The 69,167-nt window shown below is 54.3% G+C and overlaps 1 protein-coding gene and 2 long non-coding RNA genes across 5 annotated transcripts; 2 read left to right on the top strand and 1 right to left on the bottom strand.

The window, feature by feature from the left end:
• Window positions 1-20,827: 20,827 nt before the first annotated feature.
• On the bottom strand, window positions 20,828-30,756 carry IRX4 (iroquois homeobox 4). 3 transcript variants are annotated; one of them, XM_033178741.1, is made up of 6 exons: window positions 30,479-30,756; window positions 26,010-26,154; window positions 25,209-25,460; window positions 24,164-24,267; window positions 22,945-23,273; window positions 20,828-22,215 (listed from the first exon to the last, which is right to left on the bottom strand). In XM_033178741.1, the coding sequence occupies exons 2-6, from the start codon at window positions 26,052-26,054 to the stop codon at window positions 21,398-21,400; spliced, it is 1,548 nt and encodes a 515-aa protein (XP_033034632.1). In that variant the 5' UTR covers window positions 26,055-26,154; window positions 30,479-30,756; the 3' UTR covers window positions 20,828-21,397. The 3 variants fall into 3 exon arrangements, with proteins under 3 accessions (XP_033034632.1, XP_033034631.1, XP_033034633.1); XM_033178740.1 differs by lacking the exon at window positions 30,479-30,756 and adding an exon at window positions 30,277-30,402; XM_033178742.1 differs by lacking the exon at window positions 30,479-30,756 and adding an exon at window positions 23,505-23,583 and having other exon boundaries at window positions 24,165-24,267; window positions 26,010-26,538.
• On the top strand, window positions 26,556-28,045 carry LOC117064720. Its single transcript, XR_004429635.1, has 2 exons — window positions 26,556-26,953; window positions 27,876-28,045. It is a non-coding gene; the product is annotated as an uncharacterized LOC117064720 (long non-coding RNA).
• Window positions 30,748-45,630, top strand: LOC117064721. The gene is made up of 4 exons (XR_004429636.1): window positions 30,748-30,786; window positions 31,678-31,747; window positions 43,185-43,259; window positions 44,176-45,630. It is a non-coding gene; the product is annotated as an uncharacterized LOC117064721 (long non-coding RNA).
• Window positions 45,631-69,167: the final 23,537 nt, after the last annotated feature.

A 69,167-nucleotide genomic window follows, 5' to 3' on the forward strand; every position in this document is an offset into this window, starting at 1 on the left:
TGCAGCCTGGGCACGCGGGGGTGAGAACACAGCCGGGCGAGCCGTTTTGCTGCACTGCCCCGGGCATCTTCTGGGTGTGGGGAGGCAACTCCACGTGGGAGGTGCCGGTGGGTCCCAGTCCCAGGCTGGTGCCACTTTTCTGAGCCCTCTGGGCCAGCCACATGCCTTCCGGGCCTGCTGAGCTCCGTGCCCTACCTGCCACCCCCAGAGGACAGGCTGCCGCTGTGCTCATGGGGCCTCACTGCAGGGTGGGCTCACCAGGGGCAGCTTCTGTGGTGTGGTCACCTGGTGGCCTGTGATGGGCAGTCAGTCTTGACCAGGGGCTAGCAGGAAGCCAGGGTTAGTTTTCCCACAGGGACCAATCTTTCTGCAGAGGACAGCATCGATTGGCTCCTCAGTCCTGAAGGTCTGAATGGCCATCCTTCCTCAGGTCCTCTCCAGAGGCTCTGCTGGCTGGTCCTTCTTTGCCACAAACGTTTGGGGTTTCTGGGCCTGCAGCTGCCCTGCCGTGAGCCTGCATCGAGCCTCATCCTGTGTGTGAGGGCGTCGCTGAGCTAGGAGCTTATGGCTTCTCGAGGGGGTGCAGAAGTGGTGACATCAAACCCAGCCGGTGCTGTTCCCACTGCGCCTCCATCCACGTGGTGCTGCGATGCCCGTCCTGAGGTCACGGGATGAAGTGTATGCTGCCTTGGGTTTGGGGCAGCCGCCCTCTGCACGAACATCACAGGAAATGTGCAAACAGGATCCCAGAATGGAACCATCGACATGGTCGAGGCAGCGGCCCGTTTTCATGCAATCCCGGGACAGATCTTGTTGCAAAACGAAAAATCTTTCCACAAAATGACCAAGCGCTCCCTAACAGGCGCCATCTACGAGTCTCACATTTGGACTGGTTGGTTTGCTGATGTCAGGCTTCCTTGGCCTTGGCACGACTGCCTGTGGGCCCATTCACTTTGCTGCCAGCCTGTCCTGGGCACCGTGGGACACCGAGCAGCAGCCTGCCCCCACCCTGCAAGGCCAGCAGCACCGGTCTAGGGTGGTGATGACCTCAAATGTCTGTAGATGTCACGAGTGTCCCCTATTGGGGGCAGACTCCCCTCAGTTGAGAAGCACTGACTTAAAAAGTGACTTTTCATTCTTGATCTGGCAGAAAGGCTTGGGTAGCAGCCAGGGGAATCCACACCTCCCTCCAGGGACCTCTTGAAATCCACGCAGCAACACCAGGCTCCATCTGGGGCAGGGCATGGCAGCCAGGACTTCTAGCAGCTTCCGCTGGAGTTGGGGGCGGAGGGAGATGAAGGCCCCTGTAGTCAGCACGTGACTTGTCATGGGACAGGCAGTATCCCGGGGTACGGGTCCTGCAGAGGGGACCATGGCTGAGTTGTACTGAGCCCCTCGGGAGGGGAACCGCCGAAGCCTGCCATGGTCCCCTTAGCCCTGCAGTAGGGCAAGCTCATCCTCTGTGATCAAGCTCAAAGCATCCCTAGTTGGCCGTAACGTCTCACTGAGTATCTCTGACCCGGAATGTTTTCTGTAACTCTTCAGAGTTGCATGATTGTTGATGTCAGCGGCATTTCCTGAGGCCCGTGAGCTTGAAAGCACCCACGTGCAGTTTTATTTCTGTTGACTTGTCCTCAGTTTACGCATTTTGTGCTCCAGGAGGGATCCTTAGTTCCAGTATGCCAGGATTAGGGGGGCTGTTCCCCCAGCTCCTCCCACAGGCTCAGCCCCAAGTCCAGGGTGCTCACCCACTTTCTACCATCAGCTGTGACACCCGGGTCCGAAAGTGGCTTCTTTTGCGTGGATGTCCCCTGCAGGGACTGGCCAACAGGATGATGCTGCTTATGAGCAGAACTCGCTTTCTGTGCTAAAGAAATACCACGTTGCTCAAGCTCTCCCAGCCAATTGCTCCTAAGCACAGAAGAAAGTGGGCTTAGAATATTCATTCATCACCTTCCTAGTGGGGGCCACTGAGAGCCCCACATGTTCTGGCACTGGGGCTGCATCAGTCAACAAAACCAAGTCCTTTTCCCCGGAACTCCTGTCCTGGCTCAGGAGGTCACCGCCTAAGTGGTCACCACCCATCCCAAATCGGCTGTGTTTAGAAGGCCATGGGCTGGAGGACCCAGGAGTGGATGCTTTTGCCCCAACGATGGCTGTCACCCAGAATCCCATGGGACCACCACCCGCCGGCAGCTAAGAGAGACCTGGTGGAGAATCACAATCTTCCCTACCTTCCAGCAGCTCAGAGGTGGCTCCGCTGGGGGGAGAATCACAATTTTCCACCTGTAAGTAGTTGAATGTTCCACGTGACACACTGGGCAGAGTTGCCAGTGTTTCCCAGACATCAACGTGCTTTGTAAACAGAGGCCACAATGTTGTGGCCAATTTAAGCACAGCTCTGAGCCCAGCCAGGTCAGAGCCCCATGAAGTGGAAACGTCAGATATCAGTAAGTTACACCCGGTTTGGAAATTCAGCTGAGACTAGGCTTTTAACAGGCAGGTACACCTGTCTTCCAGGCTCAGAGAGAGGCCTCCTGATGTCCATTTAGCACATGGCGAAGGCTCTTCCAGGGCAGCTTACAAGCTTTGAGGCTGGCGTTTCCCACCATGGCGCCTGTCTTCACAGTCCTCCAGGATGGCGCCGTGACTGCATTCCTGTCTGGTGGGAAGAGGCGGTCTGACCCTCCCTGGCCTTTCCTACCATCACGGCCCCCACTCTGCAAGTCAAGAGACCAGCACAAGGGTCTGCCCATTGCTGGTCACTCACATGAAGCCCACATTCTGCACCTGAGGGAACAACCCAGCCAAGCACAGGCCACTGTGAGGAGAGTGGAACCCAGGCCCAGTTCTCCGTCTGGCCCCCAAGCGTTCCAGCCTGTGGGCCTCCAGGAGTCCGCATTGATTCAGAGCCACTGTCTAGAAATTGCCAGAAGACCCGTGGAATGTGTCTTCCCACAGTGCAGTGCCTTGGAAAACGGCCTCTGCAGGGTCCCTTTGGGGAAGGGACAGATCCCTGGTGGTGTGGCAACGTCTTCACTCAAGGGAGCCCAGGAGCCCATTCCTGCGAGGGCCCTTGGGGCTTTGACCTGTCTCAAGTCTGGCCAGGGGTTAAGAGGCCGTGATTCAGGTCAAACCTCAATTTATCAGGATTGGCGGTTGCTTTTTCTTTGTTTTATTTTTCCTTTTCATTATACAAATCAAGTAAGATTTGAGTTGGCTGTTGCTGTGGTTTGAATGTCTCCTCCAAAACTGTTGAAATGACCCCCAGTGTGGCCGTGTTGAAAGGTGGGGAGCCTTGAAGAGATGATTGGATCCTGAGGGCTCTGCCCTTGGGAATGGATTAACCCGTTCATGGATTCAGGGATTAATGGGTTGCCATGGGAGGGGACTGGTGACTCGGTAAGAAGAGGAAGGGAGACCTGAGCTGGCATGTTAGCAGGGTCGGCCCCCTTGCCATGTGATGACCTGAGCTGCCTCAGGTACCCACAGAGAGAATCCCTACCAGCACGATGGCTCTTACCAGCTGTGCCCCCTCAACCTTGGACTTCTCAGCCTCCATAAGTGTAAGAAGTAAATTCTTTTTCTTATAAATTACCTGGTTTTGTTAGCAGTGGTGGTTATCCGTATGGGTCTGCAGCAACCTCAATTCTTGGCTCCTCAGAAAAAAGAATTCAACTGAGAGGCAGAAGGCAGGAGAGACCAAGGTGAGTTTTAGACAGGAGTGAACATTTATTAAAAATCTCTAGAGAAGGAATGTGAGGAAGGAAAGTCCACTTGGGAGAAGGTCAAGTGGGTGACCCGAGAGACCAAGTGTGTGGTTTGGCCTCTTGACTCGGGGTTATGCGTCGGCACGCTCCCGGGGTCACCTCTCCCCACTCCTGAGATCTTACCAGGAAGCTGCTCATCACCAGCTTCAGGTGTTTTCTCTCAATTAGCAGCCTGCCTTTCCCGGGCACCGGCTGTGGTCAGTTATTACTTTAGAGAGACAGTGTGACAACCGCCTGACCAGCACCTGACGGTCGCTGACACTCCTGGGGTGAGCGGACCCTCTCCTGCCCTGCTCACACCACACTGGCTGCCCACTGTATCAGGCTCAGGTATTCTGTTACAAGCAAAAGAGAACAGACAATCACAGTTCTCTCCTTGAGTCCCAGGAATGCTGTGATTCACGGGTTGTCATCAGAGATCTCTGTGGGCCAAGCCATGGCCATGTTTGGACAGTCCTGCTGCCCACTGTGTAACCACAGCCACCTCATCTACGACTTGCCCCTGGGTCCCTGCCCTTCTGGGATTTCGTTTTCCCCTTTGAATCTGGGGGCTCTGAGATAATGGCAGCATCTCTCACAGTGACGGCAGCCTCAGATCACAGTTGCAGTGGAGTCTAACAGTGGGGGCTCTCTTCTCATCCATGCATTTCTCAACGCCATGGGGAGGGGGGTCCTCTGGGCTCTGGAGGAAAAGTGACGCAGTGGGTGAGAAGGTCATGCACAAGAAACCCACCCACGGCGACAACTCCCTCTCATGAGCTCTGTTTTCCTTTCCTGTTAGCATTTGGCTTCATTTTATGATAGCAACCATCAAGTCTGTGTTTCAAAACTGTTAGAGCCACTGGTGGTCGCTCAGATGAACACAGTGAGGCCAGCAGACATAGTCAGGGCACCGGTGCCTGAACGTGCCACGTCTTCCACCCTGGTCCATCCCCCTTACGAGCCATTGCCGCGTATATTCCCCGTGTTTCTGTCGACAAAACCTGGCAACTTCTTGCAGTTCTTTTTGTGTGCATGGTGCCTCCTCCTGGCTCTGACCCTGGGACTTAGGAATGGTTCTAGGTGATAGGAGGTGACAGCAGACTCGAGTCTTTCAGGCCAGGAGTGCGTGGTTGGGGCAAGGGCAGGAAGCAGTACCCTGAGTGACTGGGGAATTCAGGGTCTCAGCTTCTCAGATTCTGCCTACCTGCCTCTCCCCACCCCTGTCACCTCCACCTGGAGAACCTGCAGGACTGTCAGTCCCGCACGACTGACTCATCCTGTTGTGCTGGTTCCCAGAAATTGCAGACCTGTGGATCCTGGAGATAAGGGCTTCCTTCAGGCCAGCACAGAAAGTCGGGAGCCGGCGTTCAGAGTCCCAGGGCAATCCAGTCCCTGCACCCTGCAATTTTATGACCCTCGTGCAAGCCGCAGCCACGGGTCCTGAGAGCCGCGCCATGTGTAAACATGCGCCAGACTCCAGATGACCACAGTGATAACCGCGTGACTCCTCCGGGACCACGTGTGAGTGCCCCTTCTCCACAGGTCACAGGACCACCTATCGGATCAGGAGATCACCTGAGACTCCTGTCCTAGAGGTGCTGCTCTCCTGAAAGCACACCTGGCCCTCGGATCATGTTCCGTCAGAAAAACAGAGCCATTGCGATTATGATTATGGGAATATAGGGTTTACGTGTGGGAGTTGCTGGGGAGGGCATTTCAGGACAGCCTTGACCAAAGGGCTGGGGAAATGGTTCAGGCAGTGCCAACCGGAAGCCCCAGAAGAGGAGAAGAAAGCCATCGACCAGGGGATCCTCGCCCACCCCAAGATCTGGGTGGGCTGGGTGTCCCGGGTGTCCCAAGCCTGCCGTCTGCCTCCTTCTGGAAATTCAGGCTGCCTTTCACCTGGGCCTCCCCCTCCTCCCCGGAGCTCCCCTCAGGGACAGCTGGTGGGAAAGACGAGAATGAACACATCCAGTCCAGCTCTGAGCCAGGGCAGGTGCGATAGATATAGGCTGGGGGTCCTGTCTCCCTTGGTTCTCATCTACCCGGGTTCTAATCTCCACTGAAGTGTTTTACACAGTAAACCCCTCAAAGCCAACTGAAGCACTCGACTGTGGTTCTGATTAAACATTGTTCTGACAAAGGAAATATTATCCTAAAAGCCCTAATACTACAGATGGGCCCTGTTTCTCTGGGTGCTGCCCCGTGTGCTTGGAGAGGGGTTTGGTGACTCAGCCATGCCCCAGGGTGGGGCTTGCCGGCCTGCAGGCCCCGCCACCTTCCTGTAAGTGCCGGTCTAGCTGAACTTCAAGATCCCCGGAGGGCCATATGTGATGCTGTAACTGCTGGTGTCACTTTACAGTGAAGACATTCATTATGTCCCTTTTCAGAGCATATTTGATGCGGAGGAGGCCGCTGGAGGCCCGAGAGGAGCGAGGAGAAAGTGCAGGTCCCTGAGCAGTCCCTGGGTGCCACACCACGCAGCTGTGGGCAGGTCAGTGAGGCTGAGTCAAAAGGAACAGGAGGGGCCTCTCCAGGCTCCGGGGCTGGGGCCCTTGGAGCTCAGCAGTTTCTGGTTTGATGGGGGAGGGATCAATCCCACAAAGGTAGAAAATGTAATACAGAATATTGAATCGCGCTGAACAAGTCTAAACAACTTTAAAATGACCTTCTAGGAAGAACTGTGATATGATTTCTCCCTGCTTTCCGTGTATTCCGTACCTACATTTAAATGACACGATGCTTTTGTTTTAAGTACCTGTGTATTTGTGTCTCACACCATCCCGCACGGATGTCATCCCATAATCTCCCAATTTATTGGCCAAGCAGGACCCCTCCTCCCCCCGCAGGCCAGGGTCTGGGTGGGCAGGGGCTGGTCTGACTCACAGCACTTGTCAAATGATGGATAAGGATGCAGTGAAGAAACACAGACGCACCCTCACTCTCTGGAAGTTTCTGTGACTGAGGTTTTGGGACTAACATCAATTTTAAATACAAGGACAGCAGTTTTAAGGGCTCAGTGGTGGTGAGGACTTATTGGAAACAAGAAAACGTTTGCCTACTTTACAGATGTTTATGCTTTCTAAAATAGGTCTGTTTTTTAAAAAGGCATTTAAAAAGGGAAATGCTACATTCAGTGAGGGAAGAAAGTGGTAAATGTCAAGGATAATTATTTTGTGCTTGAAAGCAGAAGAAAATGAATGATCCCTGATTTCCTGAAGCATTTAAACTAAAACAGAACAGCCCCCTGCTCTGTGTAGGTGTGGAGAGAAGGGCGTGTGGGGAGAGGGTGTGTGGGGAGAGGGTGTGTGGGGAGAGGGTGTGTGGGGAGAAGGATGTGTGGGGAGAAAGTGTGTGGGGAGAGGGTATGTGGGGAGAAAGTGTGTGGGGAGAGGGTATGTGGGGAGAAAGTGTGTGGGGAGAGGGTGTGTGGGGAGAGGGTGTATGGGAAGAGGGTGTGTGAGGAGAAGGATGTGTGGGGAGAAAGTGTGTGGGGAGAGGGTGTGTGAGGAGAGGGTGTGTGGGGAGAGGGTGTATAGGGAGATGGTGTGTGGGGAGAGGGTGTGTGAGGAGAGGGTGTATAGGGAGATGGTGTGTGGGGAGAGGGTGTGTGGGGAGAGGGTGTATAGGGAGATGGTGTGTGGGGAGAGGTGTGTGGGGAGAGGGTGTATAGGGAGATGGTGGTGGGGAGAGGGTGTGTGGGGAGAGGGTGTATAGGGAGATGGTGTGTGGGGAGAGGGTGTGTGGGGAGAGGGTGTATAGGGAGATGGTGTGTGGGGAGAGGGTGTGTGGGGAGAGGGTGTATAGGGAGATGGTGTGTGGGGAGAGGGTGTGTGGGGAGAGGGTGTGTGAGGAGAGGGTGTGTGGGGAGAGGGTGTGTGAGGAGAGGGTGTGAGGAGAGGGTGTATAGGGAGATGGTGTGTGGGGAGAGGGTGTGTGGGGAGAGGGTGTATAGGGAGATGGTGTGTAGGGAGAGGGTGTGTGAGGAGAAGGGTGTGTGAGGAGAAGGGTGTGTGGGGAGAGGGTGTGCGGGGAGAAGGATGTGTGGGGAGAAAGTGTGTGGGGAGAGGGTGTGTGGGGAGAGGGTGTGTGAGGAGAAGGGGTGTAGGGAGAGGGTGTGTGGGGAGAGGGTGTATGGGGGGAGGGTGTGTGAGGAGAGGGTGTGAGGAGAGGGTGTGTGGGGAGAGGGTGTGAGGAGAGGGGTGTGAGGAGAGGGTGTGTGGGGAGGAGGGTGTGTGGAGGAGAGGGGGTGGGGGAGGGTGTGTGAGGAGAGGGTGTGTGGGGAGAGGGGTGTTGGGAGAGGGTGTGTGAGGAGAGGGTGTGTGAGGAGAGGGTGTGAGGAGAGGGTGTGTGAGGAGCGGGTGTGTGGGAGAGGGTGTGTGAGGAGGGTGTGTGAGGAGAGGGTGTGAGGAGAGGGTGTGTGAGGAGAGGGTGTGGGGAGAGGGTGTGTGAGGAGAGGGTGTGTGGGGAGAGGTGTGTGAGGAGAGGGTGTGTGAGGAGAGGGTGTGAGGAGAGGGTGTGTGAGGAGAGGGTGTGGGGAGAGGGTGGTGAGAGAGAGGGTGTGTGGGAGAGGGTGTGTGAGGAGAGGGTGTGTGAGGAGAGGGTGTGAGGAGAGGGTGTGAGGAGAGGGTGTGTGAGGAGAGGGTGTGGGGAGAGAGGGTGTGTGAGGAGAGGGTGTGGGGAGAGGGTGTGTGGGGAGAGGGTGTGAGGAGAAGGGTGTGTGGGGAGAAGGGTGTGAGGAGGGGTGTGTGAGGAGAAGGGTGTGTGGGGAGAGGGTGTGTAGGGAGAGGGTGTGGGGGGAGATGGTGTGTGGGGAGAGGGGTGGGGGAGAGGGTGTGAGGAGAGGGTGTGTGGGAGGGGTGTGTGGGAGAGGGTGTGTGGGGAGAGGGTGGTGAGGAGAGGGTGTGTGGTGAGGAGAGGGTGTGAGGAGAGGGTGTGTGAGGAGAGGATGGTGGGGAGGAGGGTGTGGGGGAGAGGGTGTGTGAGGAGAGGGTGTGTGGGAGAGGGTGTGTGAGGAGAGGGTGTGTGAGGAGAGGGTGTGAGGAGAGGGTGTGTGAGGAGAGGGTGTGTGAGGAGAGGGTGTGAGGAGAGGGTGTGAGGAGAGGGTGTGTGAGGAGAGGGTGGTGAGGAGAGGGTGTGGGGGAGAGGGTGTGTTGGGAGAGGGTGTGTGAGGAGAGGGTGTGTGAGGAGAGGGTGTGTGAGGAGAGGGTGTGAGGAGAGGGTGTTGTGAGGAGAGGATGTGTGGGGAGAGGGTGTGTGGGAGAGGGTGTGAGGAGAGGGTGTGTGGGAGAGGGGTGTGAGGAGAGGGGTGTGTGAAGGAGGGTGTGTGAGGAGAGGGTGTGTGAGGAGAGGGTGTGAGGAGAGGGTGTGTGAGGAGAGGGTGTGAGGAGAGGGTGGTGTGAGGAGAGGGTGTGTGAGGAGAGGGTGTGGGGAGAGGGTGTGGAGGAGGGGGTGAGTGAGTGTGTGAGGAGAGGGTGTGGGAGAGGGTGTGTGAGGAGAGGGGTGTGAGGGAGGTGTGAGGAGAGGGTTGTGTGAGGAGAGGGTGTGAGAGATGGTGTGTGAGGAGAGGGTGTGTGAGGAGAGGGTGTGAGGAGGGTGTGGGGAGAGGGTGTGTGAGGAGGGTGTGTGAGGAGAGGGTGTGAGGAGAGGGTGTGTGGGGAGAGGGTGTGTGAGGAGGGTGTGAGGAGAGGGTGTGTGAGGAGAGGGGGGTGTGTGAGGAGAGGGTGTGAGGAGAGGGTGTGTGGGAGAGGGTGTGTGAGGAGAGGTTGTGAGGAGGGGGTGGGGAGAGGGTGTGTGAGGAGGGTGTGTGAGAGGAGGGTGTGAGGGAGGAGAGGGTGTGTGGGGAGAGGGGTGGTGGGGAGAGGTGTGTGGGGAGAGGGTGTGGGGGAGGGTGTGTGAAGAGAGGGTGTGGGGAGGAGGGTGTGTGAGGAGAGGGTGTGTGAGGAGAGGGTGTGAGGAGAGGGTGTGTGAGGAGAGGGTGTGGGGAGAGGGTGTGTGAGGAGAGGGTGTGTGAGGAGAGGGTGTGTTGGGAGAGGGTGTGTGAGGAGAGGGTGTGTGAGGAGAGGGTGTGTGGGAGAGGGTGTGTGAGGAGAGGGTGTGGGGAGAGGGTGTGTAGGGAGAGGGTGTGTGGGGAGAGGGTGTGTGGGGAGAGGGTGTGGGGAGAGGGTGTGTGAGGAGAGGTGTGAGGAGAGGGTGTGTGGGGAGAGAGGGTGTGTGGGGAGAGGTGTGTGGGGAGAGGGTGTGTGGGGAGAGGGGTGTTGAGGAGAGGGTGTGTGGGGAGGGGTGTGAGAGATGGTATGTGAGGAGAGGGGTGTGAGGAGAGGGTGTGAGGAGGAGGGTGTGGGGAGAGGGTGTGTGAGGAGAGGGTGTGTGAGGAGAGGGGTGTGAGGAGAGGGTGTGAGGAGAGGGTGTGAGGAGAGGGTGTGGGGAGAGGTGTGAGGAGAGGGTGTGTGAGGAGAGGGTGTGAGGAGAGGGTGTGTGGGGAGAGGGTGTGTGGGGAGAGGTGTGTGGGGAGAGGGTGTGTGGGGAGAGGGTGTGTGAGGAGAGGGTGTGGGAGAGGGTGTGTGAGGAGAGGGTGTGTGAGGAGAGGGTGTGAGGAGAGGGTGTGTGAGGAGAGGATGTGTGGGGAGAGGGTGTGTGGGGAGAGGGTGTGTGTGAGGAGAGGGTGTGGGAGAGGGTGTGTGAGGAGAGGGTGTGTGGGGAGAGGTTGTGTGAGGAGAGGGTGTGTGGGAGAGGGTGTGTGAGGAGAGGGTGTGTGGGAGAGGGTGTGTGAGGAGAGGGGTGTGTGAGGAGAGGGTGTGTGGGGAGAGGTGTGTGTGAGGAGAGGGTGTGGGGAGAGGGTGTGGGGAGAGGGGTGTGAGGAGAAGGGGGTGTGGGGAGAAGGGTGTGAGGAGAGGGTGTGTGAGGAGAGAGTGTGTGAGGAGAGGGTGTGTGGGAGAGGGTGTGTGAGGAGAGGGTGTGTGGGAGAGGGTGTGTGAGGAGAGGGTGTGTGGGAGAGGGTGTGTGAGGAGAGGGTGTGTGGGAGAGGGTGTGTGAGGAGAGGGTGTGTGGGAGAGGGTGTGTGAGGAGAGGGTGTGGGAGAGGGTGTGTGAGGAGAGGGTGTGTGAGGAGAGGGTGTGGGGAGAGGGTGTGTGAGGAGAGGGTGTGTGAGGAGAGGGTGGTTTGGGAGAGGGTGTGTGAGGAGAGGGGTGTGTGAGGAGAGGGTGTGGGGAGAGGGTGTGTGAGGAGAGGGTGTGTGAGGAGAGGGTGTGTGAGGAGAGGGGTGTGAGGAGAGGGTGTGTGGGGGAGGGTGTGTGAGGAGAGGGTGTGTGAGGAGAGGGTGTGTGGGAGCGGGTGTGTGAGGAGAGGGTGTGTGAGGAGAAGGGTGTGTGGGGAGAGGGTATGTTGAGAAGGGTGTGGGAGAGGGTGTGTAGGGAGAAGGGTGTGAGGAGAGGGTGTGTGAGGAGAAGGGTGTGTGGGGAGAGGGTGTGTGTGGAGAAGGGTGTATAGTGTGTGGAGAGGGTGTGAGGGGAGAGGGTGTGTGTGGAGAAGGGTGTGTAGTGTGGAGAGGGTGTGAGGGGAGAGGGTGTGTGTGGAGAAGGGTGTGTAGTGTGGAGAGGGTGTGAGGGGAGAGGGTGTGTGTGGAGAAGGGTGTGTAGTGTGGAGAGGGTGTGAGGGGAGAGGGTGTGTGTGGAGAAGGGTGTGTAGTGTGGAGAGGGTGTGTGGGGTGCCCTCTCCTCTAGATCAATCCTAGTGTGTCAGATGTTTCCTTCCACATGCTCCCCACACAGGTGGCTAATCTGGAATCCTGGTCAACCAAGTCTGCAGCCCTGCAGCCCTGCAGCCCACTGCGATGTTTGCTGAGCAGCAGAGACAGGTGAAGAGTTGTTCTGATAACCCCCTAATCGGCTGCAGCTGTAGGTGAAGGAGCAGCTTAGGATAGAAATCAAGATAAGAGCAACAAACCCAGGGTCCCGCGAGAAGCCAGCGGGTGTCCAACTTGAGGGCGGAGGAAGGCCGGCGCTGCCCGGACGACGACCGGCTGTAGCAAATTCACCCCAGGGCTGGGGGTCCACGTCCAGCCAGAACGCAGAACTTGCCAGGGTGCGCTGCTCACACAGGCCCTGCTGTCCCGCCATGAGGATGCTCAGCCCTGCGTGGTCTGACTGTGGGCCCTCAGGTGTCCTTGTCCAGGGCTCAGCCTCCCCACCCTCGGCAGCGGAGGCATTCTAAGCAAGTGTCTTGTTGAAAAAACAAAGGGAGTAGAAAGTGGAGTGTGAGGGGTTAACACACTGGCTCCTCCCTTACTGTGGGGGATCCCTGGCAGCTCCTCTGTTGAAGGACGCAAGGGGCATCTGTGCTGCTCCCGCAGGGAGGTTTCCAGGGCCCCATGTGCACTTGTGAGCGGAGCAGCCAGGGAGACCGTTTGTGGGGTTTTCCAACCACAAACCATGGGGGCTCTGGAGTCTGATGTGCCCCTCAGCATGGCCACATGTGCCTTTTTCTCCACTCCTGACCATCAGCTGTCACCAAGAAGTCAGCCACCCCCGCAGATGGACAATGAGTGCCCAAAGCAGGAAGGAAGGGCTTTGTGGGGGGAGCTTGGTGTAGGTGTCTGCTTCGTCAGGGCCTCAGCTCTTTCCTGGTGACTCCTGTGGGCCGATGTGCCCATCACGGGGCACAGAATGGGACCCGTGCCATTCCCGTCCTCCCTGCAAACCACAGCCAATGTTCAGGCCCCGCCTTTCACTTGAAACTCAGTCCTTGTTCTCGCTGGGGGAATCTGGTGCATCTTGCTGTGTCCAAGGCCCTTGCTATGGTCCCTGGAGTGGTCTCAGGGGCTGCACCGCACCGCAGGGACCTCGGATGGCCCTCATGTCTCACTGAGCAGACAACCTATTTTCAGTATGCAAGTGACAAGCAGGAAGTGGCGTCACCCCTAAACCTTGAATTTCTTTGCCAAGCAGGAAGTGGTATCACCCCTAAACCTTGAAGTTCTCCCGTCCTGGTCATCCCAACTGCCTCCTTCAGGGTCACAAAGATAGGGAAAGACCCGGAGACTCCAACGTATCCTCCAGGACTGCAGATGGGCAGAGGCAAGTCCAGCACCCATACTATGCACTGGAGACCCAGAGATCAGGCCAGGTGCCTGCATCTGTGCCGGCCACGCCACTGCAGCAGTGCTGTCCCCAGACACCTGGAACCGTCCGCGTGCACAGCCCGTGGCTGCCCTGGCGGAGGTGTCCCGTGCACTCCCTTGTCTGATGTCAGTGACGCGCCTGCCCCAGGCCAGTGCTGTTGCAAAACTGGAGTTGGTGTTCAGGCTGAGTATCTTGAACTTGGCTTTATGTCCCATGAAGAGAGTCTCTATTATCTGATTCATTAATAAAGGGCCCATTTATGGCTCCCTGGTGAATGGGACCCACTTGTGCCTGGGATGAGCCCTGTCCACTGTGGGTGAGGGAAGGCCCTGTGTGCTGTGAACACAGGGGCCTGGGCAGGAGCAGGGGGCAGGAAAGCAGGGGAGCCCCGGGAGCACAGCCATACACAGAGCCCTCACCTGCCCCCTGGGAGCCTGCAGGCTGCATTGAGCTCCTAGGCTCTGAGGCTGGGAGGGCAGTGGCGGGGCCCGAGAGGAGGCTGAGCTGGCAGGCGTCATTCCCTCTCCTGGATTGTCTGAAACAGGAGGGCGGTGCATGTGAGCACCTGGGGGCTTCATTCCGGAGAGCAGCAGCCTCTGGGGAAGAGCAAGCTGGGGCCCCAGCACTGGGGGGCCCAGAATGGCTGAGCTCCCGCGCACTGGTCCAGGACTGCCTGCTGACACCTGGTCCCACATGGGGCGGGGCAACTCCACCATCCTTCCCCCCCAAAAATGAAATAGGCCCCAGGGTCCTCTGTAGGTGCAGGCCTCTGATGGTTCCTTCCAGCCCACTCTGAGCCTGCAGGAGGCTGTGCAAAGAGCTGTGCATGTGTGTGGGTGCATGCACGTGTGTGTGTGTTTGCATGCACATGTGAGTGTGTGTCCCTGCCTGAGTGCCTGCATGTATTCCCACACGTGCCTGTGTGCTGCATGTGTTAAGTGTGTATGTGCATGAGAAAATGGGAGAGGGACACATGGAAACAAAGGGAGAGAGAAGGAGGAGTGTGTGCGTGTGAGTGCATGTGTATCTGTGAGTGTGTCAGTGTGAGTGCATGCATGTGAGCGTGTGCGTGAGTGTATGTATGAGTGTGAGTGCATGCAAGCCTGTGTGTGTGAGTGCATGCCTGTGAGTGCATGTGTGCCTGTGAATGTGTGAATGTGAGTGCATGTGTACCTGTGTCAGTGTGTGTGAATGTGAGTGCAGGCATGCCTGTGTGAGTGCATGCATGTCTCTGAGTGTGAGTGTGAGTGCATGCATGCCTGTGAATGTGTGTGAGTGTGAGTGCATGCGTGCCTGTGTGTGTGCCTGTGAGTGCCTGCATGCCTGTGTGAGTGTGAGTGTGTGTGCCTGTGAGTGCCTGCATGCCTGTGTGAGTGTGAGTGTGTGTGTGCATCTGTTCAAGGGGGTGTGCACATACAGACAGTGAGAAAAGGCATCCTCTGCAACTCGAGCCTCCCTGGTGGCCAAAGGGGCTGGGGCTGCTGCCTTGTCTAGCTCTTTCCTGCCCACTCCTCTGTGCCTCTCCCCGTCCTGCCATCTGCCCTGGGGGACAGCAACTGCGCCTGGGGACCTTGATAACTAAGGACAACTTCGCCCTTCCCGGCGCCTTCAGATGCAGAATCTCCCCTCACTCCCATGCCTACTCCCTTCAGCTGGGCCACCCTAAGAGCAGCACAGAGCCTACAGGGGCCCCTGGCCCATCACCCGTGGTGTGGTCAGGAGGCCCGAGACGCACCTGGCTCCATGCTGGTGCCCTGTGTCTCCTCTGACCACACACCGATCTGGTGCTCAGGAAGGCAGGGCACGCACTGCCGAAGCCACCGGAGAGCAAGACCTGCCCAAGGGCACCCGCATGCCAACACACATAGTGGTCTCTGTTTCGTTGTGACTACGGACACCCCCACATTTATTAGCTTAGCTCTGAGGCTTCCTGACACAAAAACATAACAGGTTTCTCCTTGCCACATCCAGTTAGGTGCCTAAGGGGTGTTAAATATCACAGGATCACGAGGTCAGGAGATCAAGACCATCCTGGCTAACACGGTGAAACCCCCTCTGTACTAAAAAATACAAAAAACTAGCCGGGTGAGGTGGCGGGCACCTATAGTCCCAGCTACTCGGGAGGCTGAGGCAGGAGAATGGTGTAAACCCGGGAGGCGGAGCTTACAGTGAGCTGAGATCCAGCCACTGCACTCCAGCCTGGGCGACAGAGAGACTCCGTCTCAAAAAAAAAAAAAAAAAGAAAAAATCACAAGAAAGCAACCTTTCCTCTGTCTTTTTGCTCCTTCTAACTTCACACAAGTGGATTATTGGATATTTTCTTTCAACCTCTCGCTACCCCATGCCAGGGGAACCTCGCCCGTTTGAGCCAGCCACCTCTGCCTGCTGCAGCAGCCCTGACTGGGGGCCTGGGAACCTCACTCCAGGGGCTGTAGCCAAGTGCTTCCTCCTGGAGACCTGAGCCGGCCCAGGCCCCCTTCCAAGTGTGCCCATTCCTTAGATGCCTTTCCTTCACTCTGGGGTCTCCTTAAGGCTCCCTCCAGCCCTGTCACTGGATGGCAATTGTCTACACTGCAGACTGTTCCACAGGCAAGCAAGTCGATGCTAACCCCACCTACAGGATCTCCCCAACTCCAGCCTACATGACTTCCTCAGGGCCCCTGTCTCCCCTCATCCCTGTGCTCCAGTTAAAGTAAGCCTTGCCCTTCCCAGTGGCCTGGCCCCTGCTCTGGGCTCCGCCCACCCCCCACCCTTGGATGACCTCCCTCCTCTTGCTCTGTTGGTCAAAATCTTACCTGACCACCAAGACTCAAGCCTGGGGCCATCTGCAGTGCCGCCCTGCTTACCACAGCCTGGGGCATGGTTTCAGCAAGGACTAGTGGGGGTGGGTGGGGATGACACAAAGGCAGGGCCTGTGTGGTGTGCTTGACTGGCTCGGGTTTCCTGGAAATGCTTCCAGAATCCCACAGGGACGTTCTGGTGCTCCTGCCAGCCTGGAGGTCGTGTCCTCAGCACACACTGCCCTGCTGCCTGCTGGGCCAGGGGCAGGGACAGCTCAGCCTTGCTCAGGGGCTGGACCAGCACCTGCAGGCCCTGGATGGAGCCCAGAGAAGGAAGGACATGGTCCAGTGGAAATGGGGCCTCACACACACGCAGATGCACACATAGGGTTCATCTGCTCTATCCTTCGCCGGCCTGAGGATGCTATACATGTTATGAACACGCATCTTAAAATCATGCAACACGCTGAAAAACAAGGACTTAAAATGAGCTCAGCTGATGTCCTTGCCAGGACACCACTCCTCTTTGGAAGGTCCCACCTCTCCACCTATCATTGTCATTAATGATTTCTCCATGAGCGGACGGTCTGTGGTCATGTGGCCAATGCTTCTGAGTCCAGGTCTGCGCCAGAGCAGTGAGTGGAAATCCGACGGGGGCCTTGAAATGACCACGTCACTGTTGCAAAGACAGCAGGAGCAAGGGGTGCTCTGAGCTGCCTGAGCGTCTCACCAGGGGAGAGTTCAGACAGAACTTAGAAAACCCCTCATTCTTCCATTCAATTATTTGGGCATTTGGTGCCTTCCTACACTTTGGGGGGTTCAGTTCAAATGATGAAGGCTTTTAGGGAGAGGCAGCTGCCTCCAGAACCCACTCTTGGTTTTTGATGTTGTTGGAAGGAGCAGTGGCTCTCAGGGACTCCCCCTTCTTAAAGCCCAGAGCGGGTGTGGCCGATGCCCAGGAATCTTTGGGGAAAGTCCACTTCCTTCCTTCCCTAGCAGGAAACTGGAGCGAAAGCTCCTGCTCAGGGCTGGGCCAATGGGCAGAGTGCGGGCTCAGTGGGAGAGCTCCGGTGCCTGCTCCCCTGTCTGCTCTGGTGTCCTGCAGGATCCTGCCTCCAGAATCCTCTTGGGAAAAGACATTTTGCTCCCAAGTATTTCTTCATAAAGCTGAGGCCCTGCATCTTGGAAGACGGTGCCCCTGCCACCTACCACTAGGTCTCTCCTCCCCTTAGCCTCCCCTTCTCCCCTGGCCTCTCCCCATCTGTCCCCTCTGCCCCTCAAATTGCCCTCCCCTCCCCCACTTCTCCTTCCCTCTACCCCACTATTCAAGGTCCCTTCCAGCTGGGACTTCCCCAGGGGTAAATTAAAGGGTGTGGTGGTTCCCTCTCTGGGCCTGGCTGCCTTTCACAGCATGACCCTGGGTAAAGGGCTTTCTGGTTCCCTCCGTTTGGTGGCTCCAATGGGAAAAAATTCCGAGGTGGGCATCACCTCCATGGAGGTGATAGTAGGAAAGGGATGTGACTGCTCCCAGAGCAAGGGTTTCCCTAGAGGGACCCCAAAAAGCTGGCAAGAAGGTGGCAAGGGTAAGGAGGTGGTGGGGAGCCCCTGCCTCAATCACACCAAGTGGAGGGGTTCAGGGCAGCTCCCAGCTTCTCTGTTGTTAACTGTTTCCCCCGCCCCACCCCCACTTCACCCTCTCCCGTCTGCTCTGTCCCCAAGCTGGAGGCCTAGGAGCAAGGCCTGAACCCAGTGAGAGACCACTGTGGGGGTGCCTAGGTAATGGAGAAACTGCAGGCCAGTGAGATGTCCATGGGGTGGGGGGTGGGGCTCAATTTCCCTTAATCTGCCATTCCTCTGATGGGGCAGGTTGCCCATCTACCAGGAAACCTGCAGGGTCCTTGCACGGGGAGGGGAGGGAGCAGGGGGGACCTGGCTACTTCTCTGCCTTCTGCTATTCCCTTTATGGGGGTGGGGGAGAGACAGAGAGGGAGGAAGAGAGACAGAGATTATTCTAGACAGAGAGTAAGGGAGAAGGGGAGAAAGAGGGGAGGGAGAGAGGGGAGCAGTGGAGTTGGGGGGAGACGGTGAGGGACTGAGAGAGGGAGACCGAGAGAGGGAGACCGGGATGGGGAGGGAGCGGGAGCCAGGGCTGTCTCCTCAGCAGCAGGCGTGCCCAGAGAAACGCAGGTGGCATACATCGCATGCATAATCTCAGGAGACGGCCACTTTAAATCTTAATTGGTTGCCTTTTAAATATCATTTAAGGGCTGGCTTCCCTGCCTCTCTCTGTAGTTAAGAAGGTGTCGTGTCAAACTCTGTTACCTTGCTGGACGTCTCTCCCTTAAGTTAAAAAAAAAAAAAAAAAAAAAAAAAAAAGGAAAAAAAAGAAAAAAGAAAAAAAAAATGGAATCATCAGCCGCGGTTTGAGAGGTCGATAAAGCTTTTAGATTTGGAGACGTTTTCCGGGAGCCCATTTCCTGCGGCTAAGAGTTGTTAATGGAGCTTAAGGAATTATCTTAGGCCGGGCGGCAGGGAGAGCCGTATATTTCCCGCGCCTGTTCCCTTGTCGAGCCTGAATATGCTGCTGTCAGACTCGCTTAATGAAAAGTAACGCACCGCTGATTACAGTTTTATTTGGGCTCTATGTAAAGAGCGCCGTTAATTTAGCATCCCCTCCTTGGTGTGTTTGAATTCGCCACGCCTGAATAACTGAGCGCGCCGGCCCTGCCGGCCTCCCGGCGCCTTCCCAGCCCTTCTCTGACAATCTCCCTGGGAGCGCAGTCGCCCGCCCCGACCCTTCCCTGTCACGACCCCGCCCCACTGACAGCGACCTCCCTGGCGCGTCCACTCAGACACCTAAAATTCACCCCCTCCGTGTCACCTCTTTGCAGACGCCCCCACCCCCACCCGCGCCCCGACTTCGGGACGGACCTGCCGGACACCTCCCCACCCCACAAGATCAGCCAGAGGGTGTCTGGGGGTGCCTAAGGCAAACCTGCCGGACTGTGCCCCAAGGGAAGGGTTTGGGGGAAGAGCCCAGCTCCAGCGAGGGGGTGCCATTTCCTGCGCGTCCCCTTGGAATGTGGCTGAATCGGCCTCCCCACCTGACGTCTTTATTTCACACAATCTCGCAGCTTATTCAAATAAGCCAGCTTTGTCAGCCAGTTCCACCAAGACCTGGGGGCCCCAGGGAGACGGCATTTCGATGGCCAGGGCCTTGGGAGGGGCTGGGGTACCGAGGGCAGCAAGCTTGGCTGGCGGCAGGAGCCCTGGGTCCTCCCCAGGAGAGGGACCCAGAGTCCAGACCAAGTCCGACCCGCCAACCTGCGCCACCCGTGCGCGCTCTGGGGGCTGCAGAGCCCCGCCAGGCTGCCCGCAGCCGGGAGTGTAAGGCCGGGATCCAAGCCTGGATTTTCAGAGTCCGCAGCCCCTACCCCGCCTATCTGCGACGCAAGGCCAAACCTTGTTTTTGCGGAAAATGCCTGGCTTTGTCTAGGGCTGGGGTGGGGGCGCCTGGGCAGCCGCCCTCGGCCACATTAAAATTCCTGGCGCCCCAGTCTAGGGCCTCAACGCTCTCCCCCGAGACTCCACTTTCGCTATTACTGTCAAGTACCCTTGACTCTTTATTTTTGCCCTTTTATCTATTACAACTAATTCGAGTTCTTTTGCCCTTTTCAGTCTAAGACGTGGGCTTTCTGCAAAGCCTCCCCCTGCCAGCGAGCTCTCGGAGCGCGGAGCCTTTAGAAATTGAGGGGTTTACTGTCAAAATGAAAATTTCACTTCAAATTATCTTGGCTGATGCTCGCTCGCCAGGCCGGGGGCTCCCGCCGCAGCCTTTTGACAGGCACATCAGCGGCGAGCTTCCGAACCTCGATAATATCATCTCGAGCGCGAAAGTCAATACGGTGACAGCGCGCGGCCGGATACAATCCAATTACGCGCGGCTGCCCGGGCGGGCCTGGGGCTCGGGGTCCGGCGGCCGAGGTTCCCCCTCAGGGCCCGGTCCAGGTCCTGCTGCCAGGGTTCAGGGCAGGCCCCACCACGCGGGGGACCTTGGTGGCCCAGGGGTCCCGGTTCCTCTCCCTCGGAGGCGCCAACTCTCTCCAGCGCTCCTGTAAGGCCCCTGGAGCCCCCCTTCCAGGGCCTTTCCCGGGGTTAGGACCCCACGAGGCCGCAGTCCAGGCCCGTTCAGCCCCAGGCTCCTAGAGGAAAGCCCAGCCTTAGTGAGTTCCTCGAAGGCCGCCCGCCTGCAAGACAGTCCCGCGTCTCCGGCTGGCGTCTCCGGCTATCCGGCTATTCTGTCCCAGGCAAGGGCCTGTGATGGCCTCCTCGCCGCCCCCGGGCCGCTCCCATAGTCCTTGGGACGGACACCTGGGCCTTTGATGACCCCAGCAGGGCTTCGGGCGGAGGGTGGGCGGGGGGGAGTGGGGAGCGAGAGGAGAGGCCTCCAGCCAGCCAGGCGCCTCCTGGGGATGCGGCGGCGGCGGCGGCGATGGGGAGGGGAGCCGGGGTTTCTGAGCGTAGCCACGGCTCGGCCGGGCACCCCAGCTCCGGATCGCTCCGCGGGTTCCTTCCACATTCCCTTCCCGCCCTGCCCCGAGGCCCTTCCTCCCAGTCCCGCCTCCAGTCGGCGGCCTATGAAGCTCTTAGCCTTTGCCCCCGCGGAGCCGCGGCTCGCCAGCTTTCGGAGCAGAGCTGATTGCGGAGCTGCGGGTCCCTGGAAAGAGAAGAGCCGAGGTTAGGAGGCGACAGAGACAGCAGAGGGGTGGAGGCCGCCCAAACTCCTGCTTAGGATGGGCAGAGGCCACTAACAGAGAAAAGCAACGATGGGCTCCCACGCCCCCCGCCCACCCCAAGACACGGTTCTGCGAATTTAGAAAGTTTGAAATCTAATCAAAGAAATCTCTATTTTTTCACACTTCTGGAGCTGGGTGATGGAAAGTATGAGTTCTGGGTCTCACACCCACTTCTGTTAGGGAGCTCAGCAGAACCGTCAAACTCTACAGCCACGGTTCTTTTAAAAGTGGTTTGAAGTCTTGGGTTGAGCCAGCTGCTTTTGGGGAGTGGAGTCTGGGTCAGTTCCTGCTCCCCACTCCTTCCCTCCCGGATTAGCATCGCGTTCCCTCGGGAATTCTCAATTCCCCTGGTTTTAAATGTGTTCATTTTGCAATACAAACACCGTCACTCGGTTTTATTGGTTTTGTTATATTAGCCTCTGAAGCAGGCAATTATTGGTGTGAACATACATCTTAAAAAGCATCATATAATGGAGTCAAGAGTGTGCAAGAGTCAACTCAGTGCAAGTGCTGTTGGTGAGCATTATGTGCTGAGGATGAAATCGGAGGCCCGACAGGCCCAGGAGGCCTCCCAACCAACACCGCATGCCTCACGCCCAGGGGACAGCAGACCACGCTTCAGAACGGAACCGCCTTCTCCATGTAAACTTTTGACGTAAACTTTACGCTTCAGGGTGGCTGGCCTCTTCTGCTCCGAAAGCCTCTCCTTCCGCGTCCCAAATTTGAGAATGCCCCAGCCGGGCTCAGGCTCAGGCCCAGGCGGTGGAGGCCGCGGCGTGGAATCCCTGGGCTTGTCCATGTTCCCAGGAGTCCGAGTTCAGAAACTCCTTCTCCGGGAGACTGGCGGCTTCGCGGTGGCCGCGCTAGTTGTCCTCTGGAAACTCAGTAAAAAAAGAGTCGGCGCCGTCCGCCTGAGCGCGGCTTCCCCCCTGGGCTCGGGCCCGCTCGCCTCAGGCGCAGAAGGGTTTGCCGCCGGCCTTGGGCAGGGCGAGCAGCTCCCTGGAGGCGCCCGCAGCCGGGGCGTCCTGGGGCGCGGTAGGCGGAAAGGCGCGGGCCAGGGGTGCAGTCAGCACGTTCGCGCCCGCCCCCAGCGAGCGTCCCAGAGGCCCGGGGTCCAGGAGGGCGCCCTTGGCGGTGGCCCAGGCCTGGTTCAAAGTGCTGTGCCTGAGGATGGGGTCGTGGAAGACCCCGTCCACCCAGTTTCTGAGACTGGTTACCGGGGAGTCCTGGTGCCTGTCCAGGGCACCAGAGCGGGCAGGGGCCACAGACGGGGACGTGGCGGACGCGGAGGACACAGCCGCAGGGGCCGCGGGACCCTGGCGCTTGAGCATGCACGACGGAAACTCAGTCTGACTCGGGGCGGTGGCGGCGGCGGCGGTGGCTGTGTGGGCCAGGGACCAGATGCGCGGCTTAGCCTCCAGGCCTGCCGATGCCCCCGCCGGCCCAAACCCCAGCTTGGCCTCGCAGACCTGTGGGCCGCCCTCTGCGCTCGGCAGTGGCTCCGGCCCAGCCGCCGCGCTGCGGAGACAGCTCCTGGCCCTCTCCAGGTCCTCGTCCAGAGCAGCTCCGCCACCCGCAGCCAGAGGCATCCGGAGCGCGCCTGAGGCCTCCTTGACCCGGTCGTCAGGTGCGGCGGGGACGCGCTCCAGACCGCTGTCCAGGGACTGGAAGGGCGGCTTCAGGTCGCACCCCGGGGGATCTGCTTCCAGCGGGTCAAAGTCATCCAAGTCACTAAGCTCCAGCTCCTTCTCCTCTTTGCCCACGGGCTCTGCGGGAGAGAATGCGTGGCCAGTGGAGGGAGAGGGGTGGCAGGTGAATCAGACCCCCTGTCCCTGTCCACCATTATGAGGCCTGATCCCGATGCTAGGAAAAGCACTCGGGGCCTTTCTTCGTGTATCCCATTTCCTCCAGAGGCCACGAGGCCATAACTGGCAACACAGGGGCCTCCAATGGGGGAGGGAGCTATCTAATTTTTTTTTTTTTTTTTTTTTTTTTTGAGACGGAGTCTTGCTGTAGTCCAGGCTTGAGTGCAGTGGCGCTATCTCGGCTCACTGCAAACTCCGCCTCCAGGGTTCACGCCATTCTCCTGCCTCAACTTCTGGAGTAGCTGGGACGACAGGAGCCCGCCACCACTCCAGGCTAATTTTTTGTATTTTTAGTAGAGATGAGGTTTCACCATGTTAGCCAGGGTGGTCTCGATCTCCTGACCTCGTGATCCACCCGCCTCTGCCTCCCAAAGTCCAGGGATTACAGGCGTGAGCCACCACTCCCGGCCTAATATTTTCAAAGGTGATTTGAGTTCCTTTAAATGCTCAGGGGTCACCACCACAGTCCACACTTTGGTAGTCTGAGGCGGAACCAGTTTGCACGGTGACCTCCTTGGCATGGGGCTCAGCGTTTGGGACCCCCAAGACGTCCTAGAACTGCAGAGAAGGCAAAGGAAGGCCCCAGCCTGCACCCCAGGGCCTCAGGCCCCAGAGACAACCTCCCAACCCACCTGCGTTCTTGGAGTTCTTTAGGGGCTCCTCCCGCTCCTCCTCCTCGCCCCCTTCCTCCTCCTCGCCCTCCGTGTAGGGCCGCTTCTCGTCTGCGCACTTGTTCCGCGGCGGCCACGTCATCTTGTTCTCCTTCTTGAGGCGACGGCGCGCGTTGGCGAACCAGGTGGAGACCTGCGTGAGGGTCATCTTGGTGATGATGGCCAGCATGATCTTCTCGCCCTTGGTGGGGTAGGGGTTCTTGCGGTGCTCCTGCAGCCAGGCCTTGAGCGTGCTGGTGGTCTCGCGCGTGGCGTTCTTGCGCCGCGTGCCGCTGTCCATGGTTCCATACCTGGAGACAGGCTCTGCAATGGGCTCAGGCTGGGCCCTCTGGGCCCCGGGCATCGCAGGCATAGGGGAGGGGGTCGGCCAGGGGCACGCCAGGATAGGCTTTGCTTCCCCGTCGGGGTTGTGGTCATGGTCATAAGGCCTAGGTAGGGCCCAAGCCCCAACCAGGTGCCGCTGCCCGCTGGCACTTGTCTTCTGTGGCCAAAGGGCAAATATTATATTTGACTAAACTTACAGGGAGCCTGGACTCCTTCCGAAGCCAGAGAGGTCCAGGCCAATTCCTTTATAGGGATGACCACCTACCCCTTTGATCCCCAAACCATAAAAAGGTATAGACATGTGAGCCCACACCCTGATATGTAACCCCTGTGGCAGGAAGGGTCATTACTGCCCAGGAGGAGAAAGCGCCCAAGGGGACCTAAGTGTACTTTCTTTGGATAAATTTGTCATGGTTGCATCGACGAAGGTGGGGCATGCTGTTCAAAAGTGGGCCAGGAGAGCCAGGAGGGCCACCAGGGGCTCCCCGCTGTTCCCACTGTAGGGGCAGTGTGCACACTTGGAAGAAGGTGCCCAGAGTTTGCAGAGCAGGCTGCCCCGTGAACTAGGCCTTCCAGATTCCACTTCCCTGAAAGCTGCCGCACATCGAGGACTTCTGGGGCCCAACAACGTGGGGGACAGGGGAGACTGGGGAGCATTTTAATCATGGCTGTGCAGGAGCAGGTTCGACAGGAGGCTGGACCTGATAGACCAGAGTCAGGTCAGGCCTGACCTAGGAGTGTCTCTCTTCCTGCCTCCTGCCTTCCAGAAATGGGGCGTGATGGTGGAGGGGAGTTGGTGGCTGACAATGCAGAGGGCCCCTGGGGCTAGCGCTGGTTAGGAGGGGTGGCTCCTCACCTGTCATAGGGGTATTGGCCCAGAGCCGGCTCATAAGGGTAGTAGGCTGCTGGAGCCAGGCCCGCATGCGCAGATCCCGAACCGTCCTTGGAGTCAAAGCTGTTCTGTAGGAGCCAAGAATCTGGGGTCGCAGTTTCTGGGGAGGCGACCCCACTCCAGCCTCTCTCCTAGGAGCTCCCCAACTCCTAAAGGCTTGGCACGGATTCCTGGGCAGCCCTATGCCCCGGCAGGAAGGAGCTGATTTCCCCCTCGCTTTAAAATCTGATCTCCCAAACGTGAAGTGGGGATGTTCTGAGTTGCCGAAGCAGTTTGGGGGGGGGGAGGGGTGGAGCGGAGCGGGGGTGTGGAGTAGAAGGAAGGTGGAGGGAAGGGAGAAGGACTGGGGGCCGGCAATAGGGGGCAGCTGGGAGAAGGAGTGGGGGTTGGAAGGGCTGGGGGTGCCCTGGGGAGGTACTCAAAAGGAGAGGAAAAAGGGGTGGGGAAAGGGTAGGGACTGCTGAGGGAAGGGATGGAAGCCAGGAGGGGAGGAAGGAGGAGAGAAATGGGAGGAGCAAGGGTGGGGGAGGAGCAAGGATGGGGAGGAGCAAGGAGGGGGAGGAATGAGGAGGGGGGCGAAAGCAGGGGAGAGGGAGGAAGAGGGAAATAGGAGGAGTGAGTCTGAGAGGGGCTGGGAGGACAGGAAGAGGGAGGCCAGGAGCCTGAAGGAGGCGGGGAGAGGAGAATGGGGTCGTGGAATGAGGGAGGGAAATCTACCAGGAGGGAAGAAGCGGGGAACACACGCAGACCGAATCTGCCAGCTGAGGAGGATTTAGCAGGGAACCAAAAACAAGAAACGCAGTGGCCACCTGCCGGGTCATCCCGTCCCAGTGGGTGGGAGTGGGGTTCTGAGGCTCCCAGCTGGGAGGCGCAAAGTTGAAGGGAGCCAAGGTGAGCGCCTCCCACCTGTGACAGTCCGGGGACCGGACTGGTGCGCCTACTGGGGGAAAAGTGGGCTTGGCAAATCGAGGGCCAGGGGCAGGGCAAGGGCTAGGGATGCCCCCCTTACCAGCGAGTAGAAGGCGGACGCCTCTGAGCCGTAGGTCACGTAGTTGCCATAGCCCTGCGATCGGCCATAGGAACCCCCGTAGACGCCCAGCGCCGCAGCCGAGTTGAGCTCGTGGCGCGCGGTGGCCAGCAGCTGGCTCTCGTAGACCGGGCAGTAGACCGGCGCTTGGGCCGAGGCGGCGGGCCCGGAGTCTGCCAGCGTGCGGCCGCTGGACTCGCAGCACGTGCTCAGGGAGTTGGTGGCCATCAAGAACTGCAGAGAGAGGCCGCGAGGAAGGGCGGGAAACCGGGCTGCAGGCTGGGGCCCTGGGCCTTGACAATCCCGTGCACCGCCCACGAGGGCGTGCCCTGAGTCCCCAGCGGCCTCCCGTAGGCCACACCAGGCCGTTCGCCCCTTTTCACGAGCTTGCGCGCGCGTCTGGCCTCCTCCACCACGTGGGGCCCAGCCGAGCACCGACACTTCCCGGGAGGATTTCCAAGTCCTCTGACGCCATTTGTCCGCCAAGCCTCCTTCCCCAAGGGCTCCTTGGGGTCCTAGGACTCCCCTGGGGCACAGCCTGAGCCTTGTGGGTCAAACATCAGGGAACCCGGGCCTGGCCCGTCGGATCTTCTTAGCGCCTCCGCCTTCCCCCGGGGGTTTGGGGAGCAGGGGTTGGGCGTGAGGGGCGCGCGACCCAGGCCTTGCTAGCTCGGAAGCCGCAGGCAGTCGTAGGTCGGACACCCTCCCCCCCCCGCCTCCGCCCCCACCCCCTCCGCCCTGCCGGCACCTGCGAGGGCCTGGGCGGGGCGGGGCTCCGCTTACCTGGGGAGCCGAGGAGTAGGGGTATCCAAACTGCGGGTAGGACATGGCGGGCGCGCCCCGGGGCGGACGGGCGGGGCCTGCAGGGCTCTGCGCGCTGGGGCCGGCGTGGCGCGGCCACTGCTCCGGGGCTGCAGGCTTTTAGGGGCTGGGAGGGCGAAGCAGGAGAGCTGGTTAGTCCATCCCTACGCTTCGCAAACTTTCCTAACCGGGTAACAAAGTGAGCCGCGGTGGCAGCAGCAATTCTTTTAACTTCACATTCCGGAGGCTCGAGGGGGCTCTGGGACCGAGTGGCCTCGCAGCGGCGACAGAAATACATATTTTACGGAAAAGAAAAAAAAAAAAAAACGAGTCGCGAGAACCCGTCAAGTCAGATGTACGCGGCTTCAAGCGGCGGAGGCTCTGACGTCAGCCCCACCTCGCGCAGCCCGGCCTGGCCGCAGACTGGCCGGTCACTCGCCGGCGGCTCAGGCCGGAAGGGGCCGGGACAGTCCCGGCCGCGCGGTGGACGGAGGGGCCATTCCTCGGGGCGTTAGCAAATGAATTCCATCCGAGTCAATATCGCCCAGCGAACGGCGTTTCTCTTTAGTCACCCGAGAACGAGAGGCACTTTTAATTAGAAATTAATTAATGAGCAGCTGCTCCTTCCTGCCCCACTGTAATCATTCGTCTCAATTACAAATGAGACCTATGAAAGGACACGCTGAAGATGTAATCAACAGTTAAAATTAGCCCGGCGCTGCGCAGGCGGCCGGCCCGGCCTTTCGCTGGCGCGCTCTGCTCCGAGTGGCAGGAAGGGGCTCGCAGGCGCCCCGCGCGTCTCGTCACTATTGTTTAATCGGGAATCTGCAACGCCTCCCTTCGGTTTCCACCCTACGCCGGAATGGACTTTCAGAACCCACTGCGGCCGCAAGAGAGCCCGCAAGAGCCGGTCAAAATGCCCTCAGGTGCGTGGGGCTTCCGGGCCTTAGTCAGAGCCCGACACCCTGAGACTGGTGGCCCGAGGGCTGTAGGGCCGCCCCGGACGCGCGCCCACCGGCTTCGCACCTCTGGACCGCCAAGTGTCGCGGAGAACGCCCCATCTTCTCCACCCGGATCGTTTAAGTTCCCCGCTCAGCCCACCGCCCCCACCTCGCCTCCTCGACTTTCCTCCCCCCATCCCCTTTCCGCCCGCCGCGCTCCGCCGGCCTCCCCCTGCCCCTCGCGGCTAAGCCGGGGACTGCCGGGCGGCCCTGCGCGCTCGAAAGAGCAGGTTCCTCAACCCGGGCCCCGGCCCCTCCCGCTACGCTCGCCCCTCCCGGCGCCCCGCAGGGCTGGCTGCGAGGGAGGGGGCGTTGGGTGCCTGGCCGAGGCGCCCTACCCCGTCCGTTTTGCCCAGCTTTCTGCCTGGGGCGCACGGAGCAATCGGGAGAGGGGACCCAGCGCCCGCCACTGGACTCCCCCAGCCAGTACCCTCCCTGGGACCTTGCCCAAATTTAAAGCGGAGGCCAGTGAGCAGGCGGCAAGGGGGCTCCCAGGCCATCCCGAACCGGCTCCCCGCCTTCTGTGCCACAGCCCTGCGGGACCGGCGCTCGCCCCTGTTGCCCTCGCCCCCTGGGCCGGCCTCCCGTGGTAAGTTGGGAAGCAAGCCGTGCAGGGCAGCGTTGTGCAGACTTGCTCAGAAAGATTCCTGGGTTCAGACCTGTGAATCGCCCCAGGTCACCCTCTAATTAATGATGACGTCCTCGCCCTCTCCCCAGCTGCAAGCCTGCCTCCCAGAAACGAAATCTGCCCGCTCTTTTGACAGCTCGGTTGAAGGTGATTGATGACTATCTGGAGACCACAGTACACATCATATAATATCTGCTGCGTAATTGCTTTAATTTACAGACGAAAATACGAGTTCTCCGATCGCGTTGGACCGGAGCGGGCCACGTCCGAACTGCTTGCAGAGGGAAACCATCGGAAATAATGAATAGCCGCTCCATGCAAATTATTCAGACAGTTTAGCGTCGGTAGCCGCGAGAAATATATAAAGAACACGAGTCAAATGACATTAATAATTGTTTCTGAATTCTGTATTGATTTCGCGGCAGACCGTGTTTATTTCTTTCTCACCTGAATCGCTAATATCACCTTCCTGTAAATAATAAGAAACTAGCCATCGGGGCTTCTCGCTAGAAATGAATCTCTCAACCCCTTTCTCTCTCCTCCAGCTCCTCCCCTCCCCCACCCTTCTTCCTCCCCTCTCCCACCCTCCCTCCTCCTCACTCCTTCCAGTTTTCTGGCTTCTCCCGGAGCATCCTCCTACTTCCCATTATTTATTGTTTACAAACAACTTGCACTCTCCAGGTAATGAGGCCTGGCTGAAGGAAGGGCGCGAACCCAGACGGGCCAAGGACTCCGAAGGGGAGTCCAGACCCCCAGAGGGGAGGCATTCAGCGGCGGCTTGTCTTTTCCACCTACTCGTCACCTATTCCCGGGAACCTGGCCTCGGCCAGTGTGAGCGCTCAGCCGGCTGAAGAGGAGAGCCAAGGCCCCCGGGCCCAGCCACCTACGCCCAGCACCTCTGGGCTCTAGTGGAACGGCTCAGCCCACCCAGACCTGAGGCTGGTGCATTTCCTTCCTTCCAGACCCGGCGGGGCTCAAGCGGAGCCAAAGCCCCAGAGCAGGCGGCCATTCATCTTCTGAGCAGAGTCTGGGAGAAGCAGCCTCCACTTCCCAGTGCAGCCAGTCAGTGGGGGCCCCTGCGGGAGGGTTTTGGGGGGTGCTCTTTTGAGCACCACCGCCAACTTCTCCTGTTCTCTTTTGCCTTTCAAGCCTGTGTGCATAAATCGACGCTCTAGTCCCCACCAGCGGGCGACCCTTTCTCCCTGACCCAGAAACCTGGCCTCTGAATCGACTTTCCCAGCCCGCTGCACACCCACGCTCCACTTCCCGCCCGCCAGCAGGCCCCAGCGCCTGGGGTCTGGGCCCAGTCACAGTCACCCTGCCTCAGGAAGCTCGCAACTGCCCAGGAGGCCTCCTGACCCGCCTAGCCTCACCCAGGCCCCACTAGTCATTCCCGGACACAGGGTCAGTCCAGCCTGTCTCCTGCAGGCGACCACCGGGACATCTCTCTGAAACTCTGTAGCCTGGCCTAGGCCCGCCTGCCCAAACCGGGGATTCTCACTGGGCCACCCTTCTCCCATAGATAATACTGGAATACTGTTCAAGTGCCTTTACCAAAAGGCCAAGCCTGGAGGCACCCAATGTCCCTTTCACCAGCAATAGGACTGTCAGCATGTCAGGTATCAGCTGAACGCGTTTGCATAGACCCGGAGTGCTGAGCCTTCCTCCCTCTAGGGACCCCCGGTACTAAATACACCCCTGTGCAGGTGGGCCAGAAGTCACCCGGCTCCCGGCCTACACAGCACCAGCTCAGCTTCAGAGAGGTGAGGTGCTCCCGCTGGCCTGGAGCGCTCCAAAGCAGCGGAGGACCAGGGCCGGAGCAGGCCGCAGGGGAGGCAAGGGATGGTCAGCCCCTAACGCGAAGCACAGGCGGGCCACCTATTTTGACCGGGTTACTGTTGGCTGTCGCAACCATGGAAGGCCTCCGGGGAGACAGGCCGGGCCCTGACCCTTCCTCGGCCAGCCTAGCCCTGGAGCTTCAGGAGTTACCCTAGGGGCCACCAGTTCCCCGCAACAAGAGCTCGTCCGGAGGGAGCTCCTTCCATCCCAGAGGGGTTGACACCAGCCAAAGGCGAAGCCGGGAGCCCGGGGCACCGGGCAAGGGCCTTTCTGAGACCTGGGGCCAGAAACCTTGGGGACGCCTGTGCCCGCTCACTGCTCGGGACACCCGGGTGGGGTGTGGGGCTGAGAGGCCCCACGGTCGCTGACGCCGCATTGGCGAACCTCGAGGTTGGCAGGTCGTTTCTTCACAGCCCATCCCGAGACCCCCTCGAAGCCAGTGGTAGGAGTAGGAGCCACAGGCACAAGCTTTCAATCTCTGGATTCCCAACCGCCCTCCACTGGGGCCCGCAGCCCTCTCCCTCCGCTCTCTCCCTGCGCCCCCGCCGCTTGCTCCCTGGGCACTGCCTGAGGCTGGAGGGAGCGCAGTAGGGGCGTCCAGGACTCAGACCTGGCCACTCCGAGCCCCTCAACCCCCGCCCCGCGCCGGCCCGCGCATCCTGTTTCCCGAAACTTGCAGCAAACGCAGCGGCCTCTGGAGAGCCCACCGGCGGGTAGCAAACTTTGTCCCCTCCAGCGCAAGAGCAATCCTCGCAAAGTTTGTGCGGAGCCCACTCCCTACCTGAGCTGGGGAAGCTCCGGCCCGCGCCGTGTGGCTGCCAGGGCCGCGGGGAGCTGAGCGCAGCACGGGACGCACCGGGGAGTCGTCGCAGCCGCCGCCGCCGCCCGCGCCCCTCGGCGGCCGCGCGGAGCCTCCGCCTCCTCGGAAGGGGGGAGGGGTCTCGGAACCCCGGGGCGGGGGCGGGAGCGGGGACCTCACCTACCTGCGGTGGCGCTGGGCCACTCACGGCAGCCCGCGAGGGCTCCGTGCGGAAGCTCGGTGCGCGCGCTCCAGCGGGGAGCCGGCGACAACTAATGGAGACATTTCCAGGCGGAGCACCTGGCGAGCGGAGCGCGCCGGCGTCCCCAGGCGCCGCGGTCGTCAGCCGAGCCCGCACCGGCGTGACGTGGGCGAGCGAGCGCGCTGCTCCCACCCGGCCGCCCATTAACGCTTTCTCCCGCGGGGGCCGCGCTCTTGCCAACTTTTCCCTCCGTCCGGCCGGCGCGCGGCGCACCGGGTGCAGGAGCTGGGGTGAGGGCGCACCGGGTGCAGGAGCTGGGGTGAGGGCACCCCGGGTGCCAGCAGTGGCGCTGGGCGCTGTTTGGGCGGGGACGCAGGGCTCCGAGAGGTCACTCAGCCCCAACAGGACAGTGGGAAGGCGCGCGAGGCAGATTTGGCCAAACGCTAAGCTCGCTGCGGCCTCGGGCCCTCGGCCCACGGGGACCCTCTCCGCGTTTGGGCTGCCCCACCCAGGGACGCTTGGACCCGGCGCGAAGAGCCGCGCCCGGAAATAGCCACGCTTGTCGTCGGCCTGGTTTCCCTGAGTCCCTCCGAGGTCTTAGTATTTCCCCCCTCCCCCACCCCCCCAGGGCCTGTGGAGGGCGAGGCTGCTGCTCCGGCCTGAGCTACCCTCGGAATTGGCTGCGGGGAGCTCAGGTCCTGCCTTTCTCCCCCGCCCCTCCCCCAACCCCCTCTGTGCTAAGCGGCGCAGTTCTGGGTTCTCTCCTGTGCCCACACTAGTCCCTACCTGGCTCACTCTCAGAACAGCAGGAGGTGGCAGGGGCAGAGCCTAGGTGCGGGCACCAGGACCCGGACAAGTGGGCGTGAATGGACCACAGTGATAAGCCGCCTGGGGGCCCATGAGTCTGTGACTTGCCGGGGTTGAGGAGGGGCATGCCCTGGTGGGGAGCCTGGTCCCAGTCGCCAGGGTTGGGGGAGGGCATGGGGGCTGGACCTCTGGCCTGGGGTCAGGCTGGGGCTGGACAGTCTTCTGCTTCTGCAGCCTGAGGCCGGGACCCAGTCAGGGAAGGTGGGCCTAAGTGCCACTCGCCCTGCCCCTCCCTCGGGGAGCTGGGAGCCCCCTACCCTGCCCGCGCTCCCCCCGCCCCCGCAGCCGGGCACAGGTCTGTTTGTCATCCACAGAGCTGCTGCTCTGCAGAGGTCAAGACAGGCCCCGAAGGGAAGCTGGAGCAGCAGGTGACAAGCTGCCCAGGTCAGAGCCCGAAGGGACTGGAGGATGATGCAGCCCCAGGGCTCCTGGGGGATGAAGGAACTAGGGCCACTCTCCCAGGCACTGGCCAGGTCGGGCCTGCAGATGACCCTCCTGGTTCCCATGCTGCCCCCATTAGTGGCAATGTGCGGGGTGGGGCAGCCTCACTCCTACCTGGAGGATGTCCTTTTGGGCAGTGCCATGGGGTATTTGGGGCAATCCTCACATATATTTACTTTCTCCCTTTATTCTACCCTCCTCCCCCATGATTTTTACTTCAAAGAACCATGAACTTGTTTCTTGTCATCTGTGGTCATGCAATGACATTTGAGATTTGTTGACTTGGACAATCTCTGAAAAAGTTATTTGCATCGTTTTCTTCAGCCCTCTCTGCAGCTGCGGGAAAGGGAACAGGCATCTGCTTGCCTCCGCATTGTACAGGGAACCGTCCTTGTCTGCAAGCCTAGCTCATTCTTCTTTTCCTCCACCCGCGCGGCTTCCACGGGGAAAGAAGAGAGCTCAGAGCATCCAGCTCAGGTGCTTCATCCAGAGATCCAGGGGCTCCCCTGGGAAGGATGAAGCTTTGGTCTCTGGCCTGCTCTGACAGCGGGGAGGTGGAGTGGGCTGTGAGGCATGGCGTGGACCCTGCATGTGAGTGGCCAGTGCAGCCCATGGGCGGACTCCGCCACAGGGAAGGGGGCTCTGGTTCTAGGTCTCTTCCCCCCAGCTTGCTTCAAAGCTTGCGGGACAGATGGGCAGAAGCGGGAGTGCGCTCCGTGTCATATGGAATCATCCTCCTTGGGAAGTGGGGAGAGCGTCTTCGATTCCAGCCAGAAGGAAGTTGAGGCCCAGCAGGCTGCACCCCAGAAGGGAGAGGAGGCCCCTCCGTGCGGCACGGGTGATCTTGGCAGGCCTTCGGGACCAACAGGGACAGTGCATCAGGACTGCCTGCAAGCTCGTGTGGACTTACGTTCTTGTTAAGGCTCAGTGTAAGCAAAGAGTATGTGCCTTCCCAACCTGACTTCACGCAGTGAACTCCTTTCGTAGGCGCTGTGGCCTCTTCAACAGCAGCAACAGTGGCTGAGAGACCCTGAGGCCCACAGATGAGGAGCTCAGGGTCACGGCCCGCCAGCAAGGGCTCCACTGCTCGGATCTTCATAGCTCAGAGACTGTCAGGCGTCCTCTGAAACAGCCTCGCCCCCCACCCATAGCGAGGCTTCATGAGTGACTTTGTCCCCTTCCCTGGAGGGCAGGGCCACCTGTGTCTTCCGCCACCATGGTGCGCCATCCTCAGCACAGGTCCTGTGCACACTGCCAGGCCTGACCTTACCCTGGTTTCCTGACTCAAGGGACCATGGGCATCAGCAGGGGCCCTCTGCCCCTCAGCCCTTGACCTTGTGGGCAGGGGAGCTGCTCCCACCCCTCTGCTGCGTTTCCAGGCCCTCCTGGGCTGGCGCTCTGAGGAAAGCATGGAAATTCCCAGGTCTTGGCCAGGTGGCCTGGCAGGGAACATCTGTCTGGGGCCTCCAAGCAAGCAAGCCATCCAGAAAGCCTGTCTGCAGTCTGGGCCACCCCTGCAGGGGAGTGTCCTCCAGGGCCGGCTGTGCCTGGCCTCTGCTCCGTATCCCGCTTCCCCCGTGGATCCTCTTTCAATCCCTCTTTTGTTCTTCCTGCTGGCAGGGCCCCCAGAGTGCAATCTGAAATAGAAGTCTTTGTGCCCCCAGGGCTTGGCCATGCTGCCGCCTCCACCTCCTTACCTGGATGGTGCTGTAACATGCATAGGCATCTGGGGTGGAGAACACCAGGCTGGATTGTCCTGAGGCCTGGTCCTAATGTAGCCCCCGGTGCCTGTTGTCATCCAGGGCCCCACAACCTCGTCCTCTCCACCCTTTCCAGAGACCCTGGGGGGGAGGGAGGCCCTTCCTCAGGCCAAGGAGGAGGCCTGGGAAACCTGTCTGAAGTGAGGATGGTCCCCAAAGCATCCCTGGGCACTGGTTCCCAGAGATGTTCTTGTCCTTGGAAGGCTAGTCCTGACGTAGCAGAAGGGCAATGTTTGCAGGGCGCAGCTCCCTAGGGGTGTGGCATGCACTGCAGTGTCTTTCATCTCCAGAAGCTTCCTGAGCTCCTGGCTGCTTCAGGGGGTCCCCAGCCTTGGGTCCCAGCCAGCGCTACAGGGGCAGCCTCCCTTGTACGGCACAAGGGCAGACACAGTGAGTTTCTTTCCCAAGCACAGTGGCATCTGGGTGGACACAGCGCTGTGTGGCCCAGGATCAGTGGTGCACGTGGCTGCTCCAGAGTGACCACCAGTGGCTAGCCAGGGGTGGAAGCTTGAGCCCCTTTCACTCTCTTTCTCCTGCTGTCCTGTCCTCCTGAGGCTGGAATGAGGCCAATGGAGCTAAAGTTGGAAAGTTATTTGTTTTTCCTCATTTCAGGATGACGAAACTGTGTCCATAATACTGAAATGCAGCAGCAAATTTTAAGAAGACCTCATTATTAAAAGCGAAAGGCTATTAGTTCCAGCAATGTCTGTAGTCTGTATATTCTAATTTGAGATGTTTACCTGGCACAACCTCACATCATGAGAGCCCCGGCTAGAAGAGACATCCACATGAGATTAAGTTATTTTAAATTGCGGAAAAAGGCAGCAGTATGCACGACTGCCAAGGGACTTGAATACTGTTTTGAATTATTTGAGGTAGCATTAAGAAAATCTTCAGTAGGTAGAGAAGAAATGTAAAAGTGTATCTTAAATGCAATTACTATTTGCATATTGCTATATGTGGTAGGAACCTCAAAAATACCGAACTATATATGCAGGAGAGGCCCTGAAACCTGGGAGCTCGCGGGGTCTCCTGCCTGGAATTTGCAGGGAGGATACATTCCGGAAATGAGAATGTATGAGAAACAGCAGAAATGAGAAACAGCATCACTGCTTCCTGAGGGCTCTTACTGACATGAATGATTCTCTAGTATTTGGATGCAAAATGTACTTTAATAAATAGAAGGTGACAAGACACCACGCAGCGTCTTCATGGGTCAGTACGTAAATAGGCGAGAAGAAGAGGCAGAGCCCTCCTTAGGGTGACCTCTGTCAGCCCCAGGAACGCAGGTCTGGGTAGCGCCCTCAGGCCGAGTTCTCTGATACTAGTCCTGTCCTGCCACGGCAAGGCATTGTGACCTCTTCCCTATACTCCCCAGCAGGGTTTTGCGGGGGGTCCATGAAACTCACCTCCACTTCCGTGATGCCGGGAAAGAGACAGGAAGTGAGGGAACAGGAGTGCAGGTCAATGCACCACGTTTTGTCATTTGCGGTGAGGAGATGGCCTGTGTCTGCACCTGGCTGCCCTTTGAGCATGGGCGTGCTGCCTTTAAGGGCTCATCCAGGAACATGCGCCAGCGACCCAAAGACAGTCCTAAAAATTAAAGCGTTTTTCCTGGTCTCACAGTCATCTGGGGAGCATTCCAAATCCTGAAGTTAAACCTCGGTGCTGGTGGTGGCAGCGCACCTGCAGTGACCAGTGTAATGCACCCAGCATTTAATTACCGTGGCAGTAAATCTTGCACGAATGTCCTCCAGGAGTTAGCTGATTTTTATATAAAAAAATTTCAGAGTATTTTTTGAAATTCAATTAATTGAAGGCCCCAGATAAAAGGAACACATTGTTAATGGCTACAAAATAACCCTGAGGGAGGAGAAGGAGCGCAGAGCCTGACTTCAAAGTGTGGCAGACATACTTACTGTCTTACTTTCAAAGTATTCAGATCAATGAATCAGTTAAAATTGCTTATATGCTTAGCAACCTTTTCATTGACTGTTTGAAAATGACAGAAAGAGAAGCTCTTATTGTCCGTGATATGAAAGCTTCGGAGGAGAAACTGTAATTTTACCACTTGGTCGGGAGCAGCTTCAGGACCAGACCTGGAGGCTCAGGGCTTTGTGAAGTGGGCACGCCTCTTCCCTTTCCTGCTAGGACGTTGTAGGAGAGTCCTAGGGCTGTCACAATGAAGAATCACACCTGGAGACTTCAGCAACAGAGCCTCATGGTCTCCCAGGCCTGGTGGCCAGAGGTCTGAGATCCAGGTGTGGGGAGGGCTGGTGCCTCTGAGTCTAAGGCTGGGATAGAGCCTCGGTTCCAGCCTCACTTCTGCCATGGTGGCTGCCGGCAGACTGTGGAGTTCCTAGTGGGTGCATCGCCCCAGCCCCTGCCTGCGTCGTCGCAGGGCGTTCCCCCTGCGCGCACCTCTGTGATCACACTTCCCTATTTCATAAGGACCCCGGTCATCTGGGATTGAGGCCCGTTCTTCTGCAGTAGGACCCCATCCTAACCGATGACATCTGCAGTGACCTTGTCTCCAAATAAGGTCTCATTCTGATGAAATGGGGTTAGGACTTCAACACATGAGTTTTTTGGGGGACACAATTCAACTCAGAACAGAGAGATCCCCTGTGATGACACCTCTGGGGCAGAGTCCATTTTTTTTGGCTCGAACTCCCTTTGTCCCTGACTTCCTGAGGGCTTCCAGGTTCCTGGCAAGCCCTGCACAGCCCTGTGGGTAGTGAGGCCCAGCATGCTTTCCTCCTTCCTTCCTTTCTGTTTTATCTCTGGCCGACATGCCGCATGGTTGATTGGCTGTCCTCGCCTCCCTCCTCCGCTGGAATGAATGCTCCCTGAGGGCTGTGTGTTGCATTTCCCTGGGACAGTGCCCTGCACCACCCACTAAGTGGGCGCTTAGTGACCATTGCACGAAGGAAGAAGCGTATGTGGCATCTCCAGGAAATGAGACCAAGAAAGAAGGAAGCAGCCACACCTCCCTAAGGCAGAGACTCTCGGGAGTCATGGATGGGAGCCCGAGACTGTTCATTCAACAGGTGTCTATGGAGTGCGTGCATGTCCTGGGCACTCCCACTGCCTCTTGGATACATCGGCGAAGGGACAGGAAGCAGGAACTCATGGGCTCTCAAGAGAGACACATAACACTATCAGCACCGTGAGCGAGTGAATGGGCTGAGCAACTCAGCGACTGGATGAACGGGTGATGCCTGGCACCAGTTGTCTATGGCTGCACAGCTATCCAGCCTCACCACACATAGCATCGGCACAGCCACCTGTGTCCTGCATGATGTCCTGAGCCCCGTGCTCTCCACCCGGTCTGTTCTCTAGATTCTGTCCATCCCTGCACAAGCTGGTGGGATTTTTGCTGAAATTACTTTCTGAAGAAGTCTGCGCCACTTCTGTGGCTTTCGCTGGGGTTCACGCCATTAGATTACATACATACTGCAGGTCTTTCTGAGATGAGCCTTCTGTCTTAACCTCCTTCTGAGATGGCTGAGAAACAACAGACGCTTTGTGTGACCCAAATTCTCTGACCTTGGCTGTTTCTGAGGTCTTCTTAGCTGCACCTTGCCTTTTTCACCAGATGATGTTTTCTGACAATGCTTTAAAGTCATCTCTGAGCTTGAGTCTTTGGCCATCTGGGGGCACTGAACGTGTTCTGTTGCCAGTCCTGGCTCTGTTTTGCCCTCCCCTCTGGCATTTCACCAGAAGCAGCAGGAGGAACCACGTGGCGCCTTTCACATCTCAGAAGTCACCTGTGATGCTGCTTCCTGCATCGTTGCAGGAGGTGCTGCAGCTGCCACCCCGTGAGGATCCCAGCACCATGCTCCCCATTCCTGCAGCATGCCCACGTCTGCATTTTTGTCTACATTCTGCTTGAGATTCTTCTGGCTTTCTCCATCCTGGGCCTCAACCTTTCCTGGCTTCTGCCTGCTGCTAGCTCCCAAAGCCACTCCCGTAGCTCTGGATTTGTTACAGCAGCAGACCACTTCTGGGTGGTGCATTGATTGTCTATTGCTGCATGACAGTATTACAAGAAGCCTGGCTGAGAAGAGCACACATTACACATCTGCTTTTTGTGGGTCAGAGATGCAGACATGGCTTTGCTTGATCCTCCCCTCATGCCTCTAAGGCAGCAATCACCTAACATTAGCCAGGGCTGGGCCCTCAGCTGGGAGCTTGACAGGGGAAGGGCTCCTGATATGGTTTGACTCTGTGTCCCCACCCAGATCTCATTTTGAATTGTACTCCGATAATTCCTACGTGTTGTAGGAGGGACCTGGTGGGAGATAATTGAATCATGGGGGTGTTTCCCCCATACTACTCTCGTGGTAGTGAACAAGTCTCAGGAGATCTGATGGTTCCGCTTGGCTCTCATTCTCTGTCTTCTGCTGTCATGTGAGATGGGCCTTTCACCTTCCACCATGATTGTGAGGCCTCCCCAGCCACGTGGAACTGTAAGTTGAATAAACCTTCCTTTTGTAAATTGTCCAGTCTCGGGTATGTCTTTATCAGCAGTATGAAAATGGACTAATACAGTAAATTGGTACCAGTAGAGTAGGGCGCTGATGAAAAGATACATGAAAATGTGGAAGTGACTTTGGAACTGGGTAATAGGCAGAGACTGGAACAGTTTGGAGGGCTCAGAAGAAGAAAGGAATATGTGGGAAAGTTTGGAACCTCCTAGAGAATCGTTGAGTGACTTTGGCCAAAAGCCTGATAGCGATATGGACAATAAGGTCCAGAATGAGGTGGTGTCAGATGGAGATAAGGAACTTGTTGGGAATTGGAGCAAAGGTGACTCTTGTTATGTTTTAGCAAAGAGACGGGTGGCATTTTCCCCCTGCCCTAGAGATTTGTGGAACTTTGAACTTGAGAGAGATGACTTAGGGTATCTGGTGGAAGAAATCTCTAAGCAGCAAAGCATTCAAGATGTGACTTGGGTGCTGTTAAAGGTGTTCAGATTTTTTTTTTTTTAACTTTTCTGTATTTTAAAAAAAATATACTTTAAGTTCTGGGGTACATGTGCAGAACGTACAGATTTGTTACATAGGTATACACATGCCATGGTGGTTTGCTGCACCCATCAACCTGTCATCTACATTAGATATTTCTCCTAATGCTATCCCTTCCCTAGCTCCCCATCCCCCAGCAGACCCCAGTGTGTGATTTTCCCCTCCCTGTGTCCATGTGTTCTCATTGTTCAACTCCTACTTATGAGTGAGAAAATGCAGTGTTTGGTGTTCTGTCCTTGTGATAGTTTCCTGAGAATGATAGTTTCCAGCATCATCCATGTCCCTGCAGACATGAACTCATCCTTTTTTATGGCTGCATAGTATTCCATGGTGTATATGTGCCACATTTTCTTTATCCAATCTGTCACTGATGGGCATTTGGGTTGGTTCCAAGTCTTTGCTATTGTGAACAGTGCTGCAACAAATGTCTTTATAGCAGCATGATTTATAATTCTTTGGGTATATACCCAGTAATAGGATTGCTGGGTCAAATGGTATTTCTAGTTCTAGATCACTGAGGAATTGCCACACTGTTTTCCACAAGGGAAACAGAGCATAACAGTTTAGAAAATACGCAGCTTGACTATGTGATAGAAAAAGAAAAACCCATTTTCTGAGGAGAAATTCAAGCAGGCTGCCGAAGTTTGCATAAGTAACTAGGAACCAAATGTTAATCCCCAAGACAGCGGGGAAAATGCCTCCAGGGCATGTCAGAGGACTTCATGGCAGCCTCTCCCATCACAGGCCTGGAGGCCTAGAAGAAAATGGTTCTGTGGGCCATGCCCAGGGTCCCTGTGCTGTGTGCGGCTTAGGGACTTGGTGTCCTGTGTCCCAGCCACCCCAGCCATGGCTGAAAGGGGCCAAAGTAGACTTTGTGGGCTGTGACTTAAGAGGATGCAATCCTCAAGCCTTGGCAGCTTCCATGTGGTGTTGAGCCTGTGGGTGCACAGAAGTCAGGAAATGGGGTTTGAGAACCTCTGTCTAGATTTCAGAAGATGTATGGAAACACCTGGATGCCCAGGCAGAAGTTTGTTGCAGGTGGAGCCCTCCTGGAGAAACTCTGCTGGGGCAGTGCAGAAGGGAAATGTAGGGCCAGAGCCCCCACACAGAGTTCCTACTGTGGCACTGCCTAGTGGAGCTGTGGGAAGAAAGCCACAGGCCTCCAGACCCCAGAATGGTAGATCCACTGAGAGCTTGCACTGTGCACCCGGAAAAGCCACAAACACTCAACGCCAGCCCATCAAAGTAGCCGGGAGGGAGGCTGCTTTGTTACTTATGCAAATTCCTGCAGCCTGTACCCTGCAAAGCCACAGGGGTGGAGCTGCCCACGACCATGGGAACTCACCTCTTGCATCAGCATGACCTGGATGTGAGATATGGAGTCAAAGGAGATTATTTTGGAACTTTAAGATTTGACTGCCCTACTGGCTTTTGGACTTGCAAGGGGCCTGTAGTCCCTTTGTTTTGGCCCATTTTTCCCATTTGGAATGGCTGTATTTACCCAATGCCTGTAACTCCCGTTGTATCTAGGAAGTAACTAACTTGTTCTTGATTTTGCAGGTTCATAGGTGGAAGGGACTTGCCTTGTCTCAGATGAGACTTTGGACCTCTGAGTTAATACTGAAATGAGTTAAGACTTTGGGGGACTGTTGGGAAGGCATGAGTGGTTTTGAAATGTGAGGACATGAGATTTGGGAGTGGTGAGGGGCGGAATGATATGATTTGCCTCTGCGGCCCCACCCAAATCTTATCTTGAATATAACCCCATAATTCCCACATGTTCTGGGAGGGACCCAGTGGGAGATAATTGAGTCATGGGGGCGGTTTCCCCCGTACTCTTCTTATGGTAGTGAATATGTCTCGGGAGATCTGATGACTTCGCTTTTCTCTCATTCTCTCTCTTGCCACCACCATGTGAGACGTGCCTTTCACCTTCTGCCATGATCGTGAGGCTTCCCCAGCCACATGGAACTGTTAAGTCCCATAAACCTCTTTCTTTTGTAAATTTCCCAGTCTCAGGTATGTCTTTATCAGCAATGTGAAAACGGACTAATGCACCTCCCTTTCCGGCTCATGTGTTGTCAGCAGCGTCCATCCCCTTGCAGTTGCAGGGCTGACAGCTTCAGCCTCTTGCTGGCTGTTGGCTGCGGGTGCGCTCAGCTCCCAGAGGCCGCCCCCAGTGCTGGGCTTTGTAAGGCTGAGCATGGCTGCTGGGTCCCTTGCAGCTGGCAGGGGACAGACTCCAGACGGGCTCTGCAGTCTTATGTAACATAACCACACAAACGTGTTTATGTGTAGCTGGTTGGCTTTGTCATATTCTGTTCATCACAAGCAAGTTGCAGGGAGGGGATCATCAAGAGGTGAATGTTGAGAGGCAGCGATCACAGGCCACCCAGAAAGCCTGTCTGTCTCACCGTGAAACAAAGACAGGAGATTATGCGAGGCACGAAGTGCTGTGGGAAAACCGAGGACACAGATGCAGGGCTCGGGCAGAGTTCCCACGGTGGGCACAGCTGGGCCCTTCCTGGTGGTTTCTCTCTGTTTCTTGGCCCCAGCTGGTTCCCCTTGTGGTGTGGCCAGGGACCTGTGGTGACATGGTGGCAGGCCGTGCTGCTCACTGCGTTCAAGGCCTCCTGCTCTAAGCACTGACTGGGACTGCACTTCCCTGCACCTTGGAGCTCCTCTGGCCAACGAGATGTGAACAGAGGTGACGTGTGTGTCAGCTGTAAAGAAGCCTTGAAGACCAGTGAGAATCCCCTTCCCCTTCCACCTGCCGTGGCAAACCAGAGCATTTCAGACAGTGGAGACTGGCAGATGAGCTCCCTGAATGAGCTGGTGTGAACTGGAGCCCCGGGACCTGGGCCGACACATCTGAGAGCAGGAGCAGCTGCAGTTTTCAGCCACTGAGAGGTAGAGATTATTTGTCACAGCCACACGGTCTGTCCTACTGACTGATGCAATGATTCCTTTGCAAGTCAGTTTCATAATATAATTGCATATTAGGTGATTATACTGTAATATAATAGTAAATTATATAATTATATACTATAATCGTATATTACGTGATTACACACTGTAATATAATTTTCAACATAGAAAAAGCTACTAGACAGAAACACAACCTTAAAGAGAAAATGTAATGTAAGGACAAAGCACACAATGCCAATTAAAGACCCCGTATAGGAACCTGCTGACCCCCTGCTTCTACCTGCCGGCTGGCTGGGAAGGGGTGCAAACCAGAGCAGCCTCCTTGGACCCTAGAGCAGAAGCCCTTTGTGGAGCTGGGTGGAAATGCCGTGTGCTGGGCCACCGCCCCTCTACTCTCTTAGTGAGCGAGGAGTGGCTGGGGATGCACAGGAACTGCTCTGCATTTGGGCTCTGCATTGCAGTAGAGTCTGTGCCTTGCGGTGCGGTAGGGCTGACCTGAGGCAGCCGTGGTGGAGATGGGCCCAGGAGTCGGAGGAGGGACTGAGTGGATTTGGCGAATAGTTGGGTGCGGGGCTTGAAAGGAGATATCAGAGAGGATTCCTGGACTTTTGGCTGCAAGGGTGGGGAGCAGCTGGTGGAGCCACGGACACAGTGAGAGTTCATGAATGGCCACGGGTGCCCTGCCCACCCCGGGAGAGTAGGTGCCATGGCAAGGTGGGGTACCTGCAGCCACGGGCGGCTAAGGGGTCCCAGCCTCGTGCGGACCTCAGAGATGGCTCACTCAGCATGTTTCACTGTACGTTAAATTTATATAGGAAGGTGGCAGTCGGAACTCTGGTTGGGGGGAGAACAATCTTGTAAAGGTGTCCTAGTGTAGTAAATTGTGGTGAGTTTTCCAAGCAGATTTATTCCGTGTTCTTTCACATGTCGTGCAATGGGATAATGGTGATAACGTCACCATGGATGTTGGTGGGGTGAAGTGGATGACACTTGACTTCCTGGGCACAAAAGCGCACATGCTCCCAGAGACACACATGCCCAGATGCCCGTGCTGTGTGCTGGGCTTCGGGTTTTGGGCCATGGGGACCCCTTGGAGAAGGCACTCCCGCCATGGGAACTCCTTGGAGGAGGCAATCCTGTTTGTGCTGGAGCCTCAGCTGGCAGCCGGCGTCCAGAGCACTTCCTGCCTTTCCTTGCGGAGAAGGTCCACACAGGCCCGTGGAGGCTGGCTGCTTCCTTGGTAAAGGCCGGGCATCCCTGGCACCCTGGACACTGGCCACTGTCACACAATTTGCACGTGCTTCCACTCCAGGTCTGAAGAGGCTAGCTCCACATCCGAAAGTCTTGTGCCTGAGGATTTGTTCAACTTTCTTCATCTGTGAAACGGGCTCCCCATGCGCATGGGGACGCTGTCTTTGGGGATTATTCCTAGTGCCTGCCTGGGCCTTGAGGGCTGGGATGGATCCCTGTGCTCCTCATGTAAAGAAAACCTCAGGCTTGGGACAGCCTTGCTTCTTGTGCAACTCTGGTGCAGGGCCCAGCCTCCAGTGGCCAGGGAGTCCCTGTCTCAATCGATGAGCACCGCTCAGAGCACTCTGTTCCTTTTCCAGACAGGGCGGACTTGCCACAAGGTGAAGGAGCTGCCTGGGATCCTTCCTGCAGGACATTCCGTCACGAGGAGAATGCTAGAGATGAAGCTGGTGAAGACTCTGCTTTGCAGGCAATCTGAAGTTCTGGGTGAGCCACAGGCCCCTGGAGCAGCAGGCTCAGCACCTAGACTGCAGCCCCTTGGGCTGGGCTGTGTGGGAGGGGACTTGTGTGTCTCTGATGTGCCTGTGGGCACTCCACCTGGCCGTAGGCTCCCAGCCTAATCAGGTACTCCAGGTTCTACGCGGCCTTAGACCTCCCCAGCCTTCCTCACCAAGGCACTGACGCTCAGGGTCCCTGGACACATATCCGTGGGGCAGGGGGAGGTGGAGTGGTTTCCATCGTGCTCAGGGTGGAAAGGAAGCCCTTCAACCACCAGGAGCTCTAACTCTGGGGTTGGGGCATCAGCTACTTGGCAGAGGAGGCATCTCATTTTGGATCCTCTAGTGTTCATAATTTAGGAGAGCCCCCCGCCCCCGGCCAAAATTAGGAAAAGCTTGTTGCTTTTCCCTTTAATTCTTAACAGGTTTTTGAGAACTGGGCAGATAGATTGATTTTCTTTGGGCTAAATATTTTGAAAAGCATTGAACTGGTAGTTTGAACACTTGCATTTTGCTGAAATGTCTCCCTGCAGCCACTGTGAGACAGAAGCCCAGAGAGGAGGCAGAAACCTTTATCCACAGCCAAACACGCTGTGAAGAGCGGAGACCAGTTATACAGGAGCGGTGTTTTAATAGGAAACCCAGAAATAGAATGTGTTCAGTTTGATAATCGTTTTAAGCTTTTCTTCCCCCTGTAAATCATGGTAACTTGGTTCAATATTGTGAGTCATGGATGGCGAGGAAGAGTGAAGCGTTATTGTCAGATAGTGGAGTGAGATCTCTTTATTGGCCGTGGATCCCTGAAGCCTGTGCCCAGCAGGAAATCAATGTCCATCTTTCTGGCTTCACTGCCCCCGGGATCCTCATTTTCCGCTTGTTTGTGTGTGGCTCTGATTTGTTTTTAGGTCTGATGTTGCCTCTTACAGCCTGCTTCCAGAGCTCCATTTAGCTTCGGTGAAATCTCCCCTGGCCCACAGGCTCATCTCAGCATTGACAGTGCACCTCACAAGGCTGGAGTGCACTTGGCCGTTCCTGGACTGCTGCCTGCAAAGCAAAAATCCCCTCTACCAGGATGTGGTGGGCTTGAAAACTCTTGCTGTCCTCCTGCAATTCCAATTTTGCATGGGTGTCTCTCTAGTCCCCTCCTAGTCAGCCTCTTGTGGACAATGGGCCAACATTGTGGACACCTCTTGAGTCAGTGACCCCGAAGCTGCAGTGGGGTCTGGAGTCTGGACCTGGGCATGTTCTCAGGGCAGGTTGAGCCATGCTCTCAGGATGTGAGGAGGGAGCCGTGTCAGGCAGGCTGACAGGCCATGGGGCCTGCTTCTGAGGCCACAGGGCTCTAGGGACCCGTCAGTGAGGTGTGGGGGCACCAACAGACCCAGTCTGGGTGGGCTGCCAGCAGCCCAGAGTCAGATGCAGCTGCACCTGCCTGAGTGCGTGATATGATGCTGAGCCCTGAGATGCATGGGAAGTCAGTTCGGTGTTCTGGAAAAGAGTCCTTCACTGATGAAAAGAGACAGGAAGGGAGGACCTCTTTTTTCCCCTGGATATGGTCATATCTCGAAGTGACCTCTGGAACAAGCAGGTGTTATGCCAGCAGGGGCCCCACATTGGCCAGAGGTGCAGGGCTCCCCCCGGGGCCCCACACTTTGACTCCTAGTCTAGAAAACAGAAGTGTGGAGCTCAACGGCTGCTAGCATCCCCTCATGTCACCCACATTTAAAAACCATTTCTCATGGAAAATTTCAAATATTTACAAAAATAGGGAGACCTATTGAATAGGGGGAAGAAATGGGCACCCATCAGTCAGTTTCAGCACTGACATAATTCATGGCCATCTTACCCATTTTCCCAAACCAATTTGCTTTGAAGTGAGTTTGGGATATCATAGCTGTAAAAACAAACACACAGACAAAAACAAAAACAAACAAACAAAAAAAAACTTGTATGAATATCGTATGTGAAAAGGCAACAGTTTTTTTCATATTTTTAAATTTTTAAATTATTTCATATTATTTTATTTGTGGAGACAGGATTTCACTATGTTACCCAGGCTGGTCTTGAACTCCTGGGCTCAAGCAATCTCCATGCCTCAGCCTCCTGAAATGCTGGGATTACAGCTGTGAGCCACCATGCCTGGCCCAATAATTCTTTAATATCTTCAAATATGCAATGTTTCCATTTCTTTGCTTTCTGACAGTTTGTTTTTGTGCTTTATTTTTAAATAACAGCTTTCTTGAGAAACAATTTGAATAACATTTACTCTTTTAAACTGTGCAATTGAGTGACTTTTAGTACATTCATGAACTTGTGCAACCATGGCCACTATCTGACTGCAGAACATTTTCGTTACCCCCAAAAAAGAACCCTGTTTCCATGAGCAGTGCCTCCCTGCACATCCCCAGCCCCAGTTTCGGGGTGATGGGACTCAGTTTTGGGGTGATGGGACTGTCGTTCTGTTCGGAGCATTCTGTGTGAGGCGGGAAGCCTTGGTTCTCTCCGCCTCTCTGAGTTCTGTGTGAGGGGTGAGACCCTGGTCCTCTCTGCCTCTCCGAGTCTGCATAATCATTTCCAGTTTGTGTGAATCTTCAGGATCCTGTGACAGTGACATGTTGAGCTCAGTTGATGCATCCCTTAAGCTTCTGAGGCCTTCAGGTTTCCCATCCACCTTTCATCAGTTTGTGCACTGTCTTGCGGTTGTTGCTTCCTGATAATCTATGGAACCACCGTCCCATCCGTGGACACTTGTTTCCAGAAACGTCGCGATGTGGTGCATGATTGTGTGCATAACCCAGCGGAAGAGCTCTCCGAGACCTAGAGCCAGTAGAGCAGCCTCAAAACCCAGGGGTGCAGGAGCCATTTGCTGGCTTGTCTTCTCCTTCTGTTGCTCATTCCTTGAATCTCTTTATTAAGAATTTGTAGCAAACTTCCCTGGAACAATAAGCTTTCTCTTATAAACTCAGCTAATTTTATGGCACTCAGAAATGTTTTTCATAAGCACCTCATTGGAAAAATATTCTTCAGCAGTCTCTGCCAGTAAATTGACATGAAAAAAGAATAGAATTCACTCGACAACTTTTCCATGGTTTAATCCATTGCCCCGATTTTGAGACTTTAGGAAGAGCCAGCCAATAACACGAATCACAGTGTGTCATCTAAAAGGCTCTAAATCATAGTGCAGCAGGATGCCAAGCATGAGACAAACAATGGTCCTCTTGCCAGGAAGCAACCACCACCAGCCATTCCCAAGGGCCCAGACTCACGAATTCCACCCAGGCACTGATGAACATTCCACCCAGGCACTGATGAACACTCCACCCAGGCACTGATGAACATTCCACCCAGGCACTGATGAACATTCCACCCAGGCACTGATGAACACTCCACCCAGGCACTGATGAACATTCCACCCAGGCACTGATGAACACTCCACCCAGGCACTGATGAACACTCCACCCAGGCACTGATGAACACTCCACCCAGGCACTGATGAACATTCCACCCAGGCACTGATGAACACTCCACCCAGGCACTGATGAACATTCCACCCAGGCACTGATGAACATTCCACCCAGGCACGATGAACATTCCACCCAGGCACTGATGAACATTCCATCCAGGCACTGATGAACATTCCACCCAGGCACTGATGAACATTCCACCCAGGCACTGATGAACACTCCACCCAGGCACTGATGAACATTCCACCCAGGCACTGATGAACACTTTCTTCATTGCTTAGGCCTGCAAGAGTGGTAGACCCTTAGCAAATGAGTCGGACTGAAGAAGTGAATGAATTTGTGCACTCACAGTGGCTCCCATCCCAACCAGTGTGGCTCTAATGGGATCTTCCCTAGCCCTGTTTGTTCAGGTGCCTGCCTTCCCTGCTCATGGCCTCCAGAAAGAGTGACTGTATCCTCAGCTCGAAGGGTCAGTCCAATTGGCTCAAGGCAGTCACTATGGTCTCACCCCGACCCCAGTGATCGCTCGAGTTTGTATTAGTTATCTCTTGCTACCTAACCAGTTGACTTAAGCTTTGGCAGCTTAAAACAACACACCATTATCTCTCAGAGATTCTGTGGGCTGTGGACGTGGGCAGAATTTACATGGTTCCTCTGCTTCTGTATCTTCTTACAAGGCCACAGAGTGTCAGACAGGGCTACAGTCTCATCTGAAGGCTCTACTGGGGAAGGAACTGCTCCCAAGGTTACTTCTGAGGCTGCAGTCAGAATTCAGTTCCTTGAGGAAGTTTGGACTGAGAGTTTCAGGACCTTGCTGGCTGCTGCCTGAGTGATGTGATGCTGAGCTGAGATGCATGGGAAGTCAGTTCAGTGTTCTGGAAAAGAGTCCTTCACTGATAAAAAGACACAGAAAGGGAGGGCCCCTTTTTCCCCTGGGCATGGTCATATCTCAAAGTGATCTCTGGAACAAGCAGATGTTATGCTAGGCTGAGGATGAAGCAAACAGGGAAGGGTGGAGCTGGGGTTAGTAGAGGAGTGGAACCATGCTGGGCAGGGGAGGGGAACTGCAGTGAACAAGGGAGAGGAACTGAACTGAGCAAGGGAGGGGAACCGCACTGAGCATGGGAGGGGAACTGCACTGAGCAAGGGAGGGGAACCGTGCTGGGCAGGGGAGGGAAACCATGCTGGGCAGAAGAGGTGAACCATGCTGGGCAGTTCCCCCTACCTGTAGGCTTCCAGTGTGGGTGGGAAAATAGGTCTATGTTGGGTGGAACAAATTTGAGTCACGGCCTCCTGTTGCTTGCAGCCAAAAAAGCCTAACTGCTATATCTTGTGACCATGTTCTCAATCTTCCTTATGTACCATTTTGGTGGGGTTTGAATCCTGTTAACCGACCAAACTTACCAGCAGCACATGGGACAGCTTCTGGGCTCCTTGGGATGGAGTTTGATCACCACCACTACGTCAAATTAGTCAAGAATGGGTTAATAGTTTCCATTACAATTAAATAGCTACATTTGGTTCTTAGACTCCATTTTTCTTCCATGTTTAGTTGACCATCTTCTGCTGTGCTCTACAACATAGCTAGGTACAGACAGGAAGGTGGTTGAGAGGATAGTGAGTATTTTTTGTTGTTGGTTTTTTTTTTTTTTTTGCGAGACAGAATCTCGCTCTGTCGCCCAGGCTGGAGTGCAGTGGCGCGATCTGGGCTCACTGCAAGCTCCACCTCCCATGTTCACGTGATTCTCCTGCCTCAGCCTCCCGGGTAGCTGGGACTGCAGGCACCTGCCACCACGCCCGGCTAATTTTTTGTATTTTTAGCAGAGATGGGGTTTCACCATGGTCTCGATCTCCTGACCTCGTGATCTGCCCGCCTCGTCCTCCCAAAGTGCTGGGATTATAGGCATGAGCCACCACGCCCGGCCGAGTAGTTTTATATAAGAGGAGAGAGTGGGAGAAACAGAGAGAGGAGATAGACAGAGTGACAGAGAGAGAAAGAAAGGGAGGTCACCTATCTGTATCACCTGCTGAACTGCATTGGCAATAGGCTGTGTGACTTGGATATTTCAGTCCCAGAAATATCTCTTTAAAGATATTGATCCAGTTTTCCTGTGAGGTAATAGCTGCAGGGAAATGGAATGCTTCTTGGAGCTCAGGATTTGAACGCAGTTTGGTCTGGGGTCAAAGCCTGTGCTCTCAGGCACTACCACAGCTTCCCCTTCTATGAGCTGCCTGCGCACATTTAGAGCACCATGCAAGCAAAAGGCCCACCGGCAGGGATTCTGCCAATGTGTGTATGTGTTTGTGTGTGTGTATGTGTGTGTGTATATGTACGTATATATATATTAATATAAACATATGCATCTTATGAAAAATACCCCTGAATATTGTATTAGGGTTCTTCAGAGAGGCAGAACCTATATATATATATACACACACATACATATACATATACATATACATATATGTAAATAGATATAGACAGATAGATAGATGTAGATGTATGAGAAGGGGGTTTCTTAGGAGAATTAGCTTGTGTGGTTCTGGAAGCTGAGAAGTCCCATGATAGGGACAGGTCCTCGGCAAGTGGAGACCCAGGGATGCCAATGGTGCAACTCCATCCCAGTCTGAAGACTCCAGAACCAGAGAAGCTGATGAGGTGATTTTCAATTTGAGGCCAAAGGCCAGAGAACCTGGGAGGCCACTGGCACAAGTGGGATTATAAAGGCCAGAGAATGAGGAGTTCTGATGTCTGAAGGAAGAAGTGGGGTGTCCCAGCTCTAGAAGAAAGAGTAAATTCATCTCTCCTCTGATTTTTTGTTCTCCCCAGGCCCTCTGCTGACTGAATGATGTCCCTCAGCACTGGGTCTTCCTTACTCAGTCCACTGATTCAAATGCTCATCTCCTTTGGAAGTGCCTCACAGGCACACCCAGAAACAATGCTTTACCAGCTATCTGGGCATCCTTTAACCCAACCAAGGTGGCACTTAAAATTAACCTTTACAAGTGTCACAAAAAATAAGGTGTGTTAGTTTAGAAACATTTCCCCATCTGCATGTGTTTTATGTCTGAACTACTGAGTGGCCAACACAGGGAAGGCCCTGTCCACATGGAGCTTATGTTCTAAAGGGCAGTGACATCGCCAGTCCAGGATGGAGAGCAATGAGGAGGCTGCCTGAGACAGGTAGTTGGAGATCTCCCTGGAGGAGACTATATTTGAGCCAAAATCTAAAGGACAAGATTGAGCCAGAGGGTGGAGAGGGCAGAGTCTTGGGGATGGTGAGGAGCTGGGTTTCATTCCAAGAACTATGAGGAGTCACTAAAAGTTTTAAAAATACGGACATTTGGAATTTCTGAAAAAGATGAGTTGATTCTCACGACTTTGTGATGAAGGGATGGGAGACGAGCTAGACTAGGAGAGGGAAGGACCTTCAAGGGGCAGCTGCCTTCATCCAGGACAATAAAGGGTGGGCCTGGGGCTGGTGGGGGAGAATACTAATGCTCAGGTTGCCACTTCCACCATCAACGGCTCAAATTTCTATTTTTTTTCCAGCTTTAGAAAGATGATCCACAAATTGCCCTTCTTATATCTCGCGTCTTAACTCACAAGAGAAAGAACTATTCATTTTGAATGGATGCCCCAACCCAGCAGACACATAGAAGACCCGTACCTTGCCCAGGCCCTGGGGATCCTGCTGAGGATACCAAGACAAATGAGATGTTCCTACCCTGGCACAACTCACCATCCAGAGCAGGAGTATCAGGGCCAGTTAGTAGGTAATTTAATTTAGGGTTGGGGTTCCAGTGAAGCCAGATATAAGGAGCCAATGAACCCTGAAGCCATTTATGCGCTTAGGTAGAGGCATACTCACCATACGCTATTGATATGACTAGAGTGTTTGCCAATAACCAGGCATTCTTTGTGCCAGAGTACATTCCCATCCACGTTGGGGAATGACTAGGAGGCTGGTTCTGGGGTGTACTTGGTGTCATTACTGGGCAGAGATGGTGAACAGCCCTTGGACAATTCTCCAGGCTTTCTCTCCCTAGCCTTGGAGGCTGTGGAGGCCTCATGTTGAGTTGAAGGAACCACAGGTTAGAAGCACTGGAATCCTTGAGTCGCAGCATGGAGGACAGCTGCCTTCATGAGCTGTTACTGCTGACCCAGACTCACGCTAAACTTTGCTTGAATGACAAATCCAACTTTGTTGAGGTAAATTCCTAGATTGGGGGATTAATTATTAAAGCAATTACTCTAGGTTTTCTGGACAAGTACACCATAGATAAAGCCCTGCCTTGGTACCAGAACATTAAACAGAGATACAAAATGGCTGCAAGGAAAAGGCATATGCGTGTGTGCGCCAGGGAAGCCACAGGCTCAATCTATCAGTTTTTATTAATCTCCAGGTTATTGTATTAGCTGTCATTTTCTTAATTAAGTCTACTTTATCAAGTTCTCCCTACATTTATTTAAATCTATTTATCCTGAAATTAAAGTACTTGAAATCCAATAGTAAGTTTTACTATACTAATTCAAAAATTAAAGGTCTGAGTGGATTTATTACTAAGACCTATGTATTTGTGAGTGTCATATAAAAATCAACAGTAATTTAATGTCTGTCAAAACAAAAGTCAACATTCTTTAGAGGAAGATAACAGAATCCAGAGTGTCTACAAAATATAATTTACAGTGCCTGATATACAAACAGAAATTACTAGACATTCTTTAAAGATAAAAAAGTGAACGACCCAGATGTTGAATTAGCAGACAAAGATATTAAAACAGCTTTTATAATATGTTAAAGAATTTATAGAAAATTATGGCAGATGGAGAATGCTAGCAAAAAAAAAAAAAAAAAAAAAAATGGAGAGAAGTGAAAAGACTGAAGGAAAAACCCAGAAATAAAAAGTATAATGTACAATGTCTTTTTTTTTTTTTTTTTTTTTTTTTTTCTGAGAGGGAGTCTCACTCTCTCACTCAGGCTGGAGTACTGTGATGTAATCTTGGCTCATTGAAACCTCTGCCTCCAGGGTTCAAGCGATTCTCGTGCCTCAGCCTTCTGAGTAGCTGGAATTACAGGCACACATCACCACATCCAAGTAATATTTTGTATTTTTAGTAGAGACAGGGTTTTACCATGTTGGCCAGGCTGTTCTCAAAATCCTGACCTCAAGTGATCCTCCCGCTTCGGCCTCCCAAAGTGCTGCTGGGGCTACAGGCAGAAGACACTGTGCCTGGCAAAAAGTACAATTGCTTACATAAAAGTTTTTGAAAACTTTAAAAGCAAACTGGACATAGCAGAAGGAAGGATAAATGACCTCAAAGATAGATCAATAGAAATGATTCAAACTAAAGCATAGAGAGGAAAATGAAAGGAAAGAAAAAACAAACAAACATGCAAGCACAACACAGCAACCACCTAAGTGGGACAACATCACTTCATCTAATAGGTGCATAAATTGGAGACCCAGGAGGAAAGGGGATACAAGGGACAGAAGAAATAGCTAAAGATACATTGGATAGAACTTTCCCAAATTTCATAAAAGATTCAACCCCACATTTCCTACAAGCTAAATGAACCTCCAACAGGAAAAAATAATAACAAAAAAGGACAACAAAGGGGATACCACAGGAACACGATGAAACCCCAGAATGAAGGAGAAATCTAAAAACAGCCAGAGAAGAATGAAAAGCTCTATTCAGGGAACAACAATAAGAATGATGACTGACTTTTCATCAGAAATAATAGATGTAAAGATGAAAGAAGATGTTTTCTACTAGAATTCTATATTCACTGAAAATATCACAAACTACAAGGTTAAATAAATATATTTTTAGATAAATAAAAGCTAAGGCAATCATTTACCGTGAGACCCATATACTAGAAAGGCGAAGTGATTGTAAAAAGAATGAAGAGCAGTGAAAATGATAAATATCAGATAAATAAAAACACTAGTTTTTTATTTTTTGCCAGTTTTCTTAATGAGAATCTACTGAATAAACAAAAATTATTTAAAAATTTATCGTGAGTTTTGTAACACACATAGAAATATATGACAAGAGTAGTACCCAGGTCTCAAAGGGAGGAAGACAGTGTCATACAGGAAGTGATATGATATTAGACACACTGGGATAAGTTAGCAATGCATGGTGTGAGTATTAGAGCAACTGCTAAAATTTGAAACAAAGAAGCACAGCTGCAAAACAAATGGGCATTTGATAAAACACATCAAAGTTTATGAGATTCAACTAAAACAGTGGGTAGGAAGAAACACAGCATTTTAGTATGTGTAAAAACAGAACATATCAGAATCTGTTGGGTGTACTTAAAACAGTGCTTCGAGGGACATTTATAGTATTAGATGGATATAGCAAATAAAAAGAAAAGTGAAAATCAGTTATATTTTCTCTTTAGGAGGTTAGAAGAAAAAAAGGAATGTAAATCTAAGAAAATAGAAGAAAATAATAAAAATAAGAGAAAAAAAATCAATAAAACAGAAACCAGAGAGGAAATAGAAAGAGATAAACAAAGCTATAAGTTGATCGCTTGAAAAGTTAGTAAAATTGATATGCTCCTAGAGACTCAAAAAATGTTAGAAGGCACAAATTACTAATTTCAGGAAGCAAGAAGGGGAATATTCCTACAGATCCTCCAGATGTTAAAAAGAATAATTAACATATGTTGTGTCCATTTTCAAATGTGTACACGTCACATTCAGCATGCTCAAAACCAAACTCATACTATCCTCATTTTCTTTTCATATTAGTCCTCTCCCCTGAGATTGTTTTTACTCTTTCATTGTCCTTCTCTTATATTTACACATACATTTATTTACTTACGTATTCTTGGACCCTAATAGCCAGCAAATATCTAAATAGTGGTGAGTGTGTTTGGTGATAGTCCCTACAGAACACAAAAATGACTAACATACAGAGTCTGGTTTTGCACAAACATCTAGTTGCTGCTAAGATGGTGAAGTTGCACAGGCTTCTGGTTCCATCCCTCAAAATAAGCCCTGAAAATAGACAGAACGTAGAGAGCAGCATGCACTCCAGTGTGGCAGACGGCATCCAAGTGGCCATAGCATTCCACACCTCTTCCCACTTGGAAGTAGAGTTCGTGTCTGTATCCTGTAGGCTGGCTTGGCCACCTAACCTGCTTTTCCTAAGGGAGCTTTAGTAGATGTGACTTAAGCAAATGCTTGAAATGTGCTTGCACCTGGGGCTTTCACTTCCTGGCCGATGGGGACTCCTTTGCCACTGTGTGAATAAGCCTGGGCTGGCCTACCAGGGACACGTAGTCCAGCCAACTGGCAGCACCACTGCTAGACATCGAGGTAAGCCATCCTGGACCCTGGAGAGATGCCAGTGGACCCCTGGATGAGCCCACTCAAATTGCCAGTCTGTGAAACCATGAGTAATTTGGAGGAGCTTTGTTATACAACAATATGTAACTGATAAATCCATTAAAAAGCCATGATAATTTAAAAATCAGAGATAAAACTCTGGGGATATTAAAGTCTCTCTTGAACTGGAGTATGTGGGGAGGTGGGTGCTTGCAGCCTGCTTTTAAAAAACTACCAAGCAGGGCCGGGCGCGGTGGCTCAAGCCTGTAATCCCAGCACTTTGGGAGGCCGAGAAAGGCGGATCACGAGGTCAGGAGATCGAGACCATCCTGGCTCACCCGGTGAAACCCCGTCTCTACTAAAAAATACAAAAAACTAGCCGGGCGAGGTGGCGGGCGCCTGTAGTCCCAGCTACTCCGGAGGCTGAGGCAGGAGAATGGCGTGAACCCGAAAGGCGGAGCTTGCAGTGAGCTGAGATCAGGCCACTGCACTCCAGCCTGGGCGACAGAGCGAGACTCCGTCTCAAAAAAAAAAAAAAAAAAAAAACAAAACCACCAAGCAAATCACATTTTAACTGCCAGTTTGATATGATTGTATCCTAGAATGCCAGGAACAACTTTACCAACTGAATTAGGAATTATATTCAGATGCCTATGAAGAAAACGCAGACAAAAATGGCTTACTTATATAAGCCAGTCTGGAGGTACAAAGTCCAAGGCAAGTCTCTCTATCAGACGAAGTCATTGGAAAACCAAGTTGCTTCTATCCTCCCGTTCTAGGATCCTGGTGCATGGGTGTTTTGTTCAAGATCACCCTGTGGTCCAAGATGGTTACTGGAGTGCCAGCCATTACATCTGTATTCCAGGCAGTGGGAAAGTGAGGTGAGGCCTCAGGGGTACACCTTCCAGCTGTGGAGACCTCCTTTTTACCACCACATTGTATTTATATTAATATAACATCTTGGTCTTTATTTTCTATCATAATCTCCTATTTATTTTCTATATAAACAAGTAAAGTCTTTCCTTTGGGTATTTGCTGGTTACTGTTTCTCTTGTTTTCCTTTTGGTAAGTTTTTGCCTTCTTGTTACGTACACACACATGCACATGCACACGCACATGCATGCTCACACGTGCAAATGCACACATGCATACACACAAGCACATTTGGGAACTGAGTTCTAAAGCACAATGTCTTTGCCTCCAAGAGCAGAGAAATTAAACTTTTCCCTTAAAAATGAGAAAGCAAGTCAGCGTTGTGAGACCCAGCCTTCCCTGGGTCATACAGGGTTCTGTTTCCTCCAGCCTAGGGGATGTCCAGGTGGTGGTCACAGAGTGGTCAATGCCTGTGAGGAGGGGCTGGTCCCACTGGATGGGGCCTCAGCAGAGCGAATGCCTGAGGCTGCCAGTGGCACAGCAGGGCTGACGGGGGCAGCAGGGCACTGGGCTTCCCTTTGGCCCCAGCAGAGATGAGAGCCTCCAGGTCAGTATCCTTTGGACTTACCTTCTCCCTCCTATCACCAGGACCACTCACACATTGCTCTGCCAACACCTGGCCCTTGCCTTTCCTCCCACTGTCCAGGCACATGGGTCTCGGCATCTTACACCAGTGTCCTAATTGCTGACCCTTCGCCTGCCCCTGGTTGGGCGTAGGCTCACCTGCTTAGCGCTGGCAGTTCTCCGTGGTTTTGTCCACTAATGGGCACTCACATGCAGTGAACATCTGGAAAATGAAGTGGACATTGTCTGGAATCATTATGTGGCTTTCTTTGGGGCTTGGAGCCCTGAGCCCACTTTGCAAGGTTGGCCACAGGCCTCTGTGCCCCCGTCCAGCTGGGGCTCAGCCTAGTGCTGCCCAAGGACCCCCGGCCTGGCTGTAGCCCCAGGACACCAGCTCTTCCTGTAGATGGAGGAGGATGAGCCTGGGAGAGGGGACAGGAAGGCTGGGGCCTGCTGGGGAATGTCAACGCCATGAATGAGCCGGTCCTGATGTTTGAGGGGACGTGTTCTGGGATGAGAAGGCAGGGAGTGAGGAGGCCCACGGTGTGCTCTCAGGGCGGGGACGAGAATCTGCACATGGGGCAGTGGGGCTCATGTTACGTTGGGTGCATCGTGTAACCTCATTTTAACAGCTGGGCTTCACCACCTCATGGTGCATCGGAGCTCAGTGCCTTCTTGCTGCTGGGGTATGTCCACGTGTGGCCGGGCTGCGCAGTGCTTCTCACTTGCCAGGCGAGGTCACTTGGGTTGTTTGTGCTTTTTGGCTGTTGTGAATTGTGCTGTGGGAACATCTGTGTGCAAGTGAGAGAAGCCATGTGTTGTGACATGGTTTGGCTGTGTCCCCACCCCAATCTCATTTCGAATTGTCCTTCCCATAATCCCCACTTGTCATGGGAGGGACCCAGTGTCAGGTAATTGAATCATGGCGGCGGCTATCCTCATGCTGTTCTCGGGATAGTGAGTGAATTCTCATGAGGTCTGATGGTTTTATGAGGGGCTTTCTCCCCTTTGCTCGGCACTTCTCCTTGTTGCTACCATGTGAAGAAGGGTGTGTTTGCTTCCCTTTCCGCCATGATCGTAAGTTTCCTAAGGCCTCCCCCGCCATGCTAAACTGTGAGTCAATTATACCGGTTTCCTTTATACATTACCCAGTCTCGAGGATGTCTTCATTAGCAGCATGAGAACGGACCGATACTGTTGTGTGACAGCATTTATATGTGGTGTCCAGAACAGACAAATCTACAGAGACAGCCCATAGATAGTGGGAGCCAGGGCAGGGAACAGGGGAATGAGGAGTGACCACAGATGGCCTCAGGGTGATGGAAATGCTCTGAGGTTAGATCCCAGCAATGGTGGTATAACAGAATTGCACGGCACACTTTAAGTGGTGGAATTTCATGTGAGTGAGTTACATCTTAAATCTGTTTTAAATATCGGGCTTGCCCTTTTCAGACCATGTCATTGAGAAATACGAGGCAATGTGGTGTGTGCTGGGCCTGCAAGGTCGCCACTGTTCTACTTCTGGGGAGGGGATGGGTTTTGGTTGAGGCCCATCTGTGTCATCTGAAGCAATGGAGTGAGGGCTGTGTTTTCAGAGGCGACGCCTACTGTAAATAAGCAGCTGGCTTCTGGCGTGTGGACATGGCCAGTGACAGGCATGTTGTATTTAAAAGGATGGCCTTGATGACCCTTGGCCCTCGGGAGCTGGGCGTGGGAAGGCCGAGAAAGACCAGGGTGCAAGGCCCTTGCTGGCAGCTCTGTAAAACCAAGTGGGTGCTCCCTGGTGGGGCCTGCAGCCACCCCTGCAGGGTGACACTGGCAAGCCTGCTTTGCCACTCTTGGAGCTGTGAAACCCAGGTGGGGGTGGTGGGAAGAACTGGGGCAGAGGACAGCATTCCTCACGAGATGCCTCGATGCCTCTGGTGTGAGCTGCAGTAACACACATGTGCGCAGGGAACCAAGACCCTCTCGCAGCCTTCCTGTCCCTTGAGACTCCGTTCTCCTGCTCCTGGCAGACAATGGGTCCTTAGTGCGAAAGGCCAGCTTGGGCACAGGGCTCAGCAGAAGGGAGACCTGGCTCCTCCCACCTTGGCTACACCTGGATGGCCACCTTGGCTCCCTGGAGCACGGAGACACCTGTTGGGCTTTGTGCCTGGAGCTGCGGCTTGTCGCCTGGTGCCTGGCATCTTCTGGCAAACTCCATGGAAGGAAGGAACTCTTCCTGCACTCGGAGACCTTGTTCTATAAGGAGCTGTCTCTTTTCTTTCTTGTGTCTGTGTTCCTGTACCTTTGTGGGTACAACAGTTAGAGACTCCCACAATCTATGAAGTAGCAGTGCCTGCAGAGGTTCCGGGGCCTCTCTCATGGCTGGAGTCACATAGGGTTTGCCTGGGTGGGTCTGGATTTATTGTGGGGGAGACTGGGGCGTCACGACTTCCTCTGAGGCCACCCCTTCACCTGGTTAAAGGTGATGTACCAACCATCGACTCAGACCCCTCAGGGCGGCACCGCGTCCACCTGCACACCCCACGGCCACAGCTACACGGATGAGGTCTTTCAGCTCGCGAGAGGGAACTTTTCCTCATTCCAGTGGTTTTTCACTTATTAATCCTCATATTTCAGGCAACCCATTGAGTAGAGCCTGGAGAGATGCGATTAAACTGCTAGTCTCCTTCCAGAAGGGGGATTTGTGCTTTTATAGTAAACAGGAGATCTATGATTTCAAAGTGTATTTGACTCCCGAGTATTTCAATTACACAGTAGAATATTAGATGATAACTGGTGCAGCTAGGATATAGTGTGTGCCACCCACGTTACCGGAAGCGAACACAGCAGTGTCCGCTGTGCGTAGAGGGCTTGCTGCACGAGAGATGCACCAGACTCATCCTCCCAGGTTGATTCCAGGAATGCTTTCAAACAGTCTTGTCCACGCAGACCCCGGAACATAAAGATGATGTATACGCAGCATAAGCCGTTTTCATCATGTATGCACTTATTTTACAAAAAGGGATGTCAGACAAATTAGGCTTTCTTTTCCTTGAGTCCCTTTCTCTGGGAAGATTATTTACAGTCGTTTTTACATTCCTCTCTGTGCTATTCCTCCAAAGGCAATGGAAAGCAATTCTGAGAACACAGCAGAAAATCAGCTTTTAATCAAGAAAAAACATTCTGTGGGAAATAGAGATGTGCTATTCTGCCCCAAAGAGATTCCCGCGGCCATGGGACCACCCGCTCCCAATTTGGAGATGCAGGTTTCCCTTCTCCGGCGCCACTTCCTGCCGAGGCTTGGCTAGGGCCTTGGAAATGCTGTCACATCTGGTAACGTGTGATCGTTGGTTGGGCCAGGAGGCTGCTGCGGAAGGTGGGGGGCCAGGCTGGCCTACGGACCCTCAGTGAGGTGTCTCCTTAGTACAAGTGGGCAGGAACTCGGGTCAAGGGACACAGTGACCAATGCAGACAATGTCACAGAACTTGTTTGGATTCTCGACACCACCATGCTGTGAGGAAGCCCAGTCGGCCTGAGGAGAGGACACTCAGTGGGTATGGAGAGGACACAGCAATAGGTGAGTGAAGCACGCCCCAAATCCCAAACAGTGAATCCTTCCGAAACCTTTAAAAGTCAGGAATGGGCAGGGATAGCCACAGAGCAAGATGCCAGCATTTCTTTCCATGGATCTCTGTGGCTGTGCCCCTGTTGGACTCTGTGGCACACATTTATGGCTCAGTGGCCCATAGTGCAAGTCATTGAATTTTCTGCCTGAAGTCCCTACATCACTGTCGCCTCCCCCTGGGATCCCCGCATCACCCTCACCTCCCCTGGTCCCTGCATTGCTCTCACTGGGGAGGGGTGGACCAGAGACTTCACACATCACGTATCAGAATAGGGCTTTCCCTATTCTGGGTTCCCGCATCATTCTCACCTCCTTTGGGGTCCCCGCATCACTCACACCTCCCCTCGGGTCCCTGCATTGCTCTCACCGCCACCTCTGGGTCCCCCTATCACTCTCCCCACCCCCAGGGGTCCTGCAGTCCTGCCATATGTTCTTCTGTTTCCAGAGCTGACCTGGAAGTAGAGTCGTGGCCACACTCCGCTGTGCCTGGAACCTCTATTCTGACATGTGGTGTGTGAAGCCTTTGGTCCTCCCTCCCTGGTCCCCACAGGCTGAACGCCTGACAGAATCCACCCCCACTCCCACAGCTGCCCCGAAGTAGTCAGGACAGCAGGGGACAGGTGGGACAGGCCACACAGGAGCAGGAGCTGCACGGGGGCCGTCCCACATCTGGGGAGCAGCCCTCCTGCCCTGTGTGCTGAGGCCTTTTCTAGCTCGGGCTCTTTGGGCTGGAGGGTTGCGAGGGTACTCACTGCATGGAGCTTCCCCACGGCACGAAGTCCTCAGCGAGGAGAGCGACGGCTCCGGAGCCCCAGACGTAAAGTTGAGTTACGGAGGAGTAAGAGCTTCGGTCTCCGCCCCGATTCATTCAGTGGGGCGGAGTGGGGCAGGGTCCACAGCAGCCTCAGAGCTGCCCCAACACTCGGCCCACAACTTCCCTCAAGATGGTCTCTGAAGGGTGACGTCCTGCCCCTCCAGAGTGCCAAGGTACTGAGGGCATGACGGTCTTCACATGGCCTGGCCCTTCCCATCTCCATCAGGCCCAGGGGACATGGAGGGTGCCTTGCAGCTCTCAGGTTGCAAGACCACCCTGTCTGCCCACTGGGGACAAGCAAAGCTGTCACCCACCCATACCTAGTGTATGCACAGACAGCCTGCAGGGCCCTTGTGGTTGTGCCCTAGCCACCTGTGCCCTGCTGAGAGGAGGGACTGGCAGGAAGTCCCAGGGGCTGGGCCAGGGCTCTCCAGGTGTGGGGTTCCGGGGTCGGGGGTTCCAAAGAGGAAGCGAGTGAGCCCATGCCCACAGCCCTCCCTGCTCCAGGAACCAGCAGGAGGCTCTGTGCCATGTGGGGCCGCCAGGCAGCATGGGCTGGAGTGAGCGGCTGATGAGGCTGGGGTGGTCCCAGGTACACAGGAGTGGGCAGCTTCCCCTGCAGGGGCGTTTCAGAACTAGCTGTGGAGTGGGAGTCCAGGGGGAGCAGTGATGGCTCCCAGGAAAGAGGGGTGTCCCTGCTGTGGGCACCCCCTTCAGCCCCACATCTCCACAGCTGGACACGGGAATGGATCCCACGTGGCTGTGTCCCTCTGATGTCCCTCCTCAGAGGCCTCTTAGAGGTGACACTTTTGAAATATGGTTCATGGAACATTGTCTCGAGGCCAGGCCCAGGGATTCCAATGCGGATGCCTGCCCACTGGTTCAGATGGGCGACGCCGTCACAACACAGGCCGGAGACAGAAGGGACATATTCTTCCTGAAATGTGGCCTCACGAAGCCAGGGGTGTCCTGGGACCTCCGTCCCTCAGTCCTGCTCTGTCCCCACTGCCTGCTGTTGGGCAGTGTCAGGCGATGAGCCTGGCAGCTGCCCCTCTCAGGCCTTGTGTTCAGACGCCAGCTGGCCTCTCCTGGCCGAGTGCCCCAGCAAGTTCCTCCATGCTATGCCTCTACTTCCTTAGCTGCTAGTGCCCTGGAGAGGGAGGGACATGGGCTGCACTTGGCACCGGAGAATCCAGTGGACACCAGCTCTTGTAACTGTTCATCTTGGCGACCCACAGATGCAGCTGCTCTGGGCCGCTTTTCGCTCTCCCTCCTGTCGCCCCCTGTACCTCCCCCTTGCCTCTCTCCCTCTCTCCCCGTCTCTTCTTCCCTCTTTTTCCCTTTCCACCCTTCCTTTCTTCCACTCTCTGCTCCCTCCTTGTTCTCCCCTGCCCTCTGTCTCCTCCCGACTGCCTGCTCTACAGGGTGCATCCTACAGCTTCTCATCCACCTCGACTCTCCCTTGATCTCCTTACCTGATGCCTTCATGGAAAGTGCCTGCCTCCTAAGGACAATACGGCAGCACGGGGCAGTTCTAGGTGATAGCAACTGTTATAAATTTTTTTAAAAATAAAATTACAGGCCGGGTGCGGTGGCTCACGCCTGTAATTCCAGCACTTTGGGAGGCCGAAGCAGGTGGATCACCTCAGGTCAGGAGTTTGAGCCTAGTCTGGCCAACATGGTGAAACCCCATCTCTATTAAAAATACAAAAATTAGCTGAGTGTGGTGGCGGGCATCTGTAATCCCAACTACTCGGGAGTCTGAGGCATGAGAATCCTTGAACCCGGGAGGCGGAGGTTGCAGTGAGCCAAGATTGCGCCACTGCACTCCAGCCTGGGTGACAGCACAAAACTCCATCTCAAATAAATAAATAAATAAATAAATAAATAAATAAATAAATAACAATGTTCATTGTACAAAGTTTGGAAACCACAGAAAAAAATTCAAGAAAAAATTAAAAGCTCTTCATAATGCCACCATTCAGAGAGAGCCACAGACAAGACTTTTGGATGTGTTATTTAATGACTATGATGTAATGCCATTTACTAGGATGCCACTGTCAGGTGTTCCAAGCTGCGGCTGCCCCACGCCTGTGCCACTGTTCTCCTCTCGTTAGTCTGTCATAAGGTTAAGCAAACTTTCTCTATAAAGGGCCAGGTAGTTCACACTTTTGTCCTGGAGAACCATATGGTCTCTGTCTAAACTACTTACCTCTGCCGTTGTGGCGTAAAAACAGCCAAAGGTCACACATCAGTATGGCTCTGTGCCAATAAAACTTTATTTGCAAAGACAGGAAGTGCAAAAACAAAGATCGGATTCATCTGATCTTTGAAAAGGCAACATCGTCTCTAATTAAAGTCACTGAAATTTAAGTCAGTTAAACTGGACAAACGCCGCTGTTAGGAGCGTCTTCCATCTCTTCCGTAATCCTTACCTCTGTGCTTTCCCAGCGCATCCGAGTGCACATTCCTCAGGGTTCTCTGCTCATTCTGGGTGTGCTGGCTTCTCAAGGCTGTCTCTGCAGTGTGTCTGGGGTCAGGTGCAGATGGCATCCGGCTGGGCAGACCCTCATCCCTGCAAGATGGACTCTTTACAACTGATGACTTTTCATGAGAAAAATAATCAATCACGGAAATAGAGGCTTATAGGCCATCTATGTGATGCCAAGTGGGTAGAGCAGGCCATTTGTGGGGAACCCAAAGTTTCTAGGACTGCTCCTGTGAATGCCCAGCCATGAGGGGGTCCAAGGAGGGTGGGCCCCGGACAGAGAGCCCCGAGGGCACTCTCTAGCTGAGAATCCTGAGTGCTATGCTGGGAGCGCCAGGGAGGGAGGGTGTCTGGGGACGGCACGTGGTCCTAAGCAGCAGCCCCGGGCACTGGGGAGTCTGCCCCTGCTCCTCAGAGGGAGGACCCCCCACGGAGGGCTGTTTGTCCCACTGCACGCCTCTGGGGGACTGGGGTGCAGACCTGGGGCAAAACTGCAACTCCCAGATTGAGTGCAGGGAGGCAGCCGGGTCAGCGCGGGAGTTCCTGGGGCCCAGCAGCACAGAAGCATCCCTAAACGTGCATGGGGTTGGGGGGATGTGAGGAGGGTGCACATGTGCCCTGTGGCCATGTAACAGGTATCACAGACCAGGGGGCTTAAACAGCAGGATCGTCTTCCTGTAGTTCTGCAGTCTGCCGGTCTGAAGTCAAGATGTCGGTGGGCCTCGATCACCGAAGGCTCCAGGGGAGACTCCTACCTGCCTCTCCCAGGTTCTGGTGGCCCAGGCATCCCTCCGTGTGCCTGTATGTGGCTGCACCTCCTGTCTCTGCCTCTGCCCTCACGTGGTCTCCTCCCTTTCCCGTGTCTGTCCACCTCTGCCTCACTCTCCTAAGGATACTTGTCATTGGGTTTAGGGCCCATCTATCTCATCCAGGATAAGTTCCTCCTTTCATATCTTCAACTAAAGCACTTCCGTTAAGATGTGGATGTATTTATTGGGGGCCATGGTTCAACCTGACCGTGGTGTCCGACCTCTCAGCGCAGGGGCCCGGGGAGCTGCCATTTCAACAGAGAGGGGCACGGCTCTGCTGGAACAGAGTTGCAGCCAGAGAGTCTTCAGGTCTGGTTTTGCCTACAGAGAGCCCTCTGGAAAACGCCAGCACCGCTCACACTTCACTTGTCAAGCTGGGAGTGCTGTGGGTGTTGCTTCGCTTGGCATCCAGTGCTGCTCTGAGAAAGAGTGTGGTGACTCAGTACCTTTGGCTGAAGGACAGAGTTATGGCAGTGGGAATCGGTGGGAACTGGTGGAAGTGTGTTCAAAAAGGCTTCTTAATGAGGGTGTGCTGAAATAGGAAAGAGCTACCTTAGAGAGTGATGAATTCCAGGCCTTAGCTCGTTGGCTGGCTTCTGAGGATGTACACAGTTTTTGGTGAAGAAAGAGACTCCTGTTTGGAGATTTCAGAGGGAAAGCTTGGACTGCCACTAGGCCAGAGGAGAAGAAGTAGAACAGATGTCCACAAAACCACATCCACAAAGATGAGAGTGTGGCTGCTGGTAAAAGACACCAGAAATGACAGCAGCTTAAATAAAACAGCACACAGCGTCTCACATGCCAAAGGAAGCTGGAGGTGGACAGCCCAGGGCTACGTGGGAGCTGCAGACTTCTCCAGTGTTGGGGGTCCTCCCATCCTTCCACCCCGCGTCATCCAGCGTCTTTCCTAAGTGTGCCTCACAGTCCTGGTTCGGCTGCTGAGGCTGCAGTCATCACCTCTGCGTTCCAGGCAAGAGGTGGGAAAAGTGGGAGAAAGACAGAAAAGGCCCTTCTCAAAAGCCTCACCCCAGCGGCTTCTTCCCTCTACTCGGCCACTTTCTTTGAGGATGGCACTGATTGGGCGTGGCCACCAGTCCCTGAGGAAGTGCTCATTCATTTGCAACAAAACGAGGCAAATAAGAAAACATGAGTTGGTGCTTCTTCACATTAATTTTTGTTTTTCCAAGTGTTTTTGACATTAAAATGTCCTTTTTCTTTCGAAATGACAGAGAAAGTTGAGTTGGTTGTAATTACTTATTTTGCTTGAAGCCATTGTTTTCCAAAGTCGTTTTATTATTTGAAAAAATAATCTGAGCATGGTTAAAAAGTCAAACACTCCTAAAAGGTTCATAACAAAATCCAATCCAGCCCCTCATCCCAGCCACATCCCCTCAAGTCTTGCTCCCAGCACCACTCTTTTCTGTTACTTGTTTCTTCAGTGACTTGTCTCTATGTTTCTAATAATATAATATCCTACTACTTATTGATTTCTTGTTTTTAGGCAGTATCTATGGACTTCCTCCTGTGGTAGTTGAAATTTAAGTCTCTTACACTCAATATCTTTTTCCTAGCATGACTTTCCTTGTTTCCTCATACTTCTATCACTAGTTTTGGCTAAATAAATTTTATTTACTGCTAAGCTCAGTTATGCCTGAGATTCTTTTTCTTCTGTTATATAACTTTTCGTTATTCCTGGAGTTAATATTTGCGTGATTGTTTTCATTACTTAATTTTCTCTGGAACTTGCAGTATGTTTTTCACACATTTTTATTATCTGTCCACATAATTACTGATGCAGTAACGATTCTAAGTGTTCCACATATTAAATTATCTGATAGCCTCCTAACCACCAGGAACACCGCCCCCTTCCTGCAGTGCTGCCTTCATGGGTCCCTGGAGCTCCCACGGTGGGGGTTTCCACTCTCTACTGGCTCTGCTGTCAGGCTCGATTTAGTATCTTGTTTCATTATTTACTCTCTCTCACTCTCTCTCTCTTTTTTTTTTTTTTGAGATGGAGTCTCACTCTGTTTCCAGGCTGGAGTGCAGTGGCGCCATCTCGGCTCCCTGCAACCTCTGCCTGCTGGGTTCAAGCAATTCTCCTGCCTCAGCCTCCCAAGTAGCTGGGATTACAGGCACACGCCGCCATGCCCGGCTAATTTTTTGCATTTTCAGTAGAGACGGGGTTTCGTTGGCCAAGTTGGTTGCAGAACTCCTGAGCTCAGGCAATCTGCCCGCCTCGGCCTCCCAAAGTGCTGGGATTACAGGCGTGAGTCACCAAACCTGGCCTACTATCTCTTTCTTTCATGTTTTGCTAAAGCATGTCTCTCAGTAGTTGCCTATGAAAGGAGGTAGGGGTGCCTTTTTTTTTTTTTTTAATCTTGGCTGTCTGAAAATAACTTTTTCATGCTTGATGGAAAGTTTGGCGAGATACAGAAGTCCTGTTGGTCAATTGTCCCTCAGTATAGTTTTAAGTCTCCTTGCAGTATAATTCACATGCCACACAGTTTTCAGGGATCCATTTGATGGGTTTTAATCAATTTATCACAATCCAGTTTTAGAGCACTCGATTGCACTCCCCTGCAAACCCTCTCCTGTTCACCTCCCAATCTGCTCTCCACGCCCCTAGCTCCAGGCAGCTGCAGATCTGCCACTGTGGTTTTCTGCTTGTATAATTTTTCCTTTTCTAGAGATTGTACACAGCTGGAGTCATTCAGTTTGGCCTCTTATGGACCTGACTGTTCTCACTTAGCATCATGTTTGGAGGCTCATCCACACAAGGCCTGAATCAGAGCTGCTTCCTTTTTACTGCGGGGCAGTGTTCCACAGGGCGGATGGGCTAAATATTGTTTATTCATCCCCTAGTTGATGGACGTTCGGTTGGCTTCCCATTGTGTCTGTTGTGAATAACGCTGTTATGCGCACTTGTGTGCCGTCTGCGTGTGGCTGCCTTTTCCTCGGCTTTCCCACCCAGAAGAGTGCTGAGGAGTGAGAACCTTCACTTCAGGAAGTCTCAGCGTTTACAAAGAACCAACACTGGCCAAGGAGGCTTCAGAGCCTCCTGTTCCTCCTTGTGTCTTTTGAGTATTTTTTCATGGAAGTTTGGTGGGTTGATGTAGCTGAATTAAATTATCCAGAGTTGGTCCCCACCTGTGATCAGCCCTGTGTCGAAATGAAGTCAGGAATCCATCGGAAAGCCAGGCGTGGTGGCTCACGCGTCGAATCCCAGCACTTTGAGAGGCTGAGGTGGGTGGATTGCTTGAGGTCAGGAGTTGGAGACCAGCCTGGCCAACATGGTGAAACCCCGTCTCTACTAAAAATACAAAAAATTAGCCGGACATGGAGGTGCATGCCTGTAATCCCGGCTCCTCGGGAGGCTGAGGCAGGAGAATCACTTGAGCCTGGGAGGCAGAGGTTGCAGTGAGCCGAGATTGTGTCACTGCACTGCAGCTGAAGGGACAGAGTGAGATTCTGTCTAAAAAAAAAAAAAAAAAAAGAATCCATTGGAAAATGTGCTTAGATTTACACCTATAATTTTGAAGACCAGAGTTTGGAAGAATAAAAGTCGCTCAGGAAGTTTCCGACCTAGAGGGACTTTGGGCTCACGTGTCCTTCCATTAGCACACCTGGATCCTCAGCGCCAAGTGAGAAAACCCGTGTTACTTCCGTCTGAGCGAGTGCCCGGCCACGGCCCTCTGAGGGACTCACCCCTGCTGCTCAGGGACCCCTCCTCCTGTTCTGGAAACCATCGGCAAAACCTCTGCAGACCACGGGGCAATTATTGTGGGCTCCGGTTTCCAGCCACTGCACTTCCAGACTTTTCTCTTCGGAGCCAGTGGGAATTTAGCAAATGACTGGACGGGGTCTGGGCAGCCAGGCATCACGAGGCACCTTCTCCTTCCACTCGGCAGAGCAGGGGCTCCAGCGAATGCGGCGTCCACGGCTGCTCAGGGCTCCTGCCAGGGCGGCTGTGCCTGCTGCTGGAGCCTCTGAGAAAACAGCTCCCTCCTCCTCTTCCCACCGCCTCTTTGTCTCTTCTCCGCAGAGACCAGAGTGGGGAGCCTTTTCCTTTGGTCTACGCAAAAACGTGGCATAAATTAAATCATAACTGTAATAAACGAGAATGACCTGAATTGCTCTCTTCTGCCAGCTCTGCCCACGCGTCCCCCAGGCCCTCTCTGGATGTTGGGGCCACGGAGGTATTTCCCTGCAGGACTTAGTGACCTGTGACCTCTTTATCTTTGCAAGAGATGTCAATGGTACAGAGAAGTAAATCACAGCAACAATATTAATGTAAATAGTAAGGAAAATCACCTCAGCCCATCTCCAGAGATGATCAGGGCTACATTTTGGCATCTACTTGTCCAGGCGTTTCCATCTTTATAGCTAAATTATTTTAGCAAAAATGCGTCCATACCAAACATGCTGTCTTGAACTTGATGCTTTACTTGTTGGTTTAGTTTTCACGTATTTCTATAAACTTCAATAACACTGTGAGACTGAAAAACCTGTCCCCAGTAACATATATATGGAGACGCCTCATGCCTGTCTGCTGTCCCAGCCCACAGCCTGCTCTCCGGCGTGCTGCGTACGAAGAAGGCATCATCAGAGTTTCTTTCTGAACTGTTGAGTTGCTGTGTCACTTCTGGATTTGCATTGAGGTGTACAGGACACAAATGTGGGAGCATTTCTTCCCTCCCTCCCTCTTCCCTTCCCTGGATTTTATGACAAAGACCCCTGTCCTAGCAGGTAGGATTTTGTTGCAAGTGCTGCTCTGGGACAGGGAGGCCGGGGGAAGGGGACCTCACCACGTCGGCTCAACGCCAAGACCCCACTCCCTGGGTCCCCAGGCATTCCCACAGCTCAGGTCTCTGCTCGGACTAAGACCCTTCCTGCTTCTGAGCAAAGGTATGGCTGCCAAGCGAGTGGAACTGCGCACCCAGGTTTCTCCGGAAGCTGGAGTGAGGCACGGGAGACCTCAGCTCTCCTTACGGGTGGGTGTCAGGCGAAATTAAGGACCCCCAGCCAACGATCGCTTTCCTCTGGCACGCTCTGCTCCGCTCGGCACAGTGGATTTGGCTTGAAGCCTCAGGGCTCACCCTGCAGCCTGGGACACATGGGTGTCCCGGAAGCCTGGGGGTTGTCTGTGTAGACTGACCCTGATGAGACCCTATGGACTTGAGTATTCAGAACTGGGGATTTCATGGTGTAGATGTCCAGATGTAGGGAGAAGAGCTGCCTACATTCAAGGTGCTTTGGCTTGAAAGAAAGGACGGCATGTTACACACGCAGTTCCCGGTTTCTACAACTACCTGATCTGCTCCCTTGAAATAGCAGAGGAAGGGGAACCTCAGCCCTGGACCGGAAGCCCAGTGCCTTCCTGGGGAACCGCAAAGCCTTTTAGAATATCTTTTCACGCCATTAACTTTCCTCAACTGTAAACTCTGCTAATATAAAGAAGGACTTAATTTCCAGTATGTAAGCATTTTTCTTACTAATTAGTCATATCCCTTCCATCCGGAGGGGCGTTTGAGCCAGAGCAGCCCAGTATTTAGCCAAATGCCTGCAGTGTGGCCTCCTCACCAGTGAAGCTGTGACCAGCTGGAAGAATAAGCGAGCGAAAGCCTGAAAAGAACAGGCACCTCCAAACACCCAAACTCCTCTAATCTTTATGAAAATCGACGCCACATCCTTAAATTGTGTTTTATGGCTAATCACCCTTTTTGAAATTCGTGGTTGAGGAGGACAAAGTCATCATCAAAGTAAATGGTTTAACCATAGAGTGTTTCGAAAACGCTTTACTATTCTCCAGTGAATGCAATGGTGACACCACAGCTCCTGTTGTAAACGTGGCTGCGAATGCTCTGGGT

This window comes from Trachypithecus francoisi, unplaced genomic scaffold, assembly GCF_009764315.1.
Source record: "Trachypithecus francoisi isolate TF-2019V2 unplaced genomic scaffold, Tfra_2.0 Lachesis_group2, whole genome shotgun sequence".
NCBI lineage: Eukaryota > Metazoa > Chordata > Mammalia > Primates > Cercopithecidae > Trachypithecus > Trachypithecus francoisi.

Excerpts from the sequence above, each read along its gene's own strand:
- IRX4 (XM_033178742.1), bottom strand. The coding sequence starts at position 26,054 with ATGTCCTACCCGCAGTTTGGATACCCCTACTCCTCGGCTCCCCAG. Across the intron at positions 23,584-24,164 it reads GGGCCAATACCCCTATGACA|GGATCAAAGGGGTAGGTGGT; the intron begins GGTGAGGAGCCA and ends TTTATGGTTTGG. Across the intron at positions 22,216-22,944 it reads AAAGAACTCCAAGAACGCAG|AGCCCGTGGGCAAAGAGGAG; the intron begins GTGGGTTGGGAG and ends TCTCTCCCGCAG.